The sequence below is a fragment of the Coturnix japonica genome, chromosome 11 (genome assembly GCF_001577835.2).
Source record: "Coturnix japonica isolate 7356 chromosome 11, Coturnix japonica 2.1, whole genome shotgun sequence".
NCBI classification, from domain to species: domain Eukaryota; kingdom Metazoa; phylum Chordata; class Aves; order Galliformes; family Phasianidae; genus Coturnix; species Coturnix japonica.
Window position 1 is genome coordinate 13,980,846 of NC_029526.1, and position 71,210 is coordinate 14,052,055.

At 42.8% G+C, this 71,210-nt stretch overlaps 4 protein-coding genes and 1 long non-coding RNA gene across 8 annotated transcripts; 3 read left to right on the plus strand and 2 right to left on the minus strand.

Annotated features, from left to right (window-relative positions):
- Positions 1–3,584: 3,584 nt before the first annotated feature.
- LOC107319387 (arylamine N-acetyltransferase, liver isozyme) lies at positions 3,585–13,534 on the plus strand. 3 transcript variants are annotated; one of them, XM_015874140.2, is made up of 3 exons: positions 7,389–7,839; positions 8,295–8,413; positions 10,971–13,534. In XM_015874140.2, the coding sequence occupies exon 3, from the start codon at positions 10,976–10,978 to the stop codon at positions 11,864–11,866; it is 891 nt and encodes a 296-aa protein (XP_015729626.1). In that variant the 5' UTR covers positions 7,389–7,839; positions 8,295–8,413; positions 10,971–10,975; the 3' UTR covers positions 11,867–13,534. The 3 variants fall into 3 exon arrangements, with proteins under 3 accessions (XP_015729623.1, XP_015729626.1, XP_015729624.1); XM_015874137.2 differs by lacking the exons at positions 7,389–7,839; positions 8,295–8,413 and adding an exon at positions 3,585–3,734; XM_015874138.2 differs by lacking the exon at positions 8,295–8,413.
- LOC107319389 (arylamine N-acetyltransferase, pineal gland isozyme NAT-3) lies at positions 3,605–7,270 on the plus strand. Of its 2 annotated transcripts, none has more exons than XM_015874143.2 (2): positions 3,605–3,734; positions 5,365–7,270. In XM_015874143.2, the coding sequence occupies exon 2, from the start codon at positions 5,370–5,372 to the stop codon at positions 6,240–6,242; it is 873 nt and encodes a 290-aa protein (XP_015729629.1). In that variant the 5' UTR covers positions 3,605–3,734; positions 5,365–5,369; the 3' UTR covers positions 6,243–7,270. The 2 variants fall into 2 exon arrangements, with proteins under 2 accessions (XP_015729629.1, XP_015729630.1); XM_015874144.2 differs by having other exon boundaries at positions 3,619–3,734; positions 5,369–7,270.
- On the plus strand, positions 11,912–20,220 carry LOC107319388 (arylamine N-acetyltransferase, pineal gland isozyme NAT-10). The gene is made up of 2 exons (XM_015874141.2): positions 11,912–13,756; positions 16,101–20,220. Exon 2 carries the CDS (start codon positions 16,106–16,108, stop codon positions 16,976–16,978), a length of 873 nt encoding a protein of 290 aa, XP_015729627.1. The 5' UTR covers positions 11,912–13,756; positions 16,101–16,105; the 3' UTR covers positions 16,979–20,220.
- Positions 20,221–22,189: 1,969 nt separating this feature from the next.
- On the minus strand, positions 22,190–28,893 carry MPHOSPH6 (M-phase phosphoprotein 6). Its single transcript, XM_015874145.2, has 5 exons — positions 28,741–28,893; positions 26,238–26,350; positions 24,623–24,713; positions 23,553–23,650; positions 22,190–23,116 (listed from the first exon to the last, which is right to left on the minus strand). The coding sequence occupies exons 1-5, from the start codon at positions 28,789–28,791 to the stop codon at positions 22,975–22,977; spliced, it is 495 nt and encodes a 164-aa protein (XP_015729631.1). The 5' UTR covers positions 28,792–28,893; the 3' UTR covers positions 22,190–22,974.
- A 2,771-nt stretch (positions 28,894–31,664) lies between these two features.
- Positions 31,665–39,863, minus strand: LOC107319391. Its single transcript, XR_004308611.1, has 2 exons — positions 39,666–39,863; positions 31,665–35,057 (listed from the first exon to the last, which is right to left on the minus strand). It is a non-coding gene; the product is annotated as an uncharacterized LOC107319391 (long non-coding RNA).
- Between the last annotated feature and the right edge of the window lie 31,347 nt (positions 39,864–71,210).

The window sequence follows — 71,210 nt, forward strand, 5'->3', positions numbered from 1 at the left end:
CTACCAATGATGGTGAAAATGAAGTGAAACTGGAGAGAACCTTGTGTCCTTCAGGGATGAATACTGCCCCATACACCACTTCTTTTGCTTGTGGGCTCTGCTGTGGATGCCCATTTTGCCCAATGCAGCTCTGAACCAAAGGAGCAGGTGAGGAAATGCCCCGTGTGGCTCTGACAGCGTGACCGACAGCTCTCATTAGAAAATGTGAAATGAAAGCAGCTCAGGGTCCAGCCAGCCTTGCCGAGGCCCATTACACATTACACTGTCACACTTCCTTTCAGCAATTACAGCTTAACATGATGGCAATTATTAACTGCTTAATCTTGGGAGTGCATATATCTGTACAAAAAAAAAGCTAGGAGAATGGAAAATATCCAGTGTCTAGATGGGATGTTGAAATGAAGAGAGAAAGATTAACGTCCTGGGTCTCCAAAGGTGCTCTGGGGGCATATTATGTATTGATTTTGGAAGGCAGTAGAATATCTTTGAGGTGGTGGATGCATTGGTCAGATGAAGAGAGAGGGAGGGGGGAAGAGACCTTGTGTGCTTCTTGCAGAGCTGAGATTTGAAACTGACACCTGAGCACCTGCAGCACCAGGTATGTGAGCTGCAGCAGGCTGCAGGAGGGCCCCCAAGCTCCATTAGTTTGGATGGGAGAAATCTGACAGTGGTTATGGGGATAGATTCCACAAGGAGAATTTGCCATGGGGTGGCTGCAGATGGGGAAGGACATGTTGAGGGTGTGATCACTGCTTGTGAAATGGAGGACAACTTCTGCTTTCACATACTCACACTGGAGCTGGATGGAACTGTAGGATGGCCCAGAGTGCTGGGGACGCATGTTGTTGAGGATCCAACCCTGACCAGTCCACCACAGCAGTCATGATCCATGGGAAAATAAAAGCCGTGTAAATGGACATATTTTTCATCAAAGCAGACGCTTAAAATGAGATAAAACCATTCATGTAGAAAGGCTTATTGTTCCCTTTGTAATGGAGTTGAACTGAATTATGACCACTTGCATTTAAGAGATTTATGCTGAAACCCTTTGGACCGGAAGGCACTTCAGGCCAGAGTGGTCTTGGTCTGCATTAGCATGCCTGGTGTTGGCTTGTGTGAAAAACCTCATATTAGCAGGGTAAAGATAAACAGAATAGAGGTTTCTTTGACTCTCACTGGCTCTCAGAAAGATGACTTAAATAGTCGAGATGCTAAAACTGAGGTCTTATCTATTTCCTGCCAAGAGAAAGCCAAGCAATTCAAGCACAGCTACTACCTTCCACGGGCAGAAGTCACTGCTGCTATTGCAGACTCCTCCCTTGGACTCCTTGCAGCATCCAGACTGCACGTGGGGGATGCAAAGTGGAGGTATGTAGCCACAGCTGCTAGATATGTAATATTAAGACAATGAATACAAAGCATAAGTAAGTCCTACCATTATGAATATTGCTTATAGGCCATGAATATTATTTAGTACTCATGTACTAGAGTAGCTCACAGGTATTAAAATCCCTTTGGAAGTGGTGGGATAGGGCACACTGCTCAGCTTGGGGTGTACAGCATTTCATTTTGCAGCCACTCAGAGCTCAGCAGGATGGAATAATTGGAAGTTTTGTAAGAATTTAAGATTTTATTCTATTTAAAACACGTCAAATGTTCTATTAGTTTCCTCCCCACCCCAGACCAGATGAGTAGAACACAACATCACTTCTCTATTAAGCACCCAGCTAACATAAGATGATAATCTCTGCTTTGTTACAGAGCCCATTGCAGAGGACACTACAGTGGGAGCTGCTCAAAGGTGAATAGACACTTGACTGCACACCATTCCCAAAGCCAGGGTGTCTAATGCTTTTATTTCTCCAAGCAAACACTGCAGCATGTAATGCTCTGCTAAAGTGGGGAGGGAGGAATATTTGATGCAGCCTCTCATGAGAGTCAGGATGAGAGGAAGATTTCAGTAATGAATTAAACGCTGTCGGCAGTTTAAAATGAATGAATAAATAAAAGCTATGTGCAATTACATTGATGTTCTTCTGGAAAATGCTTAAAGAGTTTCAGCTCCTGCCAAGTTTGGGAAATTGAGTTACAGGTCATTGCTGGTCAAGTGCTCTGTGTGACCTGGGCTGGGCTTTGCCCTTTGTCACTTAAAAGGATGGACTCAGTTGAGGCTTTATGGCATATCATGGCCACACTATGCTATACGTGAGCATTAATTGCATTTTATTGCTCTGCAAAGCCTGGAATAAGCCACAATGATATGTCATAAAGCTGATATGGAAACTGTCTGCGGTAGGGCTTCCTGGTCAGGAAACTTACCTTTCAGCCCTCTGACCTCCTTGGGTGCAAGCAGGTAGGATGAGAACGCGTGGCTTTAAAGGTTTGAGGAGCAATGACTTTGGGCAAGGATTGTGTCTGTGTTTTCTTGCAGAATGAAGCGATGGGACCTTGGACTTCTTCTCAGTATGGTTTCCACAAGCACTACAAGTGCTTGAATGAACCTGCTTGGTTTTTGGCTGCCCATTATTGAACTGACACATGTGACAAGAGAATGGAATAGCCTATAGCAAGCTCTACCTAGGGAATATGAGTCTTCTCTTTTAATCAGGTTGTACATGACCAGAGAAGCCCAAGAAAGGCAGGTAACCTAACCTGCTCCTTAAGCATCTCTCACCTTGGGCACTGGTTCTGTCTGGTTGGATCAAACACTGGATGTTGATGGGATGATAAAGAGGCATGTTTTGATATGGCAGTGGAGCTGTGTTACCACAGGCATCTCCAGTCTGATTTATTATCTCTACTAACTAATTATCGCAATAAATCAGCACTTGAATGAAACTTGCTAGTGATACTAAATGTGAAGGAGGGAATTAACACAAAAGAATCTATTGGTATATATTGAGAATTAATAAGGAAGTAAAAAGTCCTAGCTTGGGAGAATGCAAGCAACGTGAGTACAAAGAAAAGCAGTGTGAAGCACACTAAGAGGATGGAGTTCCCCTTGTGTCTGCACTATATGTTACCTTAGCATACTCAGGTGCTAAACTAAGCTGAGCTCAAATCAGGCACACTGCTGGCCCAGCCTTTTCCTGTGAAGTTTGTTGTAATAATAAGAAAACAAACAAACAAAAGCAAACAAGCATGTAAATGAAAAAGAGTGAATTAAGCAAACACAAAAGTTACTGTGTGGGCTGACTGAGGCAGGGGGTTACAGGTGCTAGATCCCATGCAGAAATCTTGCTGCTTTTCAGACAGAATGGATGCAAGGATTCTTCCCCATGTACCTAAACAACCAGTAAGCCAGTACCCAGGGTAAGTATTTATTACTCACGTGAGGTTGGTCAGATATTGAAACAAAATAGCTCACCCTCTTCTTCTTAGCCCAAGATTTGCTGCTGGCAGTGTGAGACAAATAACAATGTCAGGCAACCTCTGCTCTAATAAAGACCAGGCTTTGCATGTGGATCGACTCAGTGCTGCCCATCTTGTTTACTCACTACAGCTCTTTGTGCTCCACCCTTTTCTTTTATTTCTCCCCTCCTCTTCCAGCTTTTGCAATCTGACAGAGGCGGGTGGAAGCAAGTTGAGAGAAAGGACATTCCCCAGGAAGGGAGCTGGACAGTCCTCGACCCCCTGCTAAGTAAAGGACAGCCAGCCACGCCACTTGCTTTTGCCTAAAATAACCCCCCCCACAAGCCCCAGGAGATCCGTTTGCAGTTGAACTGATTTTCCAGGTAAGACCTCTATTTAACCCCTGAATTCAGGCAGCTGAGCTCTTCCTAACCAGGAAGTGAGAAACGTCTGAGAGCAGAAACAGCCAGGTTGTGTAACAGCAGAGAGAGCAACATTCAGCTGCTTCCCAATGCCTCTTTTTGTGTCAGTGGAACAGATTATTTACGTGGTTATCAGCCTCTAACATTTGTTTGAGCATTTGTGCCATATGACTTACTTCAGATTCAGCTATTGAAAGGGCCTTATAAGGAACCACAAGCAGCAGACAGGAAGACAGATAAACTCTTTAACACCAACCTTTTCCCTTTGAATTAATGTAAATATTTTGCCTACTTTGGTAAAGTGAAGGAAGGGAAGAAAGAAAGGGGGGGTGGGGGTGAGGGGCTGGTGATACTGGCTTAAAGCTCCCACTGCAAGAACTCTGCTTCTGAAAAGCCCATCTCCAAGTACTAATAGCCCTGGAGTTGTGATGCCCTGCTAATAAGCTTGGGAACAAGGCAGAAGCTAAACTAAGATAAAGCCCAGAATAAATGACTGGATGCTATTAACCCAGTGTTTGATAACTCAGGCCTGCTGGTTGAATTTCATATACCTGTCATGGTATGTAATAGTGACAGATTTCTGAACATTTGGATCCTAAATGTGCAGAGCCACCCTGGGAAATCCTCCTGCTTCTCCCAGGACACTGCCAGATAGAAAGCTTGTGTTCTCATTGCTTTTGCATGTCTACTGAAACTATCTTTCCAAAACTCCCATGCAATTTGCTTTGTGCTATTTTTCATCATACTGAGAGCTTAACCCTGTTGCAACACTTGGAGTTCTTCTCATGGTGTTACTCAGAGCCATCTGAAATACAGTAGTGCCAGGGTGGGATAGCAAAGGTATGTGGCCACATTAAAACCCCATTTCTTGCCACCTTACCACAAAGAGTTGGGGTCTGCTTTTTTTTCCCCTTGTGAATTATGAAAGGCAGGTTCCTGCTACAACTTCTGCTTCAGATTGCATGGCGAGGGCAATGCTCACAGCCATAATGCCAGGTATGTATTCCTGGTTACATCTACTGCCACCAGTACTGAGCAGATATATCCTGCCTAAAGAATGGGGACAACACCATAGGCAAGCAGATTAATTTCAGCTGTGGTTGATGAAGATGCTCTGGATTGCACTGCAGGGAAGGGGGGGGGGGGGTGGGGGGGAGAGAGGGTTTGTTTTCTGTTTCTGCTTTGCTGAGTCAAACCACATGTAAAGCAGTTCAGAGCTGGAGAGTCTCAGTTCCTATAATTTCTAGCAGGAAAACAGAGCTGCTACTGTTTTTGTTCCTTCCTACAGAGATTTGTAGCTTTGCTGGGCAGGAACTCTCTGCTGAAATACACTTAACACAGCTGGAGCTTCTCATCACAGCTGTAAAAGAAACAATTAAAAATAACATTTGTGCTCATCAGCAGTGCCCCATTGGCTTCCCCCAGCACTAATACTTGCACTCAACTGCCTTGGATAGGGCCATTTGTCAAACCCCATTCCTCTTCTGAGTGGGTTGTTCATAATGGGGCTGTCATCAATATAACGAATGAGGAAGATCCTTCTGTTACTTCTGGCACAAACTATGGTGTTTTTTCCACCCTTTTCTCAAAGGCAGCATGGACATCAAGGAGTATTTTGCCAGAATTTCTTACCAAGGCTCCCATGATAAACTGGACCTGGAAACCTTGACGGAAATATTCCAGCACCACATCCGAGCTGTTCCTTTTGAGAACCTCAGCATTCACTGTGGGGAAAGCATCAAGCTGGACCTAGCAGCCACTTATGACAAGATTGTGAGGAAGAAACGTGGGGGCTGGTGCATGGAGAACAACAACCTCTTATCTTGGGCCCTGAAAACCCTAGGGTACAATGTCACCCTTCTGGGAGCAAATGTTTATTTCCCAGAGCACGATGCATATGCAGATGACATTGATCATCTGTTGCTAAAAGTGGTGCTTCATGACAAATCCTACCTTGTGGATGGTGGTTTTGGGATGGCCTACCAGATATGGCAGCCAATGGAGTTGATTTCAGGGAAAGATCAGCCTCAGACGCCCGGCATCTTCCGCTTCCTAGAAGAGAATGGGACCTGGTACCTTGAGAAGGTGAAACGGAAACAGTGCGTTCCCAACCATGGCGACTCTGCTCTTCATAACACGGACAAAGAAGTCTGCCGTCGAGTTTATCTCTTTACCCTCCAGCCACGAGATATAGAAGAGTTCAGAGCCAGAAATCAGCACCTGCAGACTGCACCAGACTCACTTTTTGTTACAAAATCCATCTGCAGCCTGCAGACCACTGATGGGGTCCGGGCACTCGTTGGGTGGAAACTCACTGAGATAAAATACAATTATAAGGATAACATGGATCTGGTGGAAATCAGAATCCTTGCAGATGAAGAAATGGAGAAAACACTGAAGGAGAAATTCAATATAACATTAGATAAGAAATTTGTACCCACCAATACAAGCAGGTTGTCTCTGTTTTAACTCACTGCCTGAATTATAATTCAATATGGTGGCATTATGTGCAACTCTCCCCCCCCCTCTTCCTGACAAGAATCTAAAGGTTAATCTTTCTTCTTCCATTTACCCCCGTGTAAAGCAGAACAGATTAGCATGAATCTGGAAAAGAAATTGATTTTCACAACTGCTCCTGCATCTCTGCTTGGTTTGGGTACAAATAATTTCTTCCTCGCTCAATCAAATCACTCCCCTTCTGTTTGTGCTTAGCTGGCAGCAGATGCTGCCCATTCCCTGCTCCATTCATCTCTTAAAAGCTTTTCCCACTAACCCAGAGCAGCATGGCAGGGAGATGGAACAGTTTGTCCCTTTCCTTATTACTCAGCTCTGCCACCTGGGGAAAAAATAAAATCACACCCACATCTTAAATTGATGCCATACTATTTTTTGAAATGCAATAGCCAGAAAAATAAAGACATCCAGCTCCATTTGCTACAATAAGCCAGAAGCCTGTCCTTTGTGCTCCTGCACCCTTAGCTCCTCACACAGCAGTTCTAACGCTCACCAAGGGGCTATTTTGTGGCCTAAAACTGGTGATGAGAAGTATTAGGAGACAATTCTGCCTTCTTTCAGATTCCTGTACCCTCAGCAACATAACCAAAGCTTTCAAACTGAAAGCATCTCCTGCAGATTTCATTTGTGAGCACCCAGGAGAGGATTGCTGGGAATGCACCCTCCTCATACAAGAATGTCACTTCTGTGCAAATGTTACTGTTTTTCAGTCAGTTTTTCCGGAGCGTATGTATTTGTCTATTTGTAGTGATACTAATTATATTGATATAAGGAGAAACGATGAATCTTAATCAGATACCTAAAGGCTAAGATTTTGAGCATGAGAAATCACACAGATGTAATCACTTTGCCCTTTGAGATGATGCTTGATGTTCCTTTATGTACAAATCACAGAAGCATTACAACTATGCACTTACTTACAACTAAGTAAATAATGTAAGTGAATGACAATTAAATAAAAAGACAAGAATTGTGAAGTAGAAGTATTCAATCTGTTTGTTCCTCTCATATTACAACCTCTAATTAAAGAAAAAAGATAACATTAATCACCACGACTATCCTGATTGTCTGCACGTGCTGATGTTTTGCAGCTAAGGCTGTTAGAAATGCAGTATTTCTTATGCTTTGGGTTGGTTTCTTGGCTCAGAGGAAAGGCTGAGGGGTTAAGCTCACTGCCCCAGAGATGCCACATGTGAAGGGCAAACAATGACAGAGGAAAAAGTGCTGTTCTTTCAGCTGACTCAGCTCCAGAGGTCCATGCCCCGGCTGCTACCTGCTGGCCCAGCTCAGCACAGCCAGCCTGATGAAATCACATGCATTTCTATTGGGAGGGGAAAAAAAAAGAAACTTATCAGCTCAGATTTCACTCGGTTGCTTTTTCCCTTATCAGAGGCAAAGTCTTAAAGGCCTAGCAGGCTTCACAAGCACCTCACATAGGAAGGACAGGGCTTCCAGGTCTCGGAGGGCTGTCTGCCTTTGCACATCTGGCCCTGCTGCCTTAGAGCCAGAGCCAGCCGTGATTAATCCTACTGCTGCCACCTCCTGTGTACAGGTCAGTGACTTGCTCAGCTTGGCTTATAAGCTCTCAGTCCTAAATCACATCCTGCTGGGATCCTGGATGTGTCGGTGTCACTGATGTATTAAATATTGCACTCTTGCTTTTCTGCATTGGCATGGGTGCTCCAAAGACTGAAGCACAGGGGTAATGGGGATTGCAAATGGGGTGACAGCCACATGCAAAATGTGCTCATGCTACCTGTAATGGATCTCTGCCTTGTGTGCCTGGAGGACTTTTAGCTCTCAATCAGTAATCTGGGAGGTTTAAGCCTACATGATATTATAAGCAATCTGGGAATGCATCACTTTCTGGCTCTTCCTATAGCACCTACTGCAATTAATTGCACAGCAGGGCTTTCTGTGCTTATGCCAAAAAAAGAAAAAAGACCATCAGAACATACAATATTACAAAAAAGAAACTAATCTGCCTTCCTGTCCTGGTTCTGCTAGAGGAGAATGCTGTCCCTGCCAGGCAGCAAAAAGCAACTTCGATCTTTAAGGGCAGCAGCTCCCATTGCAAACATTCCTGGGACTTAGCAGCCAGCCAGCCCACAACTCCACATGCAGAGGTAAGCACCCATGTGTCTGAGCTCTCACTTCTGCATGTAGCTGTGGACAAGCCTTCTACCACCCCTATGCATCTACGTACCGTGTGTTTCGCCCTGCAGGCATATTAGCAAAGTGTGAATTACAGCAACATGAAGAGTTACAGTGTGTGTAGCATTGCAAGGCCATTGTCAAAGTACAAAGATCAAGTGCTCAAAACGAACTCATTTTATGCTGAGCCAGGGTGTATGAAAAAGCCAGCTCCCGTCTTGCAATTCAGCTTAAAATCAAGTAAACTGTATAGGCATGTGCAAGAGGATCTTACCTTGGAAGTCTCTCTTGAATTCTAGCAGGAAAGAATTGTTCCGGTTTTGGATGCAAACCATTCCCTGGGCAAGGATTTACACTGTTACAGCCCCGTTGTGGTGGGCAGTGGTGTCATGCAGATAAGAAAATCTGCCTCCAGGAAGCTGTGAGAGCAAACAGCAGTTTACATGGCTGCTACCTGCCCATATTCCCTAACACTGATGTTTTCATGCTGCAGTCTTATCCTACATAAACTTTTTAGAAGCAATAGATACTCATCTCTATTACACAGTCATTAGTGAGGTCTGGAGCAGAGGAAGCCATAGCACAAGCTTTTTGCTTTGAGTTTCCCAAGCCCCCCCTGCCTGTGCCCCACGGAGGCTCCCAAAGGCTTATACACCACAGGGATCCCAACACTGGAGATGGGCTGCATGGAGACCACCAGGGCTTTGGCTCATAACAGGGATGGATGGGCACTTACTTGAAAGCCACTGTCAACTTCATGAGATTCACCAGATTAAGGGACTCACTTTGCTCCTCCTGGGCACAAAAGTACAGCTTGATACCATCATAAGAAAGAGATGCTTCTATCTGGCTATGCAGAATTGCTGGAAATGGGAGCAGAGAGAAAAATGAGGCAGAAAACCACAGGATGGGCTTAGCAGCGTGCACATTCTGCATCTATTTGGTGGCATGGCTCTGTACAATCAGTGTTTCCTAGGAGATTCTGCCAGAGATGAGTGCTCTTGTCCTAAAAAGAGATGGAAAAAAACACCCACAAAAAAAACCAGAACACATAAAATGCAGCATCAAATACACTTTTTTCATGTAGCCTCTTTGGGTCCTTCTGAAGCTCAAATGTTTATTTCTTATTCCCTCCTTGTGATAGTACTCTGTTTTATCGTATTTTCCTGTGTTGCACAGTCTGAATCTTGGTACTAGTGCAAATCAGCAGAAATACAGCTAAGTTAAATGTGTTCTGCTGATGGCTTCAAAGCTGGGGTTAAGGTCTAGAGACAATGTCATCTGATGCACTCACCTTCCAGCTCAAGGGCGGTTTTACTTACGTGTTCAAGGTGGGATTTTCAAAAGCTCCCTGCACTCTCAGAAATTGGATCTAACTGCTGGTCACTTCTAGGAGAGCAGGTGGACCAAAACTGAGGGTAGTTGCTGGGAAATAATCTCTCCTGTGTCATCTGTGTCAAAGGATTGTTGGAAAACCTTCCTGGGGAACATATGAGTGATTTCAAGGAGGAAAAAAAATCAGACCTTTTTGGAACTTCATACAGTCCTTTGCAGATTATAAAATCATTCTGTGGAAAACAAACAGACAAACAAAAACATATTTGGAATGGGAAAAAGTCAAGAGAAATCTAAATTAAAGGCAAGTCAGACACCAAATCGGTCAGTGGATTAAAAGTGTTATAGGGAACCTTCTGCATCTCTGCCATGCAGCCATTACAAATTACAGTCTCTTCCTGCTAATAGAAAGTGGATGAGAGACATGAAAACACAAAATACATGCAGTAATTTCAGTTGAATTCATTGGCTTGTAAAAGCTTACAGAAGAAACCAAAAGCCACTGGACACATCTTGAAGGTATTTGAAATAATTATCAATTCTCCTGGCTGTTAGGTTAGAAAAGTTAACAATCCCTCCTTTTCAACAGACGGAGTCAAAGCTCTGCCTGAACTCCACAGGGAAACTAAAGAGATTAAGAAAACAACAATCCACTTCACATGGAAGCTTGTCTGAAACAGTGACACACTGAGAAGTTAATCCCGGTTAGCTGAAGCCATGAATGCAAAGGTTCCCTGTTAAATTATCTGTGTGATAGAGTTACTTAACTATTACAGCAAAAGCAATAGCAAAACATTGCTGTGACTTCCACCGGTGCAGGATAACAGCTTGTTTGCAAACCTCGTTTGCCAGTTTCCTAAAGTTTTTGTCACATGGACATTCACACAGAGCCAAAGATTCTGTTGTGCCGTGTGTTCCTGTAGCAGAGACACCCAACTGTGCTGAAAACAGTGTCTGAGAGATAAAGCTTTACTGTTATCTGCTCCTGTTCTCATCTCTTTGTTTTTAAAGAAATACAGATGATAGAAGCAGCTCTGGCCTGTACTCATCTCCCACCAAAGACACGTGTCTTTCAAATCTTCAGATTTGAAAGCCTCAGATACATTTGCAGGCTGGTTAACCTGTACTACAGAAACAGGAGGGAACCCCTTGAGAGCTGCACAACAGTAACTGGCTATTTTCCTGCTCACACAGGTGAAATGAACATTCAAGAGTATTTCTCAAGAATTTCTTTTGATGGCTCCCATAAGGATGCAGACTTGCAAACCTTAACAGCCATCTTCCAGCATCACATCCAGGCGATTCCTTTTGAAAACCTCAGCATGCACTGCGGAGAGACAATTGACCTGGATTTGCAATCTACTTACAATAAGATCGTGAAAAAGAAGCGTGGTGGATGGTGCATGGAAACAAACTACCTTTTATTTTGGGCTTTGCAAGAAATGGGGTATGACGTCTGCATCCTTGGAGGAAAGAGTTATGACCCAGCAAAGAAGGCGTACATCGATCAAATAAATCACATCCTACTGAAGGTTGTGATCAAGGGAAGTTCCTACATAGTAGATGCTGGTTTTGGTGGTGGTCCCTACCAAACATGGCTGCCAATGTTGCTGATTTCTGGGAAGGATCAACCCCAGATTCCTGGCATCTTCCGCTTCACGGAAGACAACGGCATCTGGTACTTGGAGAAAGTCAAGAGGAAACATTATGTTCCAGAGGGAAGTGTTCCTCTCACCGATACTCCAGAAATGGGCAATATCAGAAAACTATATTCATTCACTCTTGAGCCAAAGCACATAGATGACTTCCAGGAGCTAAACACATACCTACAAGTGTGTCCAGACACCATACTTCAGAAGAAATCAATATGCAGCCTCCAGACCACTGAAGGGTTTTATGCCTTAGTTGGATGGACCTTCTCTGACATGAAGTACAAATACAAAGAGGACACAGACCTGCTGCAGACTACAACCCTCACAGATGAAGAGGTGGAGAAGACACTGAAAGACAAATTCAACATAGTGTTAGAGAACAAATTGATACCAGTAAATGTTCGTGGCTTGCCACCTAATCTGGTGGATACCATATAATTCACAACACAGCTAAATGAGTCTTTAAATGTTTCAATATTGAAACATCTAAAACTAACATTAATGGTATTAATATATTCTAAAAAGTCAGCTAATTAGATGAACAGAAAGCTTGTTAAATTCAAGTGTATTGTTAGTTAACTGCCTGTACTGACTTTGTATTTTTTCTTACACTTCTTTAGAAACTAAAATCTCTTATTTCCTTTAGTCTTCCCATGAGGAAATTGTATTTTGTCTCCCTTAAATTTTGTTTTAACTCTCTGTATCTCATTTGCTGCAGCAAAAAAGAACAAAACTAAAAGAAATCTGAAGTATAAAATGAGACCAAAATTATCTGGGATGAAAAGCTGTATTACCATTTTACACAGAAGATCTGTAATGCTGTAATGTTTTTTTGGTATTATTTCCAATCTCCTCCTCAACACATTTTTGCAAATTACTCAGTTCTCTCAGCAGTCTGAAACAGAGACTTGAGCTGGATTTGGCCAAAGATTTCATAAAGAGAAAAAAAAAAGTTAAGACTCCCTCAAAACAACCCCCTATTAGGTGCTGATTAGTTGCTGATGAAGTGAGTTGAGAGACTCAAGTCCTATTCCCTTACCCGATACTGGCTTGAAATGAGCCATTTATGTAAGGGAACTTAAAACAAACAGGAAACCCCTCCAAATTCTGTGCATTCAATTTTATCTCCTTTCAGTATGATTTCTCTGGAATTGAAATAAAATCAGTAGAAGTTGAGCGTCTTCAACAATTCTTAAGAAAATCAGACGACTGGTATCAGAAACGGAAACAACATTAGATCAACCTTTGAAAAATATAAACATTTGGGGCCTCGCTTTCCTCTGACATCAAACAGACGTAACAATAAGCTACTCTGCTTTCTGTTTATTATCAATAGTATTCTGCACAAAAGCGACTAAAAGACAAGACCCTGGAAAAGTGAGGAACACTAGGAAGTTCAGACATGCCAGCAGTGTGCCATTGCAGCATGCTGAATGTAACACAGCTGCCTTTTACCTTTCTGATGCTGAGTCTCATGGCAGATGCTGAACACGATGAGCAATGAATGAGGGTGACTTAAGAACACTAATCCTCAGCCACACTGTCTGATGGGGCAGCGTGTGCCTAAAGCTCAGGTTCTGTCCCAGATACAGCTCAACACGGTCTTCCTCTTCCCCAAAAGGTGATCAACATCTTTCCACTTCCATCCAATGAAGGAGACGCTCTGGACAAGGAAGAGACAACCACAAACAGCTACGTAACGTCAGAAAGGTACAGACAGCCAAGTTTGGGAGAGGAAGTGCATTACTTTGTTCTCATGCAACACTGTTCCAATAAATATCTGTCATGGTATTTATTACACGTGGCAGCTCCCAAGTAACTACCTGCTGCAGTGGAAACTTAGAAGGGATCAAAAAGGTTCTTCGTCTGCAAAGATGGATCATTCTGTATGTGCATAGAGCATGGGAAAACACAGCCTGCAACACCTCAGCAACTCCAGAAGGAAGCAGAAGACAACGCTCTACAAATCACTCCTTTGCCAAGTAACAATAATTCAATTATAAAAATAAAATGCAGAACCATTTGTGAATATCTACAGAAATTACATTACATGAAGAACAAGTTCAGGCTGGTCTTAACCAGAGGAAAACATAAACTTCTACTCATGGAGAAGAAACAAAGTTTAATTTGCTCATGGATGAGTGAAGTCCAAACCTGTGCATTCAGTTTTGGTGGACTCTGCCCTTCCTTGGCACTTAAGATCCAGGACTGCAGAGCTTAAAGAAGAAGGCAGCCCTCACAGCTTGGATCCACTGCCGGCTCTCCAGGCTGCTGCCCCAGCAATTACCAACCCAGAAGCTGCAAACATCAACAAAGAAGGTTAAAGAGGTAAGCTAATTTTCCTCAAAACTATCAAACAAATCAAGTAAATGGCTTCTTTATGATGGTGAAGGTCATTGGGAGCCACATAAGCAAAATTCTCCTTAGCACGGATATTTAAAGAACTTCAAACTAAAATACTGGCTGTTTAGAGAGGGCAAAATGATAATGTGATCTCAATTCTGTCTTGCTGCTCTTCAGGAGATACACATGCCTACAAGAGAAATTTCAGGTAAGAGTAGTAGATAGAAAGACAGTCTTTTCTTAAAAGTTTTTTTCCTAGATTTCTAATGACGTTTAAGAATATTGCACATGCAAAGGGAGAAAAATAAAAGCTATTCAAGAATCAGTAGATCCTTCTTTTTGCAAATAAAATTACAGTTCTTTAATATTTTTTTTTAAAGTGAAATTACAGGCTGTGTTTTGCCTGCCTCAGAAAGCCTCTGTGCTGCTGTGCGAGGATAAAATTAGGCAGATAAATATGTATTTTAACAGTGAAATTGCTGATAATGTGCATAATCCTAGTAAGTAAGGTACATCTTTTGCTTGAAGACCTTCATTTGCACGTTTAGAAGTAGTCCTTGGAAGTGTTTTTGCTCACATTTGTAGGATTACCTGTTTAAAATCTAGGTTTTCATATCTCCTATGGTTAAGATCTAACATAGATCAGAATAGCATTAGGGAACTACAGAGAGAAATTATCAATGAGATAAGCTCAAGAACCAACTTTATGCTGGTGTGATCTACTTAACATTTAATCTGACTAGGTAGGATCAGATAGACTTGGATTATGCAAATCAAATAAATACAGTGCCAGAAATTTGTGTTCTACTGAACAAACATTACACTGGAACATCCTCCAGCAATACACTTACATATCACTGGAAGTTAAATTCCCTTCTGTAGATGATAACATGCAGCTTTTGATGAGACTCTCCATTCACTTTGGACAGCTGCTTCTATAACATCCATATGCACATCATAAACCTGTCACTGAAAATCACCTTGAGAAATTCTAGCGTGCAGTAAACATTCAATGGTTCACTGCTGCATTTATCTGAATACAATAGACTTCCCAAGTCGCTAATATTAAGTGTCTAAACCTCAGCTTACTGCACTCACAAAAGATTTCCAACTAGCTTTGCGGGCTGTCAAGAAGCGAAATATTTGCACTAACTCTGCTGAAATGTAGGATTTTCTCTGTAAAGGTTCAAGCATGCAAAGCCTTTTATCTCCAGCTCCACGTCCAAGTAGACAATCTACAGTATTTTTTACAAGCAGTATCTCACCAGACATCCACAGGTCCCAGCCCATAATGACAGCCAGTAGACTGTGAAAGCCAGATTGCTGTGCGTGACTTTTCATGGTGTCAGAAGGCAGAAACTATGTTGTATAGCTCCTCATCCAGCAGTCTAGCTCATGAAGAGTCTTATGAAGTCAGTAGAGGCGGTGGGATCAGCTAGAGGAAGGACAGACCAGGGATGTGGTAGAACATAACGCTGTTATGTCTCCTTTGGCAAAAACAAGTTTTTGGAAAGGCGACATCTAAAGAGCTTTAAGCCACTCACAGCCCACTTTCAAAGTGCCCCGTGGGGTGCAGCAGGAACTAGAGATGTGCTCCTTGTATTTTAGGTCACTTGCCTCCATTCAGGTTCGTTATTCTTACACCAGAAGGAGTTTGTGGAACACTAAGAGCAGAGCAGAGACTCAGTGGTTTGTGCCTCTTGAAAAGGTCAAGAGGTTGTTTTTTTTTTTTCCCAGATAAAACTACCTGAATAAAACTTGACACTTTACAAAACGTGCAGGGAGTATCATTTTCCCTTTTTGTAGGTGGTGAGAAGAGACACGTAGAGAATGAGCCATTCATGTTTTTTGATCACAGAGTAGTGGCAGGCTCATGAAAAGAACATGTGAATCCTGGCTCAAATTATTTGCCCTCCAACTGTCAGACAACACTACTTCCCCTACTGGCACTCATTTCATTCAGCAGTTGGGCTGTTTTTCATGAAACATACTGAAAACTCCCTAGTGTGATCTTGCCTTTCTTCTTAACCCTGCCCTTACAATGCAAAGATGTCAAATCCCTATTTTGCAGCCACTGCACATCAAGCTGCAATTGCATCACTTGTTTGCCATACGGATGCCTCCAGGACAAAAAATAAAGCCCCACACGCACTGCTCTTCTGACCCCTGTGAACTGTTTGATGAGAATATTTGTTACCTTTAAGAACTGCTCTGATGAGGTTCGGTAGATTAATGTATCTTTTCAGGCAGCAGCCTGGGCAGTTCTTCACAGCATCATAAATCACTGATGTAAAGAAACAAAACTAAAACACATTTCCTTCCTTCACAGGAGACATGAATCTTGAAGAGTATTTTGCAAGAACTGGGTATAGAGGTTCCCTTGAAAATCAAGATTTGGAAACCTTAACTGATATATTCCAGCACCACATTCGTGCCGTTCCATTTGAAAACCTCAGCATCCATTGTGGGGAGAAAATTACTTTGGATCTGGAGCACGTTTATAACAAAATCGTGCACAAGAAGCGCGGTGGTTGGTGCATGGAAAATAACCAGCTGTTAGGTTGGGTCCTGAAGTGCCTGGGGTATGACACCAGCTTTTTGGGAGCATACGTGTTCAACCCGCATGAGAACGCATATGCCACCATCATGACCCACCTCCTAGTAAAGGTAGTTATTGAGGGAAAAGCCTACATTGTTGATGCGGGTTTTGGTGTATCCTACCAAATGTGGCAACCGATGGAGCTTGTATCAGGGAAAGACCAGCCCCAGGCTCCTGGCATCTTTCGTTTCACAGAAAAGAATGCCATCTGGTACCTTGAGAAAATGAGACGGAAACAATATATCCCCAATCAGAATTTCTCTAATTCTGATCTTCTAGAGAAAAAAGACTGTCGGAAAGTGTATATGTTCAGTCTGGAGCCACGGGCAGTGGAGGATTTCTGTTTTCAGTGCACGTACCTTCAGACGTCTCCAGATTCCCTCTTTACAAAGAAGTCCATCTGTACCCTTCAGACCACCGAAGGTTTCCGAGCGCTCATTGGGTGGACACTCACTGAGACCAAATACAATTACAAGGAAAACATGGATCTGGTGGAGTTTATAACCCTTAAGGACGAGGAGGTGGAGGAGACACTGAGAGATAAATTCAACATCACCCTAGAGAGAAAGCTTGTCCCAATTAACGTCAAAGGATTTTATACAATCTAGATGACTGGAAAAACCCATGGTAATGCTTCATGCATACAGAATCTTCCATGTCTTTGCAATCACTACTGCAAGATCATGGGATTCCCTTGCAGGCGACTGGAGGAAAAAAATACATTAATACCAGATTAAAGTGAATTTCACTCTGGAGAAAGGAGAAAATCAGGGATTTAAGACTCATCTGTCAGGTAGATAGAATTATTTTCTGTGAGATGACTGCGGTTCAATTTTTTGGCACAAATGTAGAGACTGATTTGAATCTGGTTATAAACTTGGGTAAGAAATATCTCAGAGTAATTTTGGAGTGCCTATAGCACATAAATTGGAGTAAGGATTATTAACTGTGATATGCTGCCAACACATTTTCTATGGCCATTATAGGAAAAAAAAAAAAGTCATCTGTGAGCTTTTAGACAATGAAGTATGCATTTAAAACTTCATTTTTCACAAGATCTAACCACTCACTGCTCATCTCATTACCTTTAATATAGGTTGAACAATATTGTCATCTTTGAAAGCAGCATTAGGAGGTGTAATTCTTTCACCATCATCCTTAGATGAAAACACAGTACAAAACGAAAATTATCAAGTGCATCCCTTCTGTCATTACTGAAGTAAACTGCCCAAGGTAATTTTTAGTACGTAGGTATTTTTCCTTTGATGCAAACTGTATATACGGCAGCATTATTGTGTCTGATGGGTTCTAAGGAGATACCTACAAGCTTTGTGTCTGATAAATAATCATCCTGTAACGGGTTGAGTGGTGCTTAGATGTCTCAACTAGCTTAGATTTACTTCTACCTCAAATGGGGTAGAAATTTCATGTTTCCAGTATTGCAAATTATTTCTATAACACAAGTAGAACAATGAAGCTAACCCTGCTATAGCCTTAAACCTACCCTGCTTTTTGTGTATAGCAAATATGGGAGTCCACATGCTATCCCAAATAACTAATGCTTAGCATAAGCTCTCTAGTGTCACAAATTAGTCTCATCACCTGTATTCAATTGAAGAAAAGAATAAAACAAACCACCATGAACCCAACCAAATATGAAGAAACTCCTTTCTTTAAAAAGTATTTCACAATTGCATATTCCCATTAAAAATACGTTTCCCCATCACGCTTTTCTGCAAAAAGCCTGACCAAGAAAACCACTGAGAAAGCAAAAATGCTCTCAAGAGCACAAGATCAGCAGCAACACTGGAAAACATCCTTTTTCTCCTTCGCATGATAATAAAGGAAAACAAAAACAAAGACTTGCTGTAAGTAGAGCCTCCCCCAGTTACTGCATGACTCTCTCATGCGCTAATAGCTAAGTAAATGAGGTCTGCACAGTTGTGCTGGTCAAAACTGCCCACCACAGATTCCTTGAACCAAACAGGCCAATACCAAAATCTGAGAGGCTTCTGTAAAGCTCGCAGGTTGAAGAGGACATTCCCTACCACATCCTATGCTGGGCTGGCTCCTCCCTGTCCATTGGCCATAGTGGCAGTTCTGCCTGTTCAGGGACAGAGAAATAAGGACCAAGCAGGAAGCAATAGGAGACACTGAAAGATCTTACTGAGGTTTACACTGTTTTTCTATGAGCAATGGAACTAAAGACTTTCTTCTATAATTTGTGTTCTTACTACTACATCACACCAAGGTCTCATTAAGGGTTTTTACCCCTTTCTAAGTGATTGATCACAACAAGCTGTTCCTCAAGACCCCAAGGAACATTCTGAGTTTCAGAACACTTACCGCCTCCATTTTGGCTGTCAGAACATCCCATCTGCATTCAACCCAGGTCACAAAACCATATTCCTCTGTGCAGTGAACTACAGCTGTTCTCTGGTGCTGCTGCCTTTTGTCTTGAGGGCAACCATTTACAGGCTAGTTATTCTGCCTCTGTATTTCTCTAGAGATGTTCCTGCTATTGCTCCCAGGTAATTGCTCAGGTTGCAACGCAAAAGGCTTCCTCAAGCCGAGCACTATAGGCTCATACTTTAACCATGCCTGTAAAGATGAGATTCAACACAGGTACCCTTTCAAGTATTATGTTCATACTTCAGATTTATGGGACAGACAATGACTGAAGCTCCAACCCTTTCTCTGACTCCACCTGTTGATAACAGCTCACTGAGATGGGTTTTTCTTTTCCATGTTACAAGCATAACTGGGTCCTCACCATGCAGCATCAAAACACATTAAGAAAAGTCAACACGTACAGGAACAGCTCCACAGTTTAACTAAAGCTCCTGATAAGCTGACAAAAAGCCTGAAGTTATTGGGGCGTGAATGTCAGACCCAAAATGTCTCAAAGGTTTGAGATGAGAACGGTGCAAAAACAAATGAAACCAAACAACCCCAGAGGCCTCCTGCTGCAGTTTCACTAGCAAGGCGTTACTGTAAAAGACAGACACTCTCCTACACCAAAAAGGAACAAACCAAACAAGTAATTAAAGCATCAACTCTCAGAGAAGCTTGTATTCACATGCAGTAAGGAAACACAGAATCACACAGCTGCAAGGCACTCTGACATCCTTTGCCATCACTATACCTTATTAACAACCTCTCTTTAAGGTTTAATGAGAGCCTAAGCTACTGTGCAGTTTTCATTGCAGATTGTTGTTCACATGAAGCAGAACAAACGTGTAGAATCCCCTGCCTGCCCCCCCCCCCCCCCCCCACTTTTATAATTCCAAATAAAATCTACAAGTATAGCATTCCAATTAACAGAAAGATGAGACCATTTCTTTTTAAGTCTGAATTCTGGAGCAGCTCCCAGAATCCCAGCCCAGCTGCCCATTACACACACACACAATGCCCAATGGCAACGACAGCCATCCACAATTGTATAATGGAGAATCTTATTAGAAAACAAGACGCATAACGGAAGAAACACAGTTCAAACTCCATGGCCCCACTGCCCATCCTCCTCCCTCTCCAAAGAGTCAAAGTTTAAGCAGCTCATGCATTACTAAAGGGAAGATTCGGGATGTCTCATTGCAGTTGCGCTCCGGTCTTGTAGTTTTTAAGATCCAATTCCAAGCAGAATAAAAGCAGCAAAAGAAGAAGCATCAGCAATAAAGATGAAGTTGTTCAGTTCCAACATTTCCAAGACTGACTGTCAAAAGAGGGACAAAAATTCCACCTGTCAAGACGTATATTTAAACTTAACACAGTGAGCTGTCAGCAGGCATGAACTACAACACACTTTGCTTGTTCACCCTAATAGGTACCTTAATACAACAGGCACAAACACTTCTCATGTCTGGTAGCTCTCTGAATTTTGTTGGTTTTATATATATATATATATGTATTTGAACAAAAACGCTACTTACCCAACTTCCTTTAGATCTCAAAGATCTCTGCTTTTCATTTAAAAATACAACCACGTGGGTTTTCAAATTCTACAGCTTAGGAAGATGTTCATGAAAATGGATCTGCGTTTGAGATGGTTTCAGAGCCAAGAAAGCTTGAATTAATGTAGGCTTGCAGTATGAATATTTCACTGCTACACTTGCATCTCTGTCAAGAGTAATTCACATAGAAATTTTATACAGCACAATTTCCCTACCTTGGCTACGAAGCTGGAGGTCTGACTTTAAAAAACACCCAAACAACACACGTATTTCTATTTATAAAGTTGGAAATACAGATGGGTATTTCTGAGGATCCTATCATCATTCTAAACGCCTGCTGGTAACTTTGGACATGGGCACGTTTCTAAAGTAAGACTGGGCAGGTTTTGAATTCTGCCTCATTTATAGTAACATACCATGAATGCTGCTTTTAACATTGCATTATAGAAACACCTCATGGATAAGAGCTGATAATGCTAAAACTGAGCAGCTGGTCATACCATGGCATTTCAGTAGCTCACCTACCCACCAGCTAAACATGAGCAAAGCACCCAGATCTGAAGACAATAAACCAAAACCTGTCATATTACAGTCTTCATAGTTGATGTTAAGCATTTTCAGAACACAAACGAGCCGCCTTTCCTCCCTCTTAAACTCCAAAACCATGGATTTTCTTGGAAGCTGATGAGAGTTCACTCTGCACAAATACATGCCTTGCCACTCACATTCCCAGCCATCCACCAGGACATGACATTAAGGAGCCATGTATAGCAGAAGGCACTTCAGCTGCACAAAATTACCCTCCATCAGACTGAACAGAACCATTACAAAACTACCCCAGAACTCCTTTACATGGTATCACTGAGAACTCCACTTTCCCTCAGGGAAGGGCAGTTGTGAGGAATATGGCTGCTGATGGTTCACCAGAACACACCTCCCTCAACTATCCAGCACAGCTATGCAGAAATTATCTATTGAAGAAACGTATTCTCATAGAGGGGAATCATTTTCCTACTAATAAGCAAGAAAGAATAATGGGATACATTGAGTTTCTCTTGTGATGACCAACAATAAATCATTTCTTAGCTCAGGTCATATCTTCTATGGGAAGAAAAATGTCTTGCCATCATTAACTTCTTTTCAGCCTGTGATAATATATGATCAGATTTTAAATAATTCAACCAGTTGCATTTAATTAGCTCTGAAAAACTATCCCAGATCATGAATCACAGACTTTCCACCTGTATGAGGCTTTCTTACTAGGTTAAAAGTGTATTTCTCTTTCCATGTGTGATCCATCTTGAATATTTAACAAGGTGCTCCTGATATACGGATTACAGTTCATATATCACACATGCAAATACAGACATGAGACTTTCTTCATATAATTGAGTTTCATGTCTTATTTAAAAAAAAAAAAAAAAAAAAAAAGGAAAAAAAGAACCCTCAGGTCCATGCTGGGATGGTCACTGCTTGAAGAATGTGTTAAATTGTAGCTTTCTCCAGAAATTTACCATTAGGATGAGTAATTGAGACATCTAGATGAGGAAATAAAGTAATAGAAAGAAATGACTTTGATTTGAAAGCTATAATGCATTGACCTGCTGCAATTTTAGACAGAACCACACTGACCTTTCTCAGTTTCCCACAGCACTGACTAAAGGCAGTGACGTTTGGGTCCCAGAGTTGCTTCAGATGCTTTTGTTGCACGCTGTACAGAAAAAAAGCTCAGACAACCAATATATTCAGGCCATCCACAGCCAGCACAAAACAGGATCATTTCTTCTATCCGACTGAATTAAGCATAATTGTTTTTTTTTTTTAAACATTAAATTAGTTAAACCACAATGATTAACCACCACCAAAAAAGACCAACAAAAATCAGTTTTTATTAGCTCTCCAAACATGTTTCCGAAGCTGTTATTATGCTTCTATGTTCAGACCAAGATAATTATAAGTTCAGAATTTTTTGGTTGGAAAAAAGAGACAAGATTAGCAAACTTCTTTTGGAAGACAGAAATTAAAGGCTCACAATCTGCTCAAGTGTCAAACTGGAAACGTTGCCCAATATTCGCCTCGCTGGAGGAAAAGCTTTGCTCTAAACTCCTATTTTTAAATATAATATGCTTTATAAAAAAAATAAAATTGAAAAAAAAAAAAAAAGGATTTTGTCTCTGTTCTTTTCCCAGCTTATTTGTCAAGCAGTTAAAAAAAAACTATGTTTCTGCTGAGTGTTTTTTTCATTTTCATAATAATAAAAATAGCAGCAAAAGCTGGACTGCCTCATTGGATTGGACAAAGCTCATCTTTACTGCAAATACTTACTTTAGATGTTATCGTAAAACATATATACTGTTGCTATTGATTGCACGTTGACACTCATCCTAGTTATGCACAACATTAAAAACAGCTGATGGGCTTAATATCCCACACGTCAAAAGCTGCTTAGAGAGGGAAGGATGTATGACATCCATTATATACACATCCACTTCAAAAAATGCTTGTTATGTGGACAGCAGAAATTTCAACAAGAACAGACTGAGATTAACAATTCTACCCTTTATATAAAACAGCAAAAACTCCAAACAATCTTCAGTTCTTGGTGCTATATTTGGTAGGCAACATTTCTGTTAGCTCCAGTTGTGCAGCTGACATTAATCCTGAGGTTTTAAGAACATTTTCCTGGCTTTCTTAGGTCTCGTGTTACTATTCTTCTCTTCATCTTCATCTTGGAGAACACGCTGGTCTCTTTTTCTCATGAATTTCTTCCCTATTGTTCCCACCAGTGTTTCATACCTGTAAACATAATTAAAAAACAACGGTTCTTACTAAAATCAGAGAGAAGTTCAATGCAGGAAATCATAAATGCAATCAGCAATGTAACTATTGTAACAAGCCTGTCACTGTAAGTTTGAGAAGCACAAGTGCGACGTGATCACAGATTATTATTATTATTCACTTTGATCATTTAGGATTTTTAGCAATCTGGAGCTAAGAGGGAATTAGCATAGAATACATGGACGTCAAAAGGCAGACAACAGCTACAAGTTTTTTTTAACCCTGAAAGTTATGGAGATCTTACTGAACAAACACCAGAATTCTTGAATAATCAGTTCTATGAAGTATCAAACACTGTTTTTCTTTGTTTGCTTTTTGTTTCTCCTCCCATATATAATGCTGTAACACAGGACATATTTTATGACATAATCAGTACTGATAAGGAATAACATACCTTCTGGCCATTTCTTCATCAGACACATCAGCCTCCATTTTACCATCCTCCTCAATTTCTTCTTTCTTGCTCTTAGAGTTCATTTGGACCATTAATTTCTGAAAAACGAAGCAAGAAACAGCTTAAACATGTAACCCTGACAAAATGTCAGCTACGCTGAAATAGTGTCACTGCCAGGAAGAATGCATAAAAGGCAGGAATCAGTTTCAATACTGCTTTCCTTCATTTGCAGTACCTTGTTTAGGCTTCTAAAACAAGTGCCTTGTTGCTATGCTGAGTTTGATTTGGTTTTGAGAATAGAGGCAACACAGAGACAGTTTTTCTTTCAGTGAGCTGTACTATTCAAGCATCCTCAACAACATGGCAGGTATCTTCAGGAGACCAGAGATTTAGATACTAATTTTTTTCATTGCGATGCCAGTCTTTGAAATAGTTTTGTTACAGTGGAAAAATATCTGCAAAGATCTACAATAAACTACCAGTAAAAACCGTAAAGCAATGATAGGCCTGGTCACAGTGAAAGCAAGTTCAAAATAACTGAAGGAATGCCCCATTAAATAACCTTGAACAGCCTTCTGTGTGCCTCTGGTTTTGTACTTTCATCTTCTTGTTTCAGTTCAGCCGCAACACTTATTACTATTTCAGTATGCACTAGTTCTATCAGCATGAATCATGCTGGAAAGAAATGAAAGACCCTCTTTGCCCAGAATTTTTACTTTGGAACCTCAAGTTCTTACTTATACAAGTGATGAATAAACAGGGTTGAATGTTCATAAGACCGGGCTCTGAATTAAACAGCAGCAGGAACAGTGAGCTATCTTTCTAGTGAGCAGCACATGGAAGTCTCCTGAGGTCAAGGAAGGAAAATCTGCAGGAGTCACATACTTACTAACCACCAACACAAGGAGGTAAGTGGCGTCTGTTTCTCAGATGCTGCACTGATCAGCATTTTGGCCAAAATCAGTTTTCCTATATAAGGATGGTGCTGCAAAGGCTAAACAGTATGGAGTGTGAACACCAAAGTCCTCATTGCTGAGAGCTTCAATCTTTAAAAGACAATTAAATAGTACCTCAATTTCCGGATTGAATCCTTTGAAGGACATTCTGCCATAAAGTAGATCCTCACATGGCATAAAGCTCCTCTCTTCTATTATATAGCTCCTGCATGAAAGCCCAAACGCAGCAGTTGTCAAACAGTGTGCTTTAATATAATCAAATTAAACAAATGCAAAAAGCATTTGCTGTCTTCCCCCACACAAATAAACAAAACTGCAGTGTATTTTATACCATCAACTACTTTCTGAAGATTAATTGCTCTGATAAATCTTTCAATACAAAGAGCTTGGAGTGCAAAGGAATACTGTTTGCCAGTAAAGCTGTGCCAGTTCCACAAGCAAAATTAACTCTCCTGACAGAAAGCACTCTTTGCTGGTATGATTCCACCTACATTAATGCTTTTGCCAGAATAAAAATACCACATAAATATCACTCTCCAGGTGGCATTACTATACCAGCAAAAGCTTCTAATGAATTTTTCATTGTGATGTTAGATCTGGTATTATTTGAGTCTATCAGGATATAAATGTGTAATTCTCTGTTCAGCAGAGAAAAATTTTCCCATTCCCCTTCCTTTTTCCCCCTCCTTTAATGACCCTGGAAAGAAAAGAAACATGATCCCAAACCATCCATAATAAATACGTTGGATAAAAGTACTTTTTGAACCGTTCCATTCTTTTCCTCTCACACATATGCATCCCTTCCCTCAATCTCTTCATCCCTTCCCTCAAACTACAGGAAATCATGCTGAAGGGACCAAACTCATTTGCCTACCTCAAGGCAGGATTAACTAAACATGTACCACAAACAGCAGAGGTCTATCTGACCTGTCCTCAAAAGGCTTCCAGAGATGAAGAATCCCATCTCCTTTAGACCATCTTTTCCAATAGCCTCATTGTTAGAGATTCAATATCCAACCTGAACCTTCCTTGGTGCAGCTAAAGCTCAGATACCTCTCTGTCATACACGTTAACAGCCACGGACAATAGATTATAAATGTCCTGATTCAGTTACAGTTAATTCCCTGGACCACAGCTTTTTATAAATTATATGTTTTCCTATAGAAGAATTTTGTTCTCTTTTTAAAGGACAGAAGTATTTTCAAAGTAGTTCCCTTGCTACTTAAAGCACCTTTTCTATTCAGCAGGAACGGACATTCGCTTCCCTATTAGCTAAGCCCTCCTTTATTTTTGCTTCATCCATTCTCCCTCCTTTTTCAAAAGCAGGATTTGAAGCGATCTGTGCTCAAGATGATGGAACTGTCCTGAATGGACCCAACCACATGACTGGATTTCAAGTTACTCATACAAAGTTTCAAACCTTTTATTCCAATGAAGGGAAAAAGCAGCAATGAATCAATTTGTCCCTGCCTGAAAGAAACTAATTACATGCATCTAGAAGAAAGTGCGAGTGAAAGAAAACAAAGCTTGAAGAAACGAAAGTAGGTCAAACTCTGGATTATTTAACCTTGAGAATGTCTCTGAAAAAAACAAAGCTGTACTCCCAGTCTGCTACTATTTTTCTGTTATTTTAATTGGTAATATCTCCTGGATAAGAAAAACAATTAGATTCTGTTTGCACTACAAAACAATCCAATGGTAATAAGAGATACAAAAGTAGAAGCCTTACTCTTTCTCCTTTAGGTCTGGTAAATCAAGGTACCAGTGTTCATCACTAATTATCTTCTTTTCCTCTTCATCGAGTTGTTTTTTAGTTTGCGAGTCCAAACCCCTTTGCATGAACTAAAAAAGAGAGAGACAACTTCAGGCTTTTTGAGTGTGTTCTGGCAGGCAATGATTACACGACAACAATTATCCATTACATACTATTTAACAGTTGATATAAGCCATACATGCTTTTTGTGATCTCTGTGTTTGGGAGAACAGACAGAGCAGAAGCAAACAACTGCAGGTCACAACCATCCACTGCAAGTCAACAGCCACATCCATACTTGGATACAAAGACATCCCTATGAGCTGAGATCTTCCCTTGGGGCTACAGAAAGCACCTCAATAACTGCACCTGGCAGCAGGGCACCATTCACACAGATACAATTTGCAGCAAGATGCTACCAGCACTGCAAATACACACTGATGTACAAAAATTGCTTTGTGGCAACCAAAACAAACCTGTATGTGCAACAGCACAGAGGAATCCTGTATCAATGAATCTTACCTCTCTCATATAAGCAGCATCATTTCCGTGCTTAGCTAAGCCTGCAGGCTGACAGATAACACCACTGGGGCTCATCTGTCTCTTGAACATTAGCAGAGACTTGGACACAGTTTTGTTCAGTTAGAGTGGACTTGGCTTGGGGACAGAACCCAAGAAGCCATCACAGAACATTTGTCTCCCACAGAAACCCTGCGTTACTGAGCTTATTTGGAGCACACAGGTGATACGTGCGTGCAATATACATCACATAAACACCCACACCTTCTCATCTTTACAGAAAGCCCAGTCAAAATAAAACAAACCCCATCATAAAAGCCACCACAGTGCGTCTCATTTTCCATTATATTTTTATTTGCATTCATTTGCACGAGATCTTTAATGAAAGAAAAAATTGACTTCTGTTTTCGAGTCAACCCAAAATATGTCAAAGCTTTCCAATTAAAATTACAGTATCTGCTTGAGGAAAATGAGGGAATCTATCATATGGAAAACCATATTGCTCAAGGAGATTGGTTAGCCAGTCAGAAACCTCAACAGGAGAAATTCTGCTGCAAGCACACAATTAAATAATCATTTCACATTACATTTTAAAGATTATGTTCCTAAAGATTACTACAAGAATAAATAGATTAAAAATGTGATTGTATTTATCTGTAAACACATGTGGATAAATTAAAAATACACCAGTGGGGGTAAATGTAGGGTATGTACTGCAGCAATCAGGTGGCTATTTGGCTGGATCAAGCAGTACAAAAACTAGTTTACAATCATATGAACTCTGTTATTCTAAAAGCAGGAGCCATCTTTCGACATCAAGAGGTGAGCACATACACTGCATCTCCATGAAAAGGTCTGACCATGTACCACCTTTGAGTGCCCACTGAATTGTGATGATCCATCTCATCCACACCCGCAGAGGCAACTGCTAAAAGATTATTAAAGCATTTGTCAACAGCAAGATCTGCAGAAGGGAAGAGCTGAGTACAAGATCTGTGTAGAGCCTTCTCAAAACCTACCCACCCCTTTTAAGCTGGTTGCTGCTGCCTGGACTCTAAACCTGAAAATGTCAAGGCACCACATTCATGGACTGGTTTTCCACTGCCTGAAGGAAACCTAGGAATCTGCCTTTTGAAATCCATGGAGGATTTAAAAAGTGGTAAAAAAACAGCTGCACAAGTTTCACCTAAAAAGTGATTATTGCATAAAAATGAGAAAAAGATCAGCAGTGCCACAATCCAGAGTCTTGCCCTCTCCTGCATATCTGCTTAACTAAGACCAACATTCAATTGCTCTTGAGAGAGAAACATAGAATGGCCTGGGTTGAAAATAATCACAACGATTGTCTCATTTCAACCCCCCTGCTGTGTGCAGGGTCACCAACCACCAGACCAGGCTGCCCAGTGCCACATCCAGCCTGGCCAAGTTATCAAAATATAATGGGATATTGCTTCAAAGGAAAGTCAACTAAGCCAACAAAGGTAAGCCAACTTTTACTAGATGCTTTTTAGCAATCAATATTCAGCCATCACAGGAGGATGAGGCACTGAATTACACAACAAGAATCATAACCTGTAAATCCACCTGAGCTGAGATGCACAGCATGGTGGGCTGGCCAAGGGAGCACCAACAGCATATGTGTATCTATGGGAAGGGGGGGAGGCTGAAAGGTGGTCCAAAGAACATAAAGACAAGGGACACAACAAACCAACCCTCTCTGGGGCTGCTCACTGTAGAAGACAGAACTAAATACACGTGCTATACCAAACCAGCAGCCTTGTGCCGAGGTGTAAGAAGTGGAAATACCCCGAACCCAGCACCGAGACGGCACCAGATACCAGCGGAGGGCCAGGCCCGCCCCATCCGCTCCCAGCAGCCCCGCAGCCCGGCCCGGCCTCCCTTTACCTCCCGTTCCCGCAGACCGGCCTTCATGCCTCCTATTTGCCACCCCGCACCTTACCTTCATGCGGAGGAGGTTCTTGGACAGCTTTGTTTTCACCTCCCCAGCCATGGCGGCCGCGGCGCTGCCCGTAGGCCGCGCTGGATCCCCGTGCTCGCGTAGCGCCGCGGCCGCGCACGTTGGGGGAGGAGAGGGAGGAGGAGGAGGCGAGGCTCCACCCTCCACGTTCCGGGTCGGCTGCTGGGGGCACAGCCCATAACATGGGGCTGAGGGAGGAGAGGGAGAAGGATACATTGGGGATGTGTGAAGGATGAGCTGGATGGAGCCGATATATAACGGGGTGGGGGGAGAGTGCGCTCATGAGCAGGGGTGTAAATTGGGATGGAGTGATGAACTAATAGAAGAAACCTAAGTTGTTTGTTTGTTTGTTTGTTTGTATGTATGTGTGCTTGTGCATGCTGTAGTCTGATGATTTTATCCATATTTTTCAGCTGTTTATAACTGTAAAAGGAAAAGGTTACAAAATCCTTCTCATATTGGAGACTGCTTGATTTATTCAGCTATCTTTAAATAAAAAATAATAAATAAATAAGCATTGACTTCTGCTTGACTGTGTAGTCAGATATGGTTGTAACTGGAGAGCAAATAAATCTCAGGATACTGCAAAAACCTTCACAGCTCTGTTGTTCCTGGGTGGGTGGTATTGGAGTTAACACTAAGCAATGCCATCTTTAGGCTGCCGGGCTGGGCCCTGTTGTCCTGATAGGGAAGTCTTGATGAGGAGCTGCCAGCTGACACCCAGCCACCAGCAAGCACCACAATTTCTGTATATATCCTCATAAATCAGATTTCTGATGCCTGGTTTGACATTCGGCGCATAAACCAGGCAGTAAAGTAATACGAGTGAGAGTTCAGTGTTCAAAACTGTAATGAGCCAGTGTGCTTGGAAAGACAATCTGGGAAGGAAAGTTCCCGTCTATGCGAGATGTAGGTCAGAGTGAGCTTGAAGAGCTTCTGAAGATTTATGCTCTAATGGAGTCCACGAAGATGTACAATGAAGGGCAAAGTGTTACTGCAGTGGGAAAGAGAGAGGAGGAGTAATCTGTATCCAAGCATCTTTACTACACAGTTAAGCTCAGAGGGTAAATATAACCACAAATACAAATGAACCACGTCCACTTCAAGGGCAATCCATAACGCTGGGTAGAAGTATTTAATTTCCACATAAGCAAAGCAGCTTCATCTCCAGGCTCTGAAAATGAGCTGAAGGTGCTCGTGAAGTTCAAGGCCCAAATGAGAAGGTCTGTGTGACTGCGGGATCTGTCCCGCTTCATTTGACCCCCCCTGTTCATCATTAAGAGTTTACAACCCTTTCCAACAGAAAGTAAGCTGGGAAAAAGTTCGCAGTTTTCCAAACACAAATGTGCATCAAAGCGGGTTTGTATCTTAGCAAACAAACGCCTTTAGTTTGTATGACAGCACAGTGCCTCCATTGGCTCCCCATTTTAGCCTTGTTTTCTGTTTTCCATGCGCTCTAATAGTGCATTTGCTTTTTGTTGATCATTGCACGTCGGAGCCTTGCATTTAATTGTGTGGCCTTCAATGTCACTCAGGGCATTTTCTGAGCAGTTTCACTTAATTTATAGTCCGGAAATGTACTTCAAATGATTCTTTCTAAATACATTACTCTGCACCCATCAGCACGTCTCCAGCTACTGTGCCTGGTTTGTGTGGTGCCCTTTGTGAAAGCTTTTCCCCATTCCTTGCACATCACCCTCTCCTGCCTGCGTGGCAACATTTCATCAGTCCCTGCAGCCCCTTTCTTCAGCAGCCACTGCATATATCAGCAGCGTGATACCTTTGATGTGATACCACCAACTCTTTAATCTTTGGGAGCTGAGCCTAATAATTTAAAACGGAGTGCTGGGAGCTGAGAGTGAATGGTGCGAGGGGGTTTTGAACTCTAATGCAAATTATTCTGGGTGCTCCTTGGGTTGGCATCCACAACCTGGGACCTGTGGTGTCCCTATGACTGTTGGGGTCTTGGTGCCACACCGTGGGCTCGCAGAGGTGTGCTGCTGGTTGTCTCGTGTTGCTGGCACATCAGCCACGTGCAGGCAGGCGAGGAGAAGTGTTTTCCTGTAAATGCAGTACAGCCCGCGTGATGTTTATTTAGAAAAGTGGAGGTTGTAAAAAGCCTGCCATGAGAATTTGATCTATTTCGGCAGTAAAAAAACCTGAAGGAAATTTTTGGACTACATCCTCCCATAGCTAGAATCGGATGGGGAAGTTATAGATAACAATCAGCTGCCTCGTGGAGCAGATTATACTGTCTGGTAAATCTGAAGACACTCCATTGATTATAGGAGAAAGGTTTATGATTTACTGATGGTGATGGAGGCAGGCCAGAAGAATCCGGCCCTGTAATGATGCCTGCCTGTGAGATGCAGTGAGGGTGAGGAGCTGAGGCAGAAGGGACACTGCTTAGAGAGAACACAAGGCAGTCAGACCCCTTTCCCCCAGCACTCACAGCTGCACAGCACCATTGCTTTCAACCTGGAAACCCATTTCTTTTTCAAAACGAAAATGCTCAGGGAAACAAGTCGGGAGAGGAGCTCCATCTCATCAAACATGCATTAAGCAAGCAGATAAAACGTTTTTCTTCCTAGGAAGTGCAGTCCCTTCTCTCTCCAGTAATTACAGAAGTCAAATCAAAGTTGTCGTTAGCGTTATTTAAGAGTTAATTTCTCTTGAAACAACACAAGTGACAGTAGTGAGCTGATTTCGTGCCAGTGGGATCTAATCTGAGGGAACTCATGCGTTGCATTTTCTGCAACCTTTTATTTATTCACCTGCTTTCAGTCCTGTGATTTTAGCACCAAGCCGATATCTCAGGCCTCACACCAACCCACTCAATTTGTTATGAGCTGACTTTAAATCCCAAAGCACCTTTTTACATATCTCAAAATACTCAAAGCCTTTTCTTTTTTTTTTTTCCTTTCCCTTGCAAGTATCAAAACTCTGATAGTCTGACAGGTGAGTCATTAACTTGTGTTAAACTCCTCCGCCGTGCTGCCAGCGAGGACGTTATGTGTTCTTCTCTGTGAACAAGGAAAACAAGGTGTAGAGCTGCCGCAGGTGTGTTTGCAAACCTGAAAGAATAATGCAGAATGCCACGTGGGACTGAGCGGCATCAGAAACGTGCTTCTGTACCTTGGTGCCCTGCTCAGAAGCAGTGTGAAATACTCTGAGCAGCAGAGACGTGTGGTTTTGAGGCAAGGAGACTTTGTTTTTATCTCCCTTGCTCCCGCTAATGCATGCGGCGTATTGACAGCTTCGATGGCCCAGGGTGGCCGGAGATTTGTTACCATATTCATTCCCTTTGATGCATGCATGTATAACCTGCTGGCCGGCTCGCTTTGTACCTAATGCTCAGAGGACGTGGGTTTGTCACAGCTCTCAGCTGCAGCATGTGGCATGGCAGATCAGGCTGCACTGACTCATCCTTGCAGCCTTTGAAGTCCACTTTCTGGCAGTGGTACCGTGGAGGTGGCAGCTGACACACAGAGTGACTTCAATCCCTGCCTTGCTGACCCCAAAGTTTCCATTGGTTGGGCAGAGAATGAAGCTCTGCTCAGATAACGTGGGTAGGGCAACTCATATTGTGTTGCTTTCCTTTTCATAGCCTTACATAGCCCACAATGTATGCGGTCTGAAAAGGTGTGAGTTAAAGACGTGTAGCAAAAGTTACAGAATCTCCAGAACAACCAAGCTGTGCTTTGATCAAAACATAAAGTGCCAGTTGTCAGTTTGGGAGAAGACAATTAATTCTAAGTGCTTTTGGCTGTCCCAGTGACAGGATGACCTTTATGTGAATAAATACAATAATTCCTTTTTGATTACAGAAGGAAGCAGCTTGATAATGGTAGCTCCCTATTTCCTACCATCACCTGAAGTGCAGTGGGGAGCAGACAGAGGTCTGTCGTTCTGATAAGCCTAAAAATTTGATCCTGTGATGCAATGATTTAATATATCTCATTGCTAGGAGTCAGAGCAGAGAGAGTGACTGCAGGATGAAGCAGAGCATCCTTCTCGTCGCAATCCTTTAAAAACCGAGCAGCTTTCAGCGCTTTGGATTTGATGGAATCACAATTAAAAGAGAAAAGGAAAATATCACCTTCCGTTTGTTAACTATAAAAATGCAATCTGGCGGTGCTGCTGGTGGTTTGCTATTTCCCAGGTCAATAAATGGCTCCCCTGACTTTAATAAACATTGATGCTGCAGGCTTGTTCTACAGTGATTGAACCTTTTTATAGTTTCAGCCGCTCTCACATTGCGCGAAAGCCTGAAGATTTTTTTCTGCTTCTTCTTTTTTTTTTTCTTCAGGAGGGTTGGTTCTGATTGATTAAATTGTCATTTTCTGAGTTAGTTGCTGAATTATAACTTGGCATTTTTAACCGTGTGATTTGTTTAAAGAGACAGCTTTTTGATACAGCGAACCAGCTGAGAATTTTTAAGCAGTAAAAGGAAATTTCACTCACTTTGTTCTCAGCCTTTCATCACTGCATGACACACAGAAAAAGCTCCTGAAAACAATGTAGAGGCTGTGATATAAAGAGAAGGTACTTAGATTCATACTCGTTTCTTCTTTATGTCATCATAGATCTGATGGTATTGTATTGCTTTTCGATTAGTACTTGGACACCTCTGTGTTGTTAATGTGTTTCTCCTTCCAAGGAGAAGGAAAGGAGTTAGAGATGTTAATGTGAGTGCTTTCCGAGGTGATATCAACAGTAAGTGGCAGGACTATACTGTGGACCAGATGATTTATCCCCTAGTAAGCACAATGGATTTCCTCACACTAAAATGTTGGGTTCTAAGCACTCCTAAGTTAAATAACAACAAGGGCTTCACCCGCATCCAGCCCATGCCTGGTTCAAAGTGACACAGACCTTGTAAGTCTTTAGATACTGAGAAAATCACATCCATGTGATGCGTTCACTCTTTAACTGGCTGCCGCTTCCTTTCTCTGTGGTTAACTACTTGGTTTCAAAGCCTGATCTTTTTTTTCTCTCCTTTCCTTCTTTCTCCCAATTTAACACTGAATTCCAGACAGTAAAACCGAAATGAATGAGACTCGGATAAAAATAACATGTATGTGCTCAGAACGTGTTTGGAAAGAAGGGCCAACGAAGCTGTCTTGTACAACATAACGGGGTATCTTTAGCTTTTGATTTACAGTGCCTGCAGGAGAAATGGAATAATCCAACGGGCTGAATATGGGAGATCTTACATTTGTTCTCTGCATTGTTACCCTGGTTGGACTCTGAAACTGTGCTTAGCTGTGGAAATCTCAAGACGTCAGTATGAAATACTGAAGTCCAATTATACTTCTGCTTGTACACTTTCCTCTCTGGCCATTTCAGCATCTGCTCTGAAATAATAACTTACGACAGCACAAAGCTGAATTTCAGCAGTGAATTACACCCCTGGCCTCTCCATTTAATTGCATGATTCTGCAACTGAGCCACAATTCGTCTTGGTCCCTTGGATCCTTTTTTTTGGACTATGTTTCTGTGTTTTTATACCATTCATTCAAAGCCTTAAAAGCGTTCAAAATAGGTGCATGGGAAGAGGGAAAGTTGTGAGACAAACATTTTGTCTTACCAGTCAGCAATTCCTGAATACTTTTCACTAAGAATACAGTGCGGAAGTCACTAATTCTGGGGAGTGATATGCTGCAGGCTGTGGATGCTTACCTGGTTGTACAGAACAGGAGTCGGGAGGCTGCTTTGCAGGTCACAATTTGAGCCAAGGCCTTTGTGGGATGGCTGTTTTCTCCCGTAGCATCAAAAGTGGATCCAGGGTTGAGGACAGGTTACTGCTCTGGAGGCACATCTTGTGTTCCTAACATGCTTATATTCAACTGAAGATTTCAAAGCAAGATGCTGATGCATGAGCAAATGTTGAATAACAAGAGACATTCTTCTGCAGTTATTAGAAAATACAGCATGGTAACATTTTCAGGGGAGTCACTTGAGTTCATTTCAAAATCATCTTAAGGCAACTGTATAAGGCAAGGAATGAGCTTGAACATGAAAAAGAGTAAAATAATCATTAAAGCTTTAATGATTTATATCATAACATTATGAAGTAGCACACTTTACTCAGTACAGTTCCTCAATGAATATTTTCCTAATTTCCATAAGTAATTGACCTCTCATTAACAACTCATTAGAAAAATTGAGGTGATGTGACAAATGCAACCCCCCTGCAACAGAGACTGCCTGTGAATAAATTACTGAAAATGGATGGTTTCAGAATGAAGGACCACAGGAAACTTGCTTTCTCTGACTGCAGAAGATTTCATTTACATCTGTAAAGTAAAACACATCAGTGTGAATATGTATAGCTGCACACTCAACAGCTTTGTATGCATGTGGCTCATGGCTTATTTTCTAATGCAGTAACCCTTCTTATATTCTTCACATTGCAAGACACTGCACAAAAAAAGAAATTAGGCAAATAGTTCATATATGTGTGTATGTATTTGTAAGTTGTTGGTTCAACTAAAGACACCAGAGGTGAAAAAATGATGTACTAATTTGGAAGGTGGGCTAAGCATGTGACTTAGTTTTTAAGGAACTAAATAAGTTTTGACCAGCACTGCTCATTGGCTCCAGCTGAGATGTGGGACCTACCAGAACAGGACTACAGCTGAATTCCTGCCCATGAACAACTGTTTCAGAAGGGAGTTGTCTACCTTGTCCTTCCTATAGCTGCTATTAACCAGCACGTGAATGTTAACAAGCTCAATAACAGGTTTTGCCCATTCAGAATTGTTAACTTTAATAACCTTCTATATCTATCTTCTTAGGGATCAATATATTGATTTAAAGCTAGTTCTTCATCACCGTAGTATGGAGAAGAGTGAGGCTGATGTTTAACATAAAACTTTAAGAGTCCTGGAAGCTCCTGGAGAAATCCAGAAAGAAACATTTCTTTTTCAGTATGGCCCTTAAAGTATCTGAAATGTATGTGACAGTAATTCAGTCTATAGGTTCTATGTCTGTGGCAAAGCTACATAAAGATGGGAAAGGCAAATAAATCAACAGATAAAGGCAACAGAGATGAGATGAACTGATGAACTCAGAAAAATCCAGCTGTTTAGCTTTCCATCTGAAACCAAAAGGTTGAAAAGAGATGATGTGTAAAAAGTGAGGACTGATAGGTTGCACCATGCCATGGGGCTGTACCAAGTGACTAGTTTTGTGTTACTGCTCCCTGTCTCTTTATTCTGTGGATTCTCTAACTCCTAGTGGTTGATCTCAGCCCAAATGTAGAGTATAATCTCCTCTCTGATGGGTTTTAGCACCTCTTCCCATATCCATGCGTTGTGAGCCTGGATGGGAAACAACGTATGAAAACAGGAAACTGAGGATGTGTTACCCAAACATCTGTCTTGCATTCAATTTCTCCTCTAGGATTTTTGGGATCGCCATAGGAACAAAGCTTTTGGGGTCTCGGATAACCATTACAGTGGTGTAAACCATCATAATGATGTTTATTAACAAATCTCTCTGCACAGTGCTGTGTGATCCTCATCAGAGCCCACCCCTCCCACAGCTACACGCTCCTACTCTGCACTACAAGGATGAGTCACAGGCAGAGTTTCTTTAGGATTTAGAAATACATTTGGATTTCAGCCAGCTGTGGAAAATATGCATACTTCCTTTTATACCCATACACTACGCAGTATATTGCTTTACATATGGGATCTGAATCAGTAATACTAAAAGCCTGAAGTTGAAGGGAGAGCAAAATGTGCTTATAAGCATGTTCCTTGATAAGGTGATTCTTTTTATCGTTTGTTCAATCATTTTGTGCGAATGAAGTACCTGATATATTGCAGGATGGAAATAACACCCCTCACTAGAGAAAATACTTAGTGGAAATAACACCCTGACAAATAGACAGTGTTCCTTATGGGGCTGAACTGTAAAGAAATTGTAATGTTAGGCAGAATGAGAAAACGAGAATGTTCTAATTACAACTGCAAACATGATTTCCAAACTTGCAGTATCATGTCAGGGTAGCAAATCTGCAGATATTCAGGAACTCACCAAAGCTGCCTTGGGAAGGCATGATAAATAACACCAAGAAAACAGCTATTTTTTTAACTGTTGTTGCAACATGACTTCAGTTGTTGTATGCAAAATGGTTTAATGTCACCTTAATTCCAGCTTGCCTTGTGAAAAATGACCCTGTCAATTTGATACAGAGGTAGAACATTGAAAAGTGCAGTATTTCTTCTAATAGGCAAGAGCTGACATAGACTGAACAATGAGTAACTGTACAAAACTGACCCGCATGTGAATTCCAAATGAAATTAAGAATATTGCTCTATGATTTCACAGGGCTTGTTTTCTGTCTCTCTGTGTTTGCTGGGCTTTGTTTATGCTTTGCTACGTTTCACTTCAGCAGCAGTGTTATTTTTTCCTCATCAATAAAAGCTAAAGGCTAAATATTGCAAGGCGTTTGGTGACACCAGTATACATGGGAACTCAGTTGCGCAGGGATCACTTATCGATGTTTCATTTGCAGTTCTTAGGAAGGCACATCCCGTTTTCCTTCTAATTGCAGTAAGCTGGAAATGAGGGAAATGCTAAAAATGCTTGGAGCGATTCCATCCCTTGCTCATCCCAGCTGCTTAGAACAGCTCTCTGCACCTACAGGGATGGGGCCCTGCTGGGATCCCACGGTGTGTATCATCACAGCGAGTTGGGACAAGCTTTGGGTGTGAGGGCACCGTAGGGAAACTGATAACATTATTTTCTTTGTATTTTCAGTAGCCGCTATAAGAAGTCTGAACTTTTATCTGTTTCTCCCCTGCTCTGCTTTATAAACAAACATGACACTTTATTCTACAAAGTGATTTCTTTCTCAGTTATAGAACCACAGAAAGAGCATATAAAACCCACAAACCTTATTATTTTTGGATTCTTGAAACTCGGAATTGATTTAAGCCAAGTTCAGCAAGCAATATTTCCTCTCTGTCTGAGAAACTATATCCTGGGTTTCAGATGAGTAAATTTTTATGGGCATGTTATAATTATAAACCCTTGAGAAACAGATTTTGTAGCGAGGACGCTGGCACCAAGCTTCGCTGTGGTTACTGCACAGAGCTGACACGAAGAGGCTGAAAATCCATCCTCCTAAGAAGGAGCTTATTAAAAGACTGCAGTAGTTTTAATGACATTTCTCGTGACATCAAAATTATTTCATTTGGAATCACAGAGCATCTCCGCTGCTGCATTTCTGAAGGAGAAAATACTGCTGCAGCTTCAGAGCTATGAGCAGTGACTGAGGGAAGCAATCCAGAGAAATAAATCTGGGTTGCTACTCCATCCTCAGATGATGGGAAATGTAAATTAATATGCTTAATTACAGCAGTGTGTAATAATCATCTCTGGGAAGGCAGGAAAAACGTTTGGAAAGACCATATAGGTTTTGCAGATGATGTAGGTTCCTCTTTTCCTTCTAAATTGATGAATAATAGCTGAAATGTCAGTGATAACTGAACTAAAAATGAGGAGGCTTGGCTCACATCAGATGTATTTGGAGACTGATGTTCTTATTCAGCTCTGTAGAGATCTCAGATTGATTTTCTTGCAATACTTCAAGCCAAATGGGTGTTTCTGAGCAGTACCCACTTCTGATTGGACTATCACCTTACTGTTTATCTAGTGTCATTTGTAAACAGGAATTCAAATCGAGTCATGGCGAGGTGCTTGGCCCAAATATATCATGCCATAAGAGATTAAGTGCTGTTCACTGGATCAGCCTTTAATTACACACCCGCTATGCAGGTAGAGAGACACCTCACACAGATGAACAAATGGTTTTATCCTGAGACAGAGCTCCAAACTGAAGCTCTCTCCAGTGCTGCAAGGCATAGACCCACACTGCATTCTATAGCCAGGCTTTCACTCATCTCAAAACCCAACACTCAGCCTCTGGCAGGATGCTTCTTGGCTTCTGTGGGGTCTCCTCGGGTTTACTCACCAGAGGATGAGGCTAAAGCCTTGCATGGGCTTAAATCAGATGTGCAATATAACATGGCAACAACAGCACGTGAGGTATTTGGGACAGCTGCAGGCTGAAGAGGAAAGAAATTCCTCAAGGAAATAGCCCAGCTTGCATTACAGCCCATGGTTTTTTAGAGATTTTTGCCATTATGTATTTTATTGGTTTGAGAATGAAGTGGGGAATGGAGAAGCACAGAAAACCCAGCCTTTCCTGCAGATGTCTGGGCAGCCAAAACCAGCTTTGATGGTTTGATTCCAGCAGTGGAAGTTTGGCAGAGTTTGAGGGTCTGAGTGATTCCAGGCCCAAATGCAGAAGGAAAAACCCAATTGTTTCCTCCTCCATCCAAGCCAGGTCAACCCTACCTGCACAGCTCACCCATGGGCTGAGCCTGACCCCTGCTCAAGTTAATGGCAGAGCTCATGCTGGTTTTAGCAGAGGCAGGATCTGTCCCTTTGCTAAATGATCATGTTTGTATTTAATACCCTGCAACTTAAAGTGAGGATTATGAGAATTAGACTCCCCTAATTTGTGTATCTCAGGCTGCCAAATGGCAATTAACTTTCGTGCATTTGAATTAAAAGGGGAAAATTATTAACCACCCTTTCCTCTTGCAATTATAATTTTATGCTTTCAGAAAATTTCTCCTCAATCTGAAAGTTACCCACACTCCTGTGAGCCCACCCCTCTCCTTATCCTTTAGTTACTACAGCAGAACGCACTGTCTCACCCTACTGCTTTCACATGCTCCTATAGCCTGCCCAGTGCTGTTGAGGCCCTGCACACTTGCAGGTTTCCTTTGTGCTGATCCCCATCTGCACAGACCACTCAGGGCATTTTGCACAGGGCTCACAGCTTTAAATTCACCAAAGGTAACACCTATGTGTGTAGCCCTTACCAAGAGTCACAGCTAGCTGCTGTTTTGTGCCGCTTTTGACCATCCAGCTTGAAGACTCAACATCATTCCTTTCCTTCTTCAATGCAAAGGAGCCTAAAAGCCAAACAGTATCCTAGTTTACATCACAAGAGGGGTGGCCAGCAGGGGAGGGAGGCTATTGTCCCCCCTCTGCTCTGCCCTTGAGGGGACCCATCTGGAGTACTGCATCCAGGCCTGGGGCTTTAACCTAAAAAAAAGAGGAGATTCTGGGTAGACTTTAGGAAGAAATTCTTTTATCTGAGGTTGGTGAGGCACTGGCACAGGCTGCCCAAAGAAGTGGTGGATGCCCCATATCTGCAGGCATTCAAGGCCAGGCTGGATGGGCATTGAGCAGCCTGATCTGGTGAGCGGTGACAAGCCCACAGCAGGGGGTTTGGAACTGGATGATCTTTAAGTTCCCCTCCAACCTAAGCCATTCCTTGATTCTATGGTGATTTTGCTCTTCCTTTCTTGCGCATGCCCAACTGGACTCACCTCTGTATGCACTGGGGGGCTTGCAAGGCTCCAGTTAGTGCTGAACATTCTGCTTTCCTGCAAATATTTTACACAGGCATTCCCTCACCGGTATATAAAACAGTGGTTCTTATCTTAAAATTTTATATTCCTAGGAAAGAAAATACAGTTTTAGGTCTTGTTAGGGATACACACACACACACGAACAGATAGCTTTTGATTTATGTATCACCTTTCTATAATAAATACATTTGTAATAACATAATGAAATTTTTGAACAAAAGGTCTTTTACAGAAGAATAATCTTTAACTGGTGTGAAATGCCTCACTGGGGCTGTGTCAGGTTTTAATTTCAGTTTGAATAAATTATTGGAGACACCAGGCAAGGAAAGATAAAGGCAAATTTCATCTGCTTCCAGCTTGCCATAATGGAAATAATAACTACTTTAGCCAAAAAAACAAGTTTCCAATTAGTTTCTCTAAAATAATATTATTCCCCTTTATAGAGATACTGTAGCTCAATTTGAAACCTAATTTTGATAATATATAAACATTTCTAAAGCAGCTATTTCCACCAAAAAAGAATGGCAAGTGCAGACTTTGACAGTACATGTAGGGAGCATATCAGTGCTGAAATACAGTCTTTGCTTCTCTCTAACTGAATCTTACAATGAAAGTGGAAAATCAATTTAAAGTTTGCTCAGTGATGAAGACATCTGTCCCCAAAGACTTCATTTTAAATGGCTGGATGGCGATTATTAGACGAGATATTTTGAAATTATAAAAATTCATTTATTCTGGAAAAAAAAATACAGACTTTTTTTTTTCTTTAATGAAAAATTGATGTACTTTATGGGGAGCTTCAAGAAACAGTAAAAGTGAAATAGCACTGGCTCTGGAATGCAGCTGAAAGGAGATGATTTATGAAACATTTTAAAATCAGAAGCCAACACTGATGTTGTTCAGCAGGCAAAAATATAAAAGCCCTCAAGATGAGGTTAATGTGTTAGGAAGGACCCTTTGAAGGGATGTAACAGCCCTGTGCTCAGTCCCACCCAGCAATCACCTGTTACAACTGCCATCAGTGTGTCTGTGCAATTGAGCAAAAGGAAAAGTGTTTGTTTGATAAGACAGTTTGTACACAAGAGAAAGTCAAGCTCTGGCATCACATTCAACATTCTGTACTTAAAGAGATAACATCCATAAGATGGGCAACTCACAGCAGGAATCATCCAGAGCTCCAAAAGTCCCTCCAGAGGCTCCAGCACTGAATGAATTAACAGCTGTATCCCTGCAAAGGAGAAAGGCGAAGCTCTCAGCTTTGTCCTGGATCTCACTACCTAAGCCCCTACACTCCCAGCTTCTGCCCTGCACTTTACAAAAGCAAAGCTCAAGCCCCTAAAGACCCTGAAAAAGCAGAGCAATTTAGCCAGAATCACAGCAGCTGTGGAGCTCTGCAAGGGCTTCCAGCTGCTGTTTGAAGCCACAGGGCTGGAAGCATGTTCCTATCATCACCCAACAGACTGATGTTTGTCCATAGAGCCATCCAAATGGTTTCTGAAATGCCACGTTTGCAAACATCACGTGCTGTTAGTAGATGTGGGGCGCTCTGAAAGAAACTAATTGCAATAAATAGAGCAGTTCAGGCAGATTGTCATGCAGAGAAGGACTGTAAGAGAACAAGGGCAAAGCAGGGCAGAAGTTGTCAGGAGCCATTTCTCTTTGTGTGTGTTAACATGCAGCAAGATACACATTTGTATTTGCTCCATCTTCTCTTGTAAAAGATGTTTTGTGTGAGACTGGGAACAGATGCAGGCAGAGTAACAGCATCCTTTAGGTGGGATTGGCTGCAGGTGGGATGTGCTGAAACCTCACCGTGCCCTGCACAAACAGAAGGGATATTTCACGGAGCTTTGTGGAAGTTAAAAGGAACCCTCGATATGAGAGCTGGAATGTAGAGTTTATATTCCATGAAAAGTGCCTCATGAAACTGCACGTTAAATGGCTTCTTGGAAACGTGCTGCCCGATAAGTAAAACTAATAACTCTACCCATGCAATAAGGCAATGAGTCGGTGGCAGTGCGGGGAAATAATGGAACAAGAGGGCCGTTCATCACATGTGTGCTGAAGATCTTCCCCACCTGGGGAAGGGGAGGGAGCTGTCGCTTTGTTGAGCTGCAGCCAGAAATCACTTGCTGGAGAAACGCTACAATTTGCACTTGGTGGAATGGAAACTTAAAACTGACATAAACAGAACCACTCAAAAATAATGAAATGAAGTTCTGAGAGGCTTTATCACATTCCAGGTTCAGCACCAGCAGCTGAATTTACATACTGCAGGAAAGCAACTGCAGGGGTGGAAACCAAGAAAATGCTGTTAGAAACATAAGCGTGGAGCAAAGGGGTCCCAGGAGAGCAGAGCGAATTTAGAGTTGCTGAACATCTCAGGGTAATCCTTGAGGACTTTGAGCTTCTCTCGTCCCTTCCATGCAGGAAGAAAAGAGTTAATACACATTGTCTGTGCCTGGGGAATCATTCACGGGGGATCTTTTGACAGAGTAATCTTCCTATTTAGAAGTATTTTCTCATTATGTGTAATAGGATGATGAACTGAGAAATGATCTCAGCCACTTATGATTCTAAAAGCCCCCAGCCTGAATAATCTATGCTGATTTAGAGATAATAGCGTCAGAGACATAACTCATTTAGCACAATGTCCATTTACTCACTCTGAAGACTTTCACTTTCCTACACCTATTTTTATAGACACTTATAAAAAGTTGATAATGATATAAAAAGAATAACGTAATAAAAAAATGACAAGTGTGTAGCGAGAGCCACTTTGTCCAGGGATGCACTACAGACATACAAAACCTGTTCCTAATGAAGTGCAATACAAATTCTATGAGGAAGAAAATGCAGAGAGCGCTTCCCTTCTGCACTCATTAAAGTCAAACAAACTGGCAGAAAGGATGGTTTTGTGTGCAAGAAGCGGCAGTGGCACTCAGCAGATGAGAGCTGCGCGCTCCCTGTGCCAGTGAGAGCACGTACTGCTTCTCTGCTGGGGTTTCTCTTTGGTAAGGAAGTGGTGATAAGCCTTGGTTTCATCACTGCACCTGCTTAGACTTTGCACTTTTGGAGGCAAAAGTCATCTTTTATCAAGTCTCTCTACAGGGCCTACAAGAGCTACATCTCTGCAGTGGGCTCAGTTCTCCTGCGGCACGTTATAGCTTGCTAGCAGAGGCAGCTATCACCAATTGCTGAGCATTACAGCCAACACTTTCCCCATTCTGCTTCTAAGTCCTTGCATCTGTAACATCCTATTTGCAGAAAAAAGTGTTTTCCCATACGTTGGACAACAAATGTCAGGCTGACCAAAGGAACACACTTCTCTCCTCTTCAAAAGGTGATGATGAGCTATTTCAAATGCCAACTATGTCATCCTTAATCATCTTTCATTTCTTTTTTTTTTCTTTCTTTTTCATGTGACAGAAATATAGTCTGATTTCATGTGTCCCATTGATTTTAGGCAGTTTTCATATTTCCTGAGCTGATCACTGGAGCTGGTTACTCATAAACTGTTTTTTGTCACTGCAGGTCAACCTGGCATCAGACATTCGAGTAATCACATGCAGCACTGCAGAACAAGGGTTGAGTGTTTCATTTTTAGGCAGGAAGGCCATGAAGAAGGTTTAATCTTGATTCTTTGCAGTTCTAAGAAAGAGCTGATGATACAACTGATCCCATGTGGTGCTGGTTGCCTCTCAGAAGAGTCAGTCCCTTTCTCTTCTCCACTCACAAATGCCCTCTCCAAGTGACAATACTAAACTTCAACATCATGCTTGGGAAATGCCAGATTGCCTTCTGACTGATTCTCTTGACAGAGATTTTTGGCATGTTCTTCCTTTTCCTCTAACCAACATATCCGTCCTATGAACTTAGCTCCATCCTTGCAGGCAAGCAGGCTGGTGGTGTAGCTTCGTTGCACCCTCACATTCTGCCTCACATTCCTCCACTTTTTTTTTTTCCTGGGCTGCTTCCTTCTGTGCTGAGGCCTTCTGGAGTTAGATTCCTTTTTGATTATGTAATAAAGCCATGAATTATTAACAGTATATAAAATATTGACAAACTGTTCTCTGAGATAGAACAGCTTTAAAGTATTGATTATGAACCCAGAGAATCATAATTAGTTTCTGCATAAGAGATAATTAAGTTATTATCGTTTCTTTTTCTTCTAATACTGTGATGGATAGCAGGTATTTATACTGAACTCTATGAAATCTTATTAAAATTAAGGCAATAGGTTTACAGGCACTCAAGATAATGGGAAAATAATGCATGATGGGAAAGCGTTTACATTTTCGAAGAGCTCAGCTGGCAACGTCTGCTCGCTGCGTAATGAAATCAGTTCAGGTTTGCTCTGGGGGAACTCCTGGACACAGAGGTGTGATTGACTTCAGTGGAGGCAGAATCTTGTTTCAGTTTGGTTCTGCCAGTAATCAAAGTGATGCCAATGAGCTTTGTGGGCTGGAGCATATTCTGAGCCTTGTGTCTGCTACCCATCACATTTGGCTGGGAGGTACCATCTTAGGGATATTCATTTTCTGTAGTTTGTTTTTTTTATAAGCAAAACCATGGCAGTTAGTGTTGCTCATTAGGATCTCAAGGTGACACGATATTGCTACGTAGTTTTTATGGGTTCTGATTGATCTGGTCCTTCCCACTTGCCTGTTTCTCCTCTCCCTGCCTTTTCCTCTGCTGTTTGTAAGGAAGGAAGAAGCTGAAATGATGTGCAGCAGATTACAGCTACTGGGGCATCATCCCTGGTGCTCTCTGAACACAAATAGCCTATTCCTCTCAGGCTGGTGAGAAAAATCAAGTAGACAGAGAATTCAAGGTTCCTTCATGCTCATGTACCAGGTCAGGATCAGTGATGCCAGAAGTATTCCCAATAGGATCCAATTTGTTCCTGAGTCCCCCAGAGACAGAGATTTCCCTACCTCCCCTAATAAGGTTCAATGTTGTGTTGCTTTAGTGTAACATTTCCTAGTGTATAACTTTTTACATCCAGGAATTCAAAGCAAAATGAAAGTAAGGGACAGGTTAAATTCAGGGAGCGAATTAGAGCTATGATTTATCTTGTGAGGAAGTACAGACATTGTGTAATATACCTGGGGATTTGCTGTTTCACTTTTGGATTACCTTATTAGAACTTTGGGGTCCAGTGCAAAAGCCAAAGGGATGTGATTCATGGAAACACAGAACATAGAGCTGGAAGAGACATAGAGACCCATAAGGATCACCGAGTGCAGTTGCTGAATGGCAAACCCATCACACAGCCCAACAAACCAGCCAGGGTGTCTGTGGGCATTGTAGGGTGGAAATTCAATCCAAAGAAACGCTGGAATAGAGAGACTGGGAACAAAAAAGTATTAGGAATACATTTATAGATCACAGAATCATAGAATCATAGAGTGGACCTCAGACACTGTCTTCACAACACAGAAAACACATGAACTCTGCTAGTGAATGCAATATGAGGATTTCAACCAGGTTTGTGTAGGCCAAGCCCTCTCTACATCTCTAAAACCCAGCAAGGAAGCCCTACAGTCAGCTCTTGCTAACAGAAGAGGAGCCTGGCGGAAGGGCTGAGCCGCATGCGTGCTTCACATCTCCCAGACATGAAACCAAGCTGAATGTGCAGCTGTCCATCAGCACATGGCGCTCCACCAGCCGCTAATTGGCAACTGTGGCTGCTCCCATTGTACGATGAGCATTTGAAGGCACCGTGCTCTTCTGCCTCGTGAGGAGATGTAAGCATCCTTGGCAGAGGGCTCTGGTCCTGCGCAATCACCATCTTCCTACAGAACTCTTTGGATTACAGTGTCTGCCCACCCCGCGAACAAAACGGGGCTGCTAATTGAAAGTGAGCGCTCCCTCCTCACCCTCCCTCCCAGCGCTGCGTTTCTATTGCGTCTTTTGTTGGCTGTCCATCGGCTGTGCTTCCCTTTCTTCCTCGGAATAAAAATAATCCCCGCTTCCCTACAGCACATGTGAGAATGTATCCACAGATACACAGGCACTAAATGAGAGCCATGGTGCGCTTTGGAAGGCAGGAATGTTTCAGGGGGCTAAATTAATGCCTCACATTTTCAGGGTGCATGGGGCTGACTGAAATTCCAGCTACCATCTTGTGTAAAGCAAGGTGGAGGGTCCAGCTCCAGTGCCAGAGGATGACAGATGGCTGTCCTGCAGGATCTGTCCTCCCATGGTTGCTTTTTCCAGCCTTCTGACTGAAAATGTCTGAGTTGCTGAGAAAAAACCTTGCAGGAAAAAAAAAAATAAGGTGGGATGTGGTGTTTTGGGACATGCACTGCCTTTGTCTCTGTCAAAATATGTTGCATAGGCAAAGAGTGCAGCTGAGCTCATTTTAAAACTGCAGCTCAGTGGTCTTTCCTATGAGCCAGTGGCAATATTTGGGCAATGAGGACAGAATATCCCTGTGGATCAGGTCCTGGTAGATGAAAGGCACGAGCCAGCAGTGTGTGCTTACAGCCTGGAATGCCAACAGCATCCTGGGCTGCATCAAAAGAGGGGTGGCCAGTGGGGAGAGGGAGGTGATCCCAAATCATCTGCTGATGTCCCAAGCTGGAGGTGTTTAAGGCCAATCTGGATGAGGCCCTGGGCAGCCTGATGTGGGCAACAACCAGCCCTTGGCAAGGTTTGGGACTGAGTGATCTTCAAGGTTCCTTCCAAGCCAAGCCATTCTATGTCTATATGATTCTAGGAACAGGCAGGGCCTGGACAAGTGGCAGCCAAGACAGAGTGCAGGTTGCAGGGAGGTAACTGCATTCTGTCTCTGCCAGCTTGCAGTGCACTTATGGAGGGCAGCAGTGAGCTCAAACCCTGGCTCCAGCAGTGCTTGCAGGTGGGCCAGCCCACATCACGGTTCCATCTGGGTCCCTTCAGCCACGGCTGGCAGAGCCATCAGGCATCCCCAAGGAGAAGCTCTGCTTACTGGTTCCCTTGGCTTTGCTTTGGCCATCAGTGCTTTCTTTCATTATTTTCCCAGCCCCAGCAGCTGAGAAATGCCAGACCTCTGGCAAGTGATTAGACCAAGAAATTCCAGCTCCTCACTCCCGAGTAGGCCAAGGGTAATGAATCCATTGCAAATCAATGTCCCCTATCAGTGGTGGAATTGTTGTGGGAAGTGTCGCTTGCGGCTGCTGGCTTGGAGATCAGCCATCTGCAACAGAGTCGAGAGCACAAAGTGAGGGTTCAGAGATTACCCTGAAAAAGTGAGGTTTGCTCTGATGCAGACGTTTCCCTGGGCTGTCACAACAAGCTGCTTCTAGCTGAGGTTACACTTGCAGAATGTAAAGTCCCTCTGTAAAAAAGGCAGAGATGCAGTGCTTTGGAACAGCTGCTATTTGGAAGCAACGAGTAACTACAAGCTTTTCTGTGTTTTTCTCAGTTTGGATACAAATATAGCATCTTCTACAACTACAGGCAGAGCACACGCATGAACAGAAAGTTTTGCATCCCTTGCATCTGCATCATCTCTTGCACATGCATCATCATTAAGCCTCCCTCTGCTCCCATACCAATACCAATTGTCTGTATTGGTGTTACGATGAAGATGGGACCAGCAAATGTATATGTCAGCAGTAGTTTTGGAAGGCTACACTGTACAAATGGGCAGGTATCTGGCTTTAATTTCAGAGATGAAATTCTAGTGCTTCACTTGGACTTTGGATCAGAATAGAAAATTTCTCCTATTATGGAGGAAATGGAATTTGCTACATTCACACAAACGAGGATTTGGCCACACCTCTTTAAGTCACATTATGGAAATTAATTTCTTCCTGTCTTCCTCCTCCTTCTTGGAGGTGCACAGATGTGTTTCCCACGATGCCATAAATACAAATCTCAGTTAATTATTGTGCTTAACTTAGCTTGACTTTTCGATGGGCTGCATTTTATTGCATTACTCACTTTGTAGAGCTCCACCATACCTAAATTCTTTAATTCACAACCTCTTCCTTAAAGCAGGATTCTTCAAGAGCTGAAACCTGTCTCTCACTGTGCACACTTTCTCCCATCTTCTTTCTAAATGCTTGACACAACTGGGCAGAGTTGACTTCCCATTTTCTCCACGTGTGACACTGCTCAGTGGCAGCTGCTAAAAGAAGAGCCCCATCATAATCAGCGTGTTTTGCCTGTAGCAGAAGGCATTTCAGAAACATCGAGAAGCCAAAAGGAAATAGAAGATAAGTTGGAAATCATGAGCTGAAATGTGCGCTTCCATTTCAGAGATTAAATTAGGAAAATTTATTATCGTGAATATAAAACAGTATCATCAGGCAGCCTGACAGCTCATCTGGGCTCATGCTGGGCTGCTATTGAAAGGATGTAGGCTGGCATCCTTCAGATTCTCACATTGCTGATATCCGAGGGTTGGATCAAGCTGTAGGGCAGTGCAGCCTGGTGGGGTGATGGAGAGGTTTCTGCTGCAGCAACCTGCTGACTGAAGCACTTTGGAAACTCAAGGACGGACAGTGTTGCTATTATAAAGTACTGCTGACCCATAAGCTGTGAGGAGGAATAGGAACGTAGTGGTGAAAAATTTGCACAGCTGGAGAAACTGAGATCAAATAAAACAGTCCTATGGAGAATATAATGGGCAGGCAGGTGTAAGTGAGCAACTATTTCCTGGTCATCAGGAGTCCTGTAGCATAAGTGACGCAGCTGCAGTTTCTTGGTTTTAGATGACATTAGGACAGTCCCCAGGGACAGCATGCAGAAAGAAATCTGAAGAGTATTTTAGATATCTCAGCTGATGCATCTTCAGAGTTAAACCAGGGATCAAACCCCAGACTCCCTGGGGAACACGCTCAGCCCTGCAGCGGGCTTGCACCGCTCTGATCTATGGCTCCTGGCTTTGTTCATTCACTGTTCCTGTGGAAAGCATGAGCTCTCAGAACAGCTTTGCAGAAAAGATAAGGAAATTTGTTCCCTTATGTTAGTGGTAAAGACAAGGAGTGAATCTGCTTCTTGTTGTCCCTCTAGGCTATTCCATTGCCTATGTTAGAGCAGGAATTCCTCCATAGGAATTGCCACACACTCCCCCTTTTCACTGTTTTCTCCATGTAATAAAGAAATAGGTAGAGACTGCTATGTGTTGTTAAGCTCAACCCCTCTTCTGGGTGAAAGCATGAGACAGTTGAAGCAGATATCCCTCTCATGAAGAAAATAGAGGAGATGTCTCCATCATCTCTAAAATGAGGAAAATATCTTGGCCTCAATGATAGGGCGCCTGATCTATACACAACTGGTTGGAGCTTTCACAATGGTCATGGCCTCAGGAAATATTTACTTGTGCACTGACAAAAAATTCAGTCTGCAAAGCTGAGCAGAAGAAAAAGCCACACCCTCAATGGCAGCCAATGCATGGATTAAGAGGTCAGAAACAATTTACCGTGGCTCAACACCTTGCAGCTGTGCACCAGCAGAAAGAGCTGGGCCATCCATAATTTTCAGCTACTCTACATGTAAATTATCTAAGATTAAAGCTCTTTGCTGCTTGGGGTCTTTTCTTCCAAGTGAAGAATTAGCGCATGCAGGGGATGGAAGTAACTTGTGGAAGTTGAGTCAGTGCACAAAAATGTTACCCTGGGAAGAGGCTGCCACACAGCTTTCTCAGAATGAGGCAGATGCTGTTCAAGATGGTTTAATGTTGAGAAAGGAGAGGAGCTATCAGCAGGCTGTGTGTATGGAGCAGGGTTAGATGTCCTCAGAAAAATTAAAAACAGGAAACTTCATCTGCCAGTTTTTCCTGCCTTCTCTCACAAACAGTGTCAATATCTAGCTAGGAAACCACTGAGAAGGTGCACAGAGTGGAGGAGTAAAGCGGCACAAAGTGTGCAAGCTGAATAGAGATCTGAGTCTGAGTTGTGGTACAGTCAGAAACAAGATGGCCAGGGAGGTGGGGCTTGGATGAACTTTCCTCCTGTGTCAGAATAAAGACAGTTTGAGTTAATATATGCTGATCTCTGCATGTCGCCATTAAGTGGTTTTACACATCTGTAATTATTTCCTATATAATTGAATGAAGGGACATTTATTCCTGAATTGCATATTGCTTGCCATCAAGATGAGCTTCACTCGAGCCACCCACCGAGCACAGAAATGAAACATTTTCTCCTATCAGCCGTCTCCCAAGCAAGACCAAAATGATGTCGTTGGACATTCTGATCCAAGTGGGGGGTCCAGCATTCAAAAGAGAGAAGATTATAGAAAAGGATTGGTTACAGGCTTGATTCTACCAATTTTATTCCTCCTGAACAGGGAAGTACTGAGTGAGGCAGCACAAGCGGAGCTGGCTCTAGCACCAAAAGTACAGCATGGCCATCCTTGAAAGCATCTCACATAGACTAATTACAGCTTCTACCTGATTGATTTTTTCTTTGTCCGTTTTGTATTTTTCCAGTAGTGCTTTTAATATCAGAAAGCCCTCTGGCTGTTTGACTTTCCCATTTCTGATGCATCCTGGGCCCAGTTCAAAATTATGATACAATCCCAAAACCTTGAGCGCAAGCCAGGCTCTTTCCTTCCCAAGCTGGCAGGATGTTTGGGAAGCAATGAACATATTTTTCACAGTTATGCATCTTGCGTCTGACTCAGGTTGTTGTTATTATGCAGTTCGTGTTTCAGTCTGAATATTAAAGAAAAGGAAAAATGTTCAGGTCCTAAGGGGGGGGGATAAAATCCACTAATCCAACATGGGCTTTATTTGCTTGATGTCTACCAACCAGTGCTGAAGACGGCAGGACTCCCAGAGCTTCTAAAAGGATTAGAGAGTAGGAAATAAGACATTTATTTCAATTCAGATTCTTATTTAAGTTTTTGTTCTAGCTACACAGCTAGGTACTTGGACATCTGGCAAAAACTCTTGGCCACACACAGGCTCTGAAAATGTTGTTAATCTTTAAAATCAATATTGCATCTAGAATATTGCTCACCTACCTTCATGGCTGTGACTGCTAATTCACCCAAACAACATTTCTTGAGTCATTAACTATGTAGGAGAAGGCATTACTTTCTCCTTATCACTCTGGGACAACTTGTGCCAACCTTATATTCATTACACACAATACAATGCAAATTAAATTATTACTATTTACTTGCACCAGCAGAAAGATTTAAAAATGTTTTGTGATTTCTCATTTCAAATGCTGGTTAAAGACTACTTGAACACACCTGACTTACTATATGAGAGTGTGCTGAGCCTTCACATATGTCGTGTAGCCCTTCTGATCCCAAAATACAAGTTATCCTATTGGTAATCAGTGCTCCCATTCTTACACTATTAGTTGAATCTCGCTTTGCTTAAGAGTTGGGAAGCTTGAAATAGAGGCTGTGGGAATCAAACAATGGGATGGTTGCTGTAATTTCTTAAAGCTGCTGCATTTGATTTGCCTTTAACTCAGTTAAGTATCTTGGCAAACCCTTAATTTGAAATCTGTAGAGGCTGAGCATCACACCCTGCTAGACCTATCAACAGATGAAAGAATTCCTATAGGCAAAATGTATATCTTCATGCTACTTTTTTTCTCCCCTCATCATAATACAAATCATGCATTGAAATTATTAGGGAACTCAGAAACTGACAGATTTATTTGTAGCAGAAGGTGGCCCTGGAAAAGCCTGGGACTAACAGACAGGGGTGGTCAGGACTGGCCATCCACAAGCTGATTTCTGTTTGGAGAAATGTGAAAGCTAATGGTAAAAAAGAAAACCAGGTTTTCAGCCTGGACAGCAGTTTGGAAAAGGAGACAGCATTTGGGTTGCAAACATACAGTGTGAGGTGTGAGCAAAGGTTTCCATCATCTCTTGGGTAGAAGAGAACCATGAGCTTCACGTGTTGGGCATGGACAATAAAGCATGGAAATCATGGGGACATCAAACACAGTCTGTGCCCTTTCATGAGGAGATGAAAGCCATCATCCTTGTGCTGTTATCCTTGTGATGCCCTGGCATAGAGCCCTCCAGTTTGGCACAGTCCTAGCAAAAAAACTATAGCTTCAGCTGGAGGCTGCTTGCCTCCAGAGCATGGGTATTGGACAAATAGATTGGAAGGAACTTAAATAATAAAGTCCATGGATTTTCTCTTTATTCACTTGTTAACCTTTTCTTCATTAATCATTAATCTTGGTGCTCTTGGACAATTCTCTTTACAAACAAAGCTCTTGTATAGAAGTACATCCCAGGGAACTATTTACTCCTGTTGGCCTCTGTGTGCTGATACGGTCTTATTTTAAGCTGTGGGCTTAAAGCAGTATAAACATATACAGGTACAGGTGAGCCTTAATGTACAACACAGATGCAAAATGAAATTCAGTGATGCAGAAAGCGCCAATGACTTACTTTACATGAATGGTATGGGAAGTACGTTTTGTCTAGTCCCAGGGCTTTTTAAAATAACTGTTCAGCATCTTCTCACCTGGGATGTATTGTCTTATTGATTTTGAACTGACTTTTGCAGATTAACTCCGTCTGCCTTTTTGGCTATTGTACTTTGAAGTCCTCAGCTGCCCTGAAAATGGTGCTGCTGCCATTCCCAAGGATGTTTTTTTATGGCTGCTTTAAGGTGAACTAGAACAATAGCCTAAAATGAGAGCAGCTGAATAATAACACCGCCAGCTGGGAATAATGAGCACACAGCTACAGCTGAGCTCTACTGTTACAGGATGGGAAATGTGGGTCTTTTTAAGGATTAACCATTTACATAACCAGGAGAGGTTATTTTCAATCCAAACAACATTTTGTCAGTTTTCACTGTGCAGTATGGTCAAGCATGAAAGAAATGTCAGGTCACTTATTACACCAATTCATCTGTCAGCTAAACTACTTCTTCTTAGGCCTTCTGGCAATGTTCAAGACTTCTTAAGATATGTCAGGCTGCCCCGAGGTTCCCTATTATCAAGTATATCATTCTTTGCAATAAAGAACAAGACCCATTGGAGCAAAACACCAGGGCAGAAAAAAAGAAAGAAGTTGAACTCTGCAGATATGGGAGAAAAATGAGAGTATCTCTCACTTTCAGGCTTAGCATTGCAGTACAGGGTTGGTTCACTAATCACTAACTTAGGCTGAAAGTGTTCCTGGTTTGTGTAAGAAGTGAGAAAGCCCATTGGAGTGTGTAAGGTGATGGGAGCCTGGCTGCACAGTTTTGCTGTGCTTATGCTTAATATAATCTTCAGTCATGACAAATTTATGCAGAGTGAGAGCATTTCAAACATAGCAAGCTTTAATGCTATCCAAACACCTCCCAGTTCTACAAACAAGACAGGCAGAGATCAAATATATCTTGGAAAATCATAAAGGCTTCAGCATCACTGATGTATGAATGCTCTTGGCGATGCCCTTTTGCACACATGCATGGGAAGCTGTGGTCTGAGGGTTGTTCTCTGGCTGCTTGGGGTGTCCAGGTACCATGAGAACATGGGTGAAGAGTGGGATGCCAAAGCTCATCATGCTGTAGGTAATGTAGGTATGACTCCAGCATGATAGAAATGCTTGGGCATAAAGACAAGCAGTGACATTTTGGGTTTGTAAGAAAGGCAGTGATAGCAGTGGAAAGGATGCCTTCCTCGTGCTGCTGCCCTATTGCACTCATTTGAGCGGTGTGTGCCTGTGATCCCTTCCAGCTCATTGCTACCTAAGTTTGGAAAACGCACTTAGGCACATTATCACTTATGGAAACCCTGGAGCACAAAGTTCAGCTGAGGAATGTGGTTAAGGCATTTTTCCAGAACGAAAACCTGAAGGCTTTATTCCTTCACAATAAAGAATGAGGCAGAAATGATTCCAGCACCTGGCAAAGCAAAGCAGGTGACTCTCAGGGCTTCGGCAGAGAAATCTCGAGCACAAATTCCCCAATTTCAACTCATTCAATAATTCTTTCATCTCAATTGGAGACGCTCCAGCTCTGCCCAACAGCTCCCGTAGCTCAGCAAAACGATCACAACAGCACGCCAGCAATCCTGACATAACAAGAAGGACGCATTAATCTCACAGCTGGGCATAATGAGCGGTAGCCAAAACTGCACACGAGGAAACCAAAGGAGTGATTCACCGTTATGGGCTGCGCTGTTCAAAGCAGCCCACGGTACTGGTCCCCTAAAGGGCACCAGTGGTTGGAGCACACTGTGGTTAATGAGGTGCAGAGATTAAAAACGTTGCATTTCTTCCATTGGAATTGGAGTTTTGGCTTTTGGAAATGAATCACAGCAGGCCGGAAGGTCCCACACTTTGTTAAGGAGATGTAAAAATGTGTCGATCTTTCTTAAAAAACAAACAACCAACCAAAAAATAAAACACAGAAAGCCCACTAAATAGCAACAACAGTGTCACTGTTAATTCAAATGTGGAACAATGAGGGCTCTGCTAAGCAGACATCACTTCACTATAAGTATTAAGCTAATTCCCATCAGGAGACAGTTTTTCTGTCAATCATGTCTGGGTTCACGACAGTTTATGGCTTAGCTGCACCTGTCTTGTATCATTTAACCAGACAGTATCTGTTTTGACATTTGTGACTGAGATACTTGGCTTGTAATTGGGAATGAGTACAACTGAGCAGAACAGAGTGATTTCCTTTCCCAGGGATGGTTGTTAGGGTGACGTTGCATACTGATGCTGAGCTGTGTGATAGAAACCTGCCTGTTAATGATGCAGAATAGAGGAACCAAAAACTTGTGCTTGATTGTCATCTCCTTGGAGGAAAAGGGCATGTCATGGAGATACACAAACAAGCTGACCTCTTGCCAGTGCTCTTATCCATATGTGTGCTTTGGGAGCTGCATCAGCAGAAAGCCAACTTTTGTGCAGAGCCCTGACAATACACATGTGTGAAGTGGGGGCAGGCAGGACGCCCTATTTCACACCAACCAAACAGGAACTAATGCTGATGGTTTGATTATCACTTATATCAGAATCGAAGTGGAGAATGGAAGGATTTTACACTTGCACATCAGAACAATGCTGGTGTTTTCCCCAAGTATTTGTGGTATAAGAAAACTGACAGAGCTATTGAAAACACAAACCAGGGAGAATGATGAGACTAGAAGAGGAGATTCAGTTCCTTGAGCTGCTTGATGTAACCACTGCTGTCAGGTGACGGTCCTAATTAATGCAGGTATCTCATTCTAATTGCATGGATCAGGCTGCTTTGTCTTTTCAATAATCCATAGAGCTGTACCTGGCATTAATCTTATTAATGGGACAATTACACTGCCTACAAATTAATTTTCAGCATGAGATTATCTGTAGGATGTGATTGTGTGCAGAGAGATTTCTTTTCTTTCCAGCCCAAACCATTCTATGATTCTTCCCTCTGAACTGTAAGGATAGGAACCTCCCAAGATTCCCCAGATTATACAAACTACATTCTCTAATTTGGCCTCTGCTGTTGAGGCTCCAAATGTCAAAACAAAGCCATAATTCCTCCCTCCTCTCTGCCAGTGAATGGGAAGCCCCTTTCACCCAAGATAAAACCCAAAGTTGTATAACCTAAGAGTCAAAAGAAAATCCACTGTTAAAAATTCGCATTTCCAAAGTGCCAGATGTTAGTATAGGCAGCTGTGTTCTTTTTTCCTCACATCATTGGAGCATGAAAGCTAAACACCCAATCATTCAGATTTCTGTGAGAAACACACGCAAAAATGGAAGCGATAGCAATATAGCAGTGCTATGTTTCAGCCACCATTGACAACAATGTCTGAAGCTTGACACTGTCAGGAAATCTAATAAAACCAAAAACTGACGTGGCAAAAAGAAACAATTTCTGGCTAAAGCTTTAATCCCTGTACACCTCCTTGGCTTTAGGTGCCATGAGTTGAAGCAAGTGGCAATGGGACATGCAGCATCCCAGCTGTGCCTGGGGCAACTTGTGCCTCTACTTAACCGAAGGACCCTAAGGGTGGCTTCATTAAAACCCTCAAAGCAAACCCATATATCTCCCTGCCACGAGGCAGAGGTAGTCACTACATGGGTAGATGAAGGCACTTAATTTCCCTGAAAGTCACTGCGCGTTCAAGACCTGTATCGATTTCCGTACTGCTTGTACGTTATGAGTGATTTCTTTTATAAGTGTCAGGTGAGAGACATGAATGGAGACCTAATTAAAGTGTATACAAAGTACATGCAGTAAATCTCTTTGGCAATGTCAACCTGCTTTAAAATGGCCCAGGAGAGCAAACAAGATGGCATAAATGGAAGGTAAAGAAATACTAATAGGCTGTGACATTCCCAGAGCAGCAGCTTAGCTGGTGAGCTACTAACACTAAGTGGCTGGGGGTACCAGGGAGAAAAAGTACAATTCCCAGGGCAATTCTGGCCCTAAAACATAAAACAACGGGAATTTTGCTCTTAACTTAAATAATAGACCTGTGTTCCTTCCCTATGTTGCAGCCAGTTTTTCCAAACTATTTAAAACTGAAGCTATCTCTCCATCAATGATCCATCCCTGTAGATTTTTATATGGATGTGCCTATCAGGATGGATAAAAACAGATGCGAGTTTTCTCTGCCTTCAGCCATGGCTAGTCAGAAATTCTGGTCTGGAAGTTATACACAGCTGCTTTCTGCTTTGGGGAAATACCACGGCCAAGGTGATAAATACTAGTGGAAATAAATACTGCAGTATATTGGCTTGGGCACAGCACTGCACTAACTTATCTCTACAGCTATTTGGAGTGGAGCTGGCTTGTGTGCCTGCACACAGAAGGCAAAATCCAGGTCAAGGTATTCAATGCCTGACTCAACCACGGTGTCTGTCCAGAGCTGAGAGTCTGTAGGCTTTGGGTGGATGTTTTCCTTGGTTTCTCCTGAGGAAGGCCCTCAAAGTGTCACTTCTCTTTTATTTAAAAGATTGATCCAATCCCTCTAAATTTCTGCATTGGTCCTTGGACAAGAAGAAAGCTGTTCCCAACCTTTTATCTCATCTGTGTGGCCTGGAACCTATTTACTTTTTTTTCCAGCCATTCTCTTCATTAAGTCTGCACTGGGATGAAAGACTTCTCTTTAACCTCTAGGTTACACTATAATGTGCCCATGCCCCTTATGGATAATGTGATAGAGTGGTGCACACAAAGAAAATCTGTTCATTTGTGAAGTCAGTCATTAATATGAAGCAAGATGGCTTTACCAAGGGGATGCCAGCGTTACTTGGCTGACAATATCCCTTATGATCCTGAAGAGATTTTAATGGATTGAACAGGTTGATGTTGTCATTTTCAATTTGCCGAACCATCTGACAGTGTTCCTAACAATTAGCACGTACAAAATACAGAAATATGTTACCTTTTACATTAAAAAAAAAGAAGAGTACAAGAAGCTGCCTAGAGTTGTATAACTTGTTATTCTGAAATGCTTGCTTTGACTTTAAATAGATTTTGGTACAGCAGAGTCACTCTAACCTTGGGATAAATTTATCAGTCACCTGAGTCAGTGCAGGGGTTTGGGATCATTGAAAGCTGATCAGGAATTAACCTGTGGTTGGGGCTGCAAGACATGGCTGTGGGCAGTGCTGGTGGACAGAGGGACATTAGATACATAGGGGGGTTGATACTCAGAGCCCCGTCATGTCACCTGCTTGTCCTTTGCAAGTCCCAGCAAAGTACAGCAACAGGACATGCCCAAGGTCATGAGCAAAGGGGAAAACTGGGATAAATTAATGCCCACAGAGCAGGTGGTGCTGTGAGAGGTCATTCAGGCTGCTTGCTAGGACTGAAAGGTTGTTTTTGTTTGTGAAGTAGACAGGAGAGCATGAAACATAGCTGTCAGCCAAGAGGCTGAAAGAAACATCTTATGTCCAGCCCCTGGAGGCAGCAGACATATCTGTTTTTAATGCAATAGCAGCTGCGGTCATTTTGGACCCTCCATATCTTCCATTAAAAAGAAATACATCTCCTGGCTGCTGACAGTAGCTGTGACATGTGGTGACCTTATCTGCAAGAACTAGAGCTTAGAGGGTCACCCTGGCCCCTGACCTGCTGTGGTTCTGTGTGGGGCTAACAGGAGGTGGGAATTAACCCCAGGTTTGTCCATCCCATCCCATCCCATCCCATCCCATCCCATCCCATCCCATCCCATCCCATCCCATCCCATCCCATCCCATCCCATCCCATCCAGCATCCTGTACCAACACACATTGTGACACACTTGTCCTTTTGAGCACGCTTGCCTTATTATTTCTGCACCGGCTGGGGAGGAGAGGAGGTTTGGAGAGCAACAGGGGAATCATTTGATGTGCATGTGGCTTTTGTGGGAGCTTCAGGCAGATATCCTCCGTTAAATAAAGCAGCCAATCTGGGTGACATATCCCTGCCCAGGCTGAGGACCTCTGTCAGCAGGGATGTGACCTCCATCCTTCACTGCAGAGTATCAGGAGATGAGTAATAGCTCAGGCTTTGCTACCTGTGGTATGGCAGGTCCTGTGACACAGGAGGTCAGAGACTGTGTTGCCTCAGTGCTGAGAGGAGCATGCAGAAACCCACAGCCAAATTCCTCCTTCTATGGCTATGTGCCCAGGGGAAGGGGACAGAAAAGGCAGGGAGGAGCCCCAAATAACCCCTGGGACAGACTTGTTAGGAGGATCTGTTGTGATTGGACAAGGGAAATGGTTTCAAACTAAAGGAGGGGAGGTTTAGATTGGGTATAAGCAAAAAGGTTTTTTGCAGTAGGGGAGGTGAGGCACTGGCACAAGTTGCCCAGGGAGGCAGTGAGTGCCCCCTCCTTGGAGACATTCAAGGTCAGCCTGGACGAGACTCTGAGCCCCTGATAGAGCTGTAGGTGTCCCTGTTCACTGCAGGGACTAGAGTTGGACCAGATGGCCTTTAAGTGTCCTTTATAACTCAAATGATTCCATGATTCAGTGGGAGGATCCAAATGTGCTGGTGGCTGAAGCTTTCCACGACTCAAATTTCCACCCATGTAACCTCAAGAGACCGAATCCTTTGGGACACTGGTCCCCACCACTGATGGGATGCGTCAGAACAGCGGCAGCCAAATGTCAGAGCCCTCAATGTCATCCTCCTGCATGTGTGGGACACAGCAGCCTCCTCCCCGAGCACCAATATCCTGAGCCAACAGTGTGGGAAGCTCTTTGTTTCCTTGCAGGTTTTCATGCTGCTTCTCCTGGAGACAGTTTTGAGAAAGACTGTCAGAGCAGCTTCAAAAAATACTAAAGAAACACACTGGGAACTGTGAAAGCTCAGATTTGAATATAAATACGAACTGACAAGCTGCTTCATGTGGTATCATTAAACTTCACAGTTAGACTTTTTTTTTTTTTTTTGAAAACCAAATTATCGTGTGAAAATATGTCTGCAGTGTTCAACTCGAGATGAAAACTGCTTATTTCTCTGTTTAGGGCAATAGCGAGTTGAAGGAAAAGTTTCCGTGATTTCATGATTCATAGGGTTTTGATTTATTGTTACATTTATAGCAGTTTAATTATGACCCTTATCCGTGATACTGCAAAAACACGGTTATAACATTGAGGAGAAGCTGGGATATTTGAAGATTATTCGGCTCTAGGAGGTCTGAAGGTGGGGCAGCGCGGAGCGGGGCTCGCCGCAGGGACCGCTCCATCCCCGGGTCACATCTGATGCAGCCGGAGCTCGGTGACCGCTGGATGTCACTGTTAAGTCACACAACACCCGGAGGACCCGAGGTGCCCCTACTATGCTCTGCGCGTCCCTACTCCGCTGAGCTGCCCGCAGGGCTCAGCCCGCATCAGCTCCACCAAAGCCCGCTCCTGATTTTGGGACACACACACACACACATACACACAAAAGCTGCTTTTCTTTGTTTTTCTTTCTTTGTTGCTTTTTTTTTTTTTTTTCCCCTTGCTTGCTATTTTAAAGAGTTATGCAAAGTTCAAAGAGCTGAGGCAAAGCCGTTTGGGTGAAATGTAGGACAGAGGGAAAACAAAGCGGGGTTTGGCTTGATCCTTTCTTTCAAGCAAATCTCTGTTCTCAAGTCTGCACAGCACAGCGGTGGGGTTGGTTCAGAGGAGCAAAGTGTGGGGATTTGTGAGCAACTTGGTTTTACTGCTCTTAATGCCACGGGAGGGAGAGGGCAAAGCTGAGTAATTCTTTGGCACAAACAAACTGGCTTAGGGCTAAGGCAGAGCAGAGTTCTGCTCGACCTGTGGGCAGTCCTCGTGACTTTTCTTCCCCAGTGCATGGATATATGGATCAAGTCCTGAGATATCTTAAACACACCCTAAGAATTAAGCATGTGTTTTGTCCTAAAGGAGATCTATGTGTTTCACAGGATGGGGAACAGCTGTTTACAAGGGTGGATAGTGAGAGGACAAGGCGGAATGGTTTTAAACTGAGACAGGGGAGGTTTAGGTTGGATATTAGGAGGAAGTTTTTCACCCAGAGGGTGGTGATGCACTGGAACAGGCTGCCCAAGGAGGCTGTGGATGCCCCATCCCTGAAGACATTCAAGGCCAGGCTGGATGTGGCTCTGGGCAGCCTGGGCTGGTGGTTGGTGACCCTGCACACAGCAGGGGGGTTGAAACTGGATGATCATTGTGGTCCTTTTCAACCCAGGCCATTCTATCATTCTGTGATTCTATGATTCTCCTGTTTACTTTGACAACATGTCTGTTTTCGGTGCAGACTTTGGGCAGTGTGCACTTCTCTGTGCTTTTCATGCCAAAGCCATGGAAAATGGGCTCATGTTATCAAAGCCTCACTCAGAAGCAGGTGTGCCTCACCATTTTTGCTAGAAAGTGGCCTGCTCTTTCATGATATGCCATCACAAACATTTCCTTTGAAGAAAGGTTTGTTCTTGAATTCACAATGGGCTGTGACACACTGTGAATTTCAAACAGTTTTGCATGCCCTTGCAAACACTTCTCATTTCTCTTCACATGAGCATATCAACAGAGATGTTTGCTGCAGCCCCACTGCAGCTCCCCATGGGTGCTTCAGGGCTGATCCCTGCACTGTTCCGATCAACAGAATCATTAACATTGGAGAAGACATCTAAGATCACCAAATCCATCCCCAACCCACCCCGACATGCCCACTACCCACGTCCCTCACTGCCACATCTCAGCAGCTCTTGAACAGCTCCAGGGATGATGACTCCACCGCCTCCCTGAGCAGCTGTGCCACTGCATCACTGCTCTTTCAGAGATGAATTTTTTCCTAATATCCAACATGAACCTCCCCATGCCCCATTCAGGTTGATTGCTATTGTCTTGTGAGGCCTCCTGAGAATATTCTGAGGTGATTTAGAGCAATGATGGCTGGGCTGGGGCCTGCAGACAGGACAGAGGCTTGTTTCTCTTGCCTTTGAATAGCATCTTCATGACAGCTTTTTGTCACTGTGCCCTGGTTAGTACGATGAGGCAATAACTTGCTGTGGACCATAGGTGATATCTCAGACCAAATATGTAACAATTTAATCCTATTGGGGTCAGACTCACAAATGATCCATCTTTTGTGAAGGACAGCTTCACTGTTTGTTTTTCTTTTATTTGTTGACCCAGCACCACTATCCCATGACCTTGTCTGTATCACAAAATCCAGGGGCAGAATGGGGCCAAGCACCGACTGCCACAACAGCTTTGTAGAAGAGACAGAATTGCTTGTAAAAGAGCCACCCCCAAAGCAAATGGTGTTGATAAGATGAACCTCTTCCTGGGACTTCCAGTCCAAATTCCCTTCACTTATTCCCTTCGTTTCACAGGTCCAAAATCATAATGTTCACTTTTGCCCATTTGCTTTGATTGGTGTCAGCCACAATGAAACACAGCAGTGCTTCAACCTAAGGAAACTTAGCAAGGTGTTTGAGGCTAACCAAAGTGTTTCATTCTCCCCAGCTGCTGTCAGCTAAAGTAATGACAAAATAGATCTCCAGAAAGGAGGAAACACTCTCAATCCCTGAAATATGTTTTGAGTGTACATATAAAAACACAAGGTATAAGGAGGGCTTAGATCACAGCTCATCTTGCTGTCATCTCACCAATTTCTTTTATCACCAGGCCTCCTTCCCACTGCCCCAGCCCTTTCCTTCTCCTCCTGATCTCTGATATTGCTACAGATAGTTCAGTCCATCCTTACTTGGTAGAAATGAAATCGGCACATGCTGTCCTGGCTCTGATAAAGGCAGAGATGCCTACACCCTGAGAAATGGCTCGTGAGAAGTGCAGGGCAGGAGTATCCAATCGAGTATGCTTTTTAGACTTGTGTGAGAAACTGGAAAGGAGAAGACATTGGCAGCTGTGGTCTCTAGCAGAAGATATTAAAAGGGAAGGTAAGGTTCCCCCCATAGGGAGAAAATAATGAAAGAACAGAAAAGCACCATTAATGGGAACCAGGCACAGAATAAAAGATACTGAGAATAGCCCCGTGATTGCAAAACATAAGCAAATCAAACTGGGAAAGGGTAAGAACACAGGACTAGATGAGACCAGAGCAATCACCGGCCCAGCGTGCCCCCTCTGCGGGTAAGAGAGTTCTTGCTGCTGGAAGCAGAGGAGACCGCACAGAGTGAGTTCTGCTCTGGCCTCTGACAAATGCAGGCTTGCAGAGAAAGGTGAAAAGGCACCACTATAAAGTACTGCAGAAAGGGCAGGAGGAATTGCTTGGCTGGAGTCTTAGACCATGACAAATCAGAAGGAGATTGCGATGTTTTCTTAAGGAGTAGGCAACAAAATAATCCTCTGGGCTCCAAGTCTGACACTCAGCATGCTCTAGGCTCCTGCATGCCCATCAGCCCACCCATCGCTTCTGTAACATGCCATCCTTGAAGGAATGATGTCATAGCCCAGCATCGTCCAAGTAAAGGGGCCACAAAGCTGACCAGGGTGCTGAGAGCATTAGAAGTTCTCAGCATGGGAATAACAGCAAAAGACAAACTAACTAAAGTTTACAACCTAACAAACCTTTACAAAGACCTCAGATTAGCAGTGGAGACAAAATCAGATGCAGGGGGCTGTGTAGATGTCAGGGTCACACTGTTGCTGCAGAAGACACAGAGTAGGTCTGTATGTGTTCCCCCGGGGGGGTGGGAGCATCCTCTGAGCACCTGAATGCTTTCAGGTATAAAATGTTTGGATTAAGGCCCACTTACAGGTGCAGAGTGCACTCTCACTGATTTCCAAACGGGCAGAGATGTGCTGGGGCTTATTGTAAAGTAAGAAGGAAAGAGGGAAGGTTCTAATCAGTCAATCAGTTACACACAGGTAGGAGATAAGAGGAGCTTCTGAAAGGGGAAATTAAAATCATTATTATCTGGACAAAGCCATTCTGCAAGGCCTGTACTCCTCCCAGAACAGCAGTAATGGGGAAAGGATATGTGAAGCAGCTAGCAAGAGGAAAACAGCCCTTCATTTTGCATTTGGAAATGATGGAAGTGCAGGGGAGGGGTTGGGGAAGGGTCTGCAAGTGTGGCATGAGTGATACTGGGGTCAGATGCTGAGCAGCAGCCCTTGGTGTAGTGCCCCCAGGATCCCCATGCTCAGTCCTGCTCATTAGCTGCACACGTACTGGAGGTGGTGCTGAGCTGATGGATGGGAAGGAGAGATTGGTTTCTGATGAATGAATAACCAGGTGAGATTAAAGAGTGGCTAACTGGCTAGAAAGAGAAATGTTTGAAGGTCATTAACAAGGAGAAGGGATAAACTAACGTGGAAAAGGGGGCTTCAGCTATGAGCAGTAGGACAAAATTAATAGGGAATCATCAGATTTTATATATGTGGCTTACCTAAATGAGGGGACAGCTCAGAATAGCTGCTTCTCACTCACTCCCCAGAGGTTACCTGCACAAAGACTGCTGTGAGCTCTCTGGATGTGACGTTAACCTGGTGAAATAAGAGCCATTTCTGTAGAACTGACAGTGCCCTTCACACTCATGCTTCAGCTTATTCCTCACCAGCCTCAATGTGTAGACAACAGGTATTTATCAGTGTAACTTTCTCTTTTTAGTCGGGAGATTTAAGCTTGCAAAAATAATCCCCTCATTGGATATGCAGAAGGAACTGCAAGACTTGGCAGGTCTGAAAACAAGGCAGATAGCGGAGAGAAGGATTTAAGCAGAAGATCACAAGGGAGGTTGTCTCCTGGGGGGGCTGCCCCGGGCTTCCCACCCCCCGTGCAGAGCATCCTCTGGGGCAGCCTGGTGCCTTCATAGGTGTGCCCATGGTCCACACAGCCGCCCAGCAGGCTGCAAGAAGTTAACAGCATTTCACCTGGTATTTTCCCACCCCGGTGAGGTCTCCCCATGGGAGGACAATACACTTTTGTAGGAATTGCAGAGAACAATCTTCTTGCAAATATGTGGACATAACTCCAACTCATCCATCTTAATAGGGCTTATATAATTTTACTTGATGGTTCTGATTTTCTATCCTATTAATAATAGAAAAGCTTCTCTGCTTATATATAATGCAATTCAACAGCAAGTCTCAAAGGAGGATCAAGATCATTTTGGCTTTCCATCAATTTGATACCGATCCCTCTTCCCTTAAATAACTTCAGTGTGAGAACAGAGAAGGGGAGTGGAGATTCAGCATCTTTGAACCTGAATTTCCTTGAAGACAGCAGGAATCTTCTGACCGATGGCAGCAAGCTTTGCATTACCTCCCAGAAGGCAAATCCAGGGGATGAAAGCTCTTCTTCCTCCCCAGACCAACCTGGATGCCACACTGACTTGGGTGGAGCAAAGCTGGTCTCAATTAGCTGACAATTGGCCCACAGACACCGTGTGAATGGGCTGTGATGGTTTTCTGATGCACACTTTTGAAACTGTTGTCTGGAAAAGGGCTCGTTAGTCAGTGAGTGCCAAATGGCATACTTCATGACAGCACTAATTAAAATAAATGAAACTTGACTTTTCAAGATGACATTTTATATTTTTTCTTATGGCAAAGTACAGAAGTTTGGAAACATCTTTAATTTAATTGCAAAATACTTTCTCTGGTTATTTACTAAAAACCGTCTCCCATTGCTGAGCTATACCAGTATTTCAGGATACACTCTTGATTTCGACGTTTTACATTACATTATCAAGTTAATCTACCCAAATCATTAACCCCCAGCAGGAAAGATTTTTAATCATGTAGATTCACTGAGCGTCTTTCAAGAACTCTTTTATTTCTATGAGTTCAACCATCACATACTGTGGGGAGAGGAAAGGCGCTGTCCTTCTGCACTTGATTTCATGAACCAGCATACTGAAACACAGCAAGTTTTGGCAACTCTATGCAACTCACACAGAAAGCAGTCAATGCCATGGAGAATTCCTGCCCTCCTGGAAAGGAGCACTGATGAGCACTTCAGCATGCAGCAGGAAAATAGAGACCTAAGGGAACCTCTTCATTCCCACTATAATAACTCAGTTTGGGTATACAACTCACGATGCGATATCTGAATCAGGCTGAAGCTAACAAAAAATGGTCATGGATTTACAGTCACAGCTGGTCCTTCTCTTTTATAGGTCAGCAGTCATATCAAAACTGAAAACAACACCAAAAAATATCTCTTGATGTTTTAGAGAAACCAAAGCTCTGGGGAGAGGATGGAAGGAGGACACTGCATTAACTTCCCCCACTGAACAGGTGTTGGCTTGAGCCACTACCTCTCCACTACAGCCCCCCAAGACAGGCACTCAGCTGTTTTCTCCAGGGATTCATCCTGGGAAGGGCTTCTCACTGCGGAAGAAAAACATTGCTGTTTTAAGTGCTGGAAAAACCAGCAAATCATGACTGGCACAACTCCAGCCCTCCATAAAACTGTGCCGATTTACTCATCTGAATCATTATCAGAGGCTGAGTAGCATTTGAGAGGAAACAACTGTACAAAAGCACGGTGTTCTCTCTGTTAATGTCATTGGCAGGGTCAGGAGCAACGATTCATACCACCAAGCATACAGCATATACCAGGTGATGGATGATGGCAATACTCCTACAGGAAGGGAAACATTTGAAATTCCACGGTTTGTCCTCCACAAAGAATGACACCAAATTCTCCCAACCTGTGTAGCCAAGCCCCAAACACAGCACAGACATGAAGCATTTAAAAATCTGATGCTGTTTTAGTTGAACTGGGAGAAATGTCCCTGTTCTGGAATCTCAATGAAGACAATGAAGACATCAAAGCACAACTGGGAAGAGTGAAGCATTTTGTGGCAGCCTTGAGAGTGTCAGAGAGTTGAAGTGAATCTGTCTGTAGAAGATCATTGTGTGGGAGTTCCCAAAACATATTGGTAGGTGTCTGTATTTTGCACGGTGCAATATGCCACAGAAGCTCAGTTGCCACAGTCCTGGTTGCCGTGTTGATACACTGGGTGCAGCCACCAGAGGGAACCACAGAGTGGAATTACAGATATTGAAACTTCCCACATGGCCACTTACATCCAAGAAAGTTCATTTCAAGTTTTCTTTTCTTTATTCTTGCATCTGAAGCCAATGAAATCTCTCATCTGTCAGCCTGTGTAAAGTTTTACCCATCGCAGTATCAGAGTCTGTAACAGCATTGCTATCTGTAGCTACATACATCATTATTTATTTGCCATGCTCTGCTCCCAGATGTCCCAGGTGGGACTCAGTTATCACTGAGTCTGTACCTAATTTAAACATCAATCTATTATCAGACAAACCACTGTGCCTCCAGTATAAATATGTGCTCTCTGATCTTGGGGATGGACTTTCAGCCAGCAGAACTTCAATACATTTCTTTCTTGATTCACATCTTCCTTGCATTTCAGAGTGGCCATGATCTTACCAAAGACAAATTCCATGATATCAGAAAGAAACATGCTGACTCCATCCTCCTCACTTTTGTTACCTGCCTGTGGCTATCCCAGAGCTGTAGATGCTGTCTGCTGCCAGCAAACACACAACTGCTGAATACAGGAATTAATGAAGGGAAAGGGGAAAACAAAACACAATTAACTCATTTCAAGACTCTGCAAAGTGAAGTGGCTGAGAGTGCTGTGTCTGTTGGGTTGTGAATGGGACATGCTGAAGGATCTACACGTGCTCAGAGTAATCCACCCATAGCTGTATGTCATCATGTGGCTCCATGAGTGGCCCTAATGAGGTCTTAAGGGAGATCCATGCATGCTTCCAGGAGCTACTGGGTGTCAGAACTTTAGAATGGAATAGTAATGGAGAAGGCTGAACACCTCAGGAAAATAACAGCTGTTGGATGTATCTCGTGCAGCATTTGATTTAAACGAGCTAGAGAGTGTGCAATTGTTTTAATTGATCTAATGGCAGAAAAACAAAAAAACAAACCTTGGGACTCATTATCCTTTCAAACTGGCATAGATGAGGAATAGTGTGGAAACCAGCAGCCAAAGTCTTCAGCCATTACTAATCTTCCTGGAATTTAAGTGAAGTCAAACGAGCTCTGCCAACTTTGAGGAGCTGAAGATACAGCTTGATGGAATTACACAAGCATGAATATACCATCGGCCTAAAGAGAATTAGGCCCATTCTTTTTAAAAAAGCAAAGCTTGATTAAGGATGTTCAGTACAGGTTTAGAAAGAAGATCACTGTCATGCCTCACTAACCTCATTGTTCTGTTGAAACATGACCCAGGGAGACATTACACTGCTCTGGGGTTTTCTAAAAAGTCAAGGAAGTGTGGTTTGGGGAGCAGGGTGAGCAACACTTTTGTCAGTGCTAATTGCAGGCGTTAATAGGAGCAGTGGCACAGCAAACTGTCTGACAGTCTGAGGAGGTTGGAAGCACAAGTGCACTTCACTTCATGGGTGCAGACATACAGAGATAATTTCACTTGCAGAATGGAGAGGCAGGATCTGCGCTCGAGAGGAGACGTGCTGATACTCCCAATGATCCATTCAAAGGTTCAAGAGCTGCAGTGAACGACGGGGGGGTGGAAGGCATTTCTGAAGATGTAAACATAATTATTGCTGATGCCCCTGGGGCACTGTTCTAACATTAGTGAAATACAGAGCAAGAGTTTTATTATGTATTGGTTGTAACGGATAAACCTCTAAGAAAAGGTTCTTAACAGATGCACAAGAGGGGATGTTTAACAGTGACAACCAATGAAGCCTTTGGAAACTGGGTGTATCGTGGGAAAAAGTTGGAACTGATTCCATTAAGAAAATACATTAAGATCTATGGAAGATGGTGGCCCGCTGACATTGGGATCCAGACTAGATGGCAGCCACCACCATCATGTATGCCTGGGGGCTGTTATGGGAGAGCCACTGAGTTGGGTTGACCCAGATAAATTCAGTCAACTTTAAAGTTCAGTCAGGAATTTTCCTGCTGAAGGTACATCAAATTATGTTCTGAACCAAATATCCAAACAGCCCTAGCCAAAAGAGGATCACTTCTTTAATTAAGAATGGCCATTTTTATCTTGCAGGATCCCAAAAGGATCCAATTAAGACAGCACACAAAAGCTGCCAAAAATGCATTTGTATGCTCTGGGTGTGTGGGATCTGATGGAGGAGTGAAAGTTTGTGGTTAACACTTGTGTCCTTATATAAGAAGAGGTACTGAACATGGCCCAGACTGCCGCCTTCCTTCAAGAGCCTTTGGGATATTTTCTTAGTCATTCCTTGACTCAGAGAACTTCATAGGTCAAAATTCCTGTCATCCAAAGCTCTGTTAGCTTATCAGAGATATTTAAGTACTAGAAATTGTTTCATACACACACACATATATATATGGTCTTTTTGTTTCAGTGGAAGTTCCCCAAGAAATCTTGGACAAACAGAGAATCTGAGCAATGATGTCAGCAGGACCTCTGCTTCAGTTCTCACATTTCAGCAGTGCAAAGAGATTGAACAATCTCTTATGCAGCATTTTATGTTACTACCACATCTCCTCTCCTTCTTGTTTGTAGCAAATCATCTTTAACATTGAAATATTCTCCTGTGATGGAAAAGTTCACTGGAGGCCAATGCCTCATTACACTCTGGCGTGTACCTTCCCCTCTGTGGATGCAGCTCCTCTGAGCACCGTGTGCTCTGTCTCTCTTCATCATCCATGGATACAGAAGACACAGTCAGAATAGCACAGGTCACCATCTCAGGGAAGTCAAGCACTGTAGCAGGGATTTCAGTCAACACCACAGAGCTCCTGTGTATGTTCTGTGTCTTCAGGAGGGGCGGGCATCAGCCGCCAGCCCTACTGCATGCAGCCCCTCTGCCTTTCCCTCTGTCCAGATTTACTGGCTCTGTCCCTCTGCACAACCTGATAGGGAGAAAGCCAGAATTTAAAGATGTTTATACTCACCCATTCTTTCAAAGGGGGAAGAATGGAGGGCTTAATATAGCCTGAGAAACAAAGACAACAGCATGGGTAAGTAAGAAAGCACAGGTGTAATTTCTGGGCACAGTGAGAAGTCTTTTAAAAGCTCTTAAATGAGTAGTGTGTACATGTTTACCACTGCTGCAGCTGACATATAACCACAGGAGCACTGCACTATGGGGATAAAATGAGAGCTTGTGGAGGGCTATTGAACACTGGGAATTTTCACAGCGAGGCAGAACAAAATTATTTAGCGCCAGGGGGTTCTCTAATTTTGGTACACTGGGAAAATAAAGCAGCGCCTTTGTCCAGAACTAATATTTCCTCTCCAAGGGCCAACTCCATCTCAGTGCTGCTGCCTCTCAGATGCAGCCCAGGTGTGAAGGCCAGCTCTTGTTATTTAGGCTGTTCAAGACAAAGGGGTAGAGATATTCACCCAAGATTTAACTGAAGGCCTTAGCCAATTCCATCTTTGTTGCTTCATTTACCTGCCTTCTGTTAATTGTCTCAGGTCTTGCACTTTAGCATATATTTTAAAATGTAAACAGATCTTCAAGGCTGGTGGCTTGGAGCCCAGGGAGTCTCCCAAATTGCAAACAACAGAGCTGGTGAAGCGTTTGAAGCATTTGCTGAGAGAGCAAATGAAAAACCCTCCTGAGATGCTGGGAGCTTTGGCCCTGGATTGGGGCCAGCGTGCCTTGTAGCTACGTTTGCTTGGGAGCGGCCATCCTACAAGTGTTTGCAGCACAGATTCATGGAGGACGAAGCCCCAGTCGCTCACCCAAGCACTCCATCGCTCTGAGAGTTACGGGCCTGCCATGTGCCTGGAGCAGCAGGTTAGGACTTCTGCTCGACAGCTTGTAGATCGCTGCCCTGCTACTACTAAAGCTGCTACTGGTGCTAGCATTGATTTGAAAGGCCGCAGCACAGCGCATTACAAGATCATCCCATTTTTATGGCTGAAATTACGCTATCTACAGCCATTAAGTACCTTTTTTTCCTCATTAAATTTTGATCATTTTCTCTGATAATATATAGCCTTGGAAGATTGCTGTTCCAAGTTCCAGCTTTTGCCTTGCTCCCAAGGTTAGGGCTTTAAAAGTGTGATCCTGCAAATGACTCCCCAAGTAAGGATTTTTATGCAAATAGTCCCGTTAACTTTACATGAGGAAGGGTTTGCCAGATCGGCGCTGTTATCCCTGAGCTTACAATGGAAACACAACTGACCTTTAGCTGTAATGAGTGCTAGTAAAAAAATAAGTGTGACAAAATTGCCTGGATCTCTGCAAGCTGCCATAAGCCGAGCAGTGCTCTGGTTGGGGACAGATCACACAGCATGCAGAAGGAGTTAAGTCATTTCATGGTGTTAGATAACAGCTAATTGACAGCAGATATGATGCATGTTGATAACCAAATGTAATTCAGCAGCTAAGAATGAAAGAGTCCAAATATCTACTAAACCAAGCTGGAAGGGAGGTATTGTAGGAATGTTCCCAAAGCTTTTGCAGCTGCAGAAAAAGAAAAAAAGAAAAAGAAAAAAGAATATGCAATGTTGTGATGTAATACAAAAGAAAGAGGAATCCAAACAGATGGTGCAGCTGGTATGTAAGGCACCAGTGAGACTGCACCTAAAGCACGGTGCGTTGAGAGCTGTGTATTGTAAATATGCAGCAGGCTGTGAGAAATACGGCTGAGTGCAAGTGTTATGGCACTGAGCTTATGGGACTGCAGGC

Bases quoted from the DNA above. Each gene is read 5' to 3' on its own strand.
- LOC107319389 (XM_015874143.2), top strand. From the start codon at position 5,370: ATGGACATCAAGGAGTATTTTGCCAGAATTTCTTACCAAGGCTCCCAT.
- LOC107319387 (XM_015874137.2), top strand. From the start codon at position 10,976: ATGAACATTCAAGAGTATTTCTCAAGAATTTCTTTTGATGGCTCCCAT.
- LOC107319388 (XM_015874141.2), top strand. From the start codon at position 16,106: ATGAATCTTGAAGAGTATTTTGCAAGAACTGGGTATAGAGGTTCCCTT.
- MPHOSPH6 (XM_015874145.2), bottom strand. From the start codon at position 28,791: ATGGCTGGGGAGGTGAAAACAAAGCTGTCCAAGAACCTCCTCCGCATG. The intron at 26,351-28,740 runs GTAAGGTGCGGG...TCTCTTTTTTAG, and splicing joins AGAACCTCCTCCGCATGAAG to TTCATGCAAAGGGGTTTGGA. The intron at 24,714-26,237 runs GTAAGGCTTCTA...GCTTTCATGCAG, and splicing joins CCAGACCTAAAGGAGAAAGA to GAGCTATATAATAGAAGAGA.